This window comes from Musca vetustissima, unplaced genomic scaffold (assembly GCF_032173495.1).
Source record: "Musca vetustissima isolate MV318-11 ecotype Yass unplaced genomic scaffold, APGP_CSIRO_Mvet_v1 utg49414, whole genome shotgun sequence".
NCBI lineage: Eukaryota > Metazoa > Arthropoda > Insecta > Diptera > Muscidae > Musca > Musca vetustissima.
Window position 1 is genome coordinate 2,137 of NW_026886112.1, and position 72,089 is coordinate 74,225.

Here is a 72,089-nt window from a genome sequence, read left to right on the forward strand (position 1 = left end):
AGTACGGGTCGGCACAGCTCATTTATTTGGCCCAAGAACGAAAATCGGTTCAGATTTAGGTATAGCTTTCATATAGTTTCGTCCGATTTTATGTAAAAAATAAAAAAAATAAATATATAGGGGCACCAAAGCCCTTATATATCTTTCGATTTGCACGAAATTTGGTACGGCCTGCTGATTTGAGTCTGGAATGATGTGTGAAAATCGGTTCAGATTTAGATATAGCTCCCATATATATTTTCGTCCGATTTTATGTAAATGGTGCTCCAAAGCCCCTATATATCTTTCGATTTGCACGAAATTTGGCACAGTGTACTGAATTGAGCCTAAAATGTTGTTTGTTAAGTTTCGAGAAAATCACTTCATTGACACGAAATTGTTAGGACACATATGTAGAATACTCCAAAGTGGTGAAGGGTATCATATAGTCGACCCAGTTCGTCTTTAATAATTTCCTTACTTGTTTTTTTATCCAGTTTTCAGTGAGTACTACCTCACGTTATATTGAAGTTCGACTGTGGAGTTTTTCTTCATTTCCTAATTATTTTTTCTGCTTTTCACTAAAACACGCAATTGTTTGTTAAATATGTAGTTGTCAGGAAGTCTTTGTTTCAATAATAAATTACAAAATTTAACCACATGCAACAACAACAAAGACATAATAAATACATTATTGCGCACATACACACATTTTGCACATTATCAAGATCACCTACTTATAAAAAATGAATTAAAAAATAAAAAACGAAACAAAAAACATGTACACGTTTCTCATGTCCCAATGAGGGTTACTAGCACTTTTCAAAACTGAGACAGTTCGTTGCGGTTCATTTGTTTTTCCATCAATTATTACTGATCAAATGCAATGATTCAATTTATAATAAATACAATTTATAAAAAAATGTACATACATTACACATATATTTTTTGCTATATATAAATAGCAAAATGTATATATGTACTTCTGTTTCAAAATCAATCCAAAGAAAGAAAAAAACTTTTAGCTTTGTTTAAAACTCTTCCTATTTTGAAAAGAAGTCATTGAAACGTTATTTTTTTCAATTCCCTTCTTCTTTGTTTGTTTGTTATTTTTCTAACACTCATTGCGTTTAGTTTTTTTTTCGGAACCGGTTTGAATTTAAGCACTCAGCCGGTAATTTGAAAATAGCATGTTGAAAATAATCGCTATGTACCATGAGGTGGTATTTTGAAGTTCTTTGTTTGGGTTATTAAAAGTAATATTAAATTGAAGAGAAAAATTAGAAAGAAAAACTCATGAAACGGTTCTCTAAATAAATAATTTCAAACAATCAAAAGTGTCGTTAAGTACGGATGAATCGAACTTTTTATACCTTTTACTATGAGAGGCATATTCAGAATATTTAAAATCGATTGAGACTTTTATATGGGAACTCTGTCTGAGAAAATTGATACAAGAGGACTACAGGATAGCAAAATTTTGCCAATATTTATCATTTTTGGTTAGAAGATTTTCTACCCAATGTATAAGATCACATCCAATTAGAAAGAAGTCGTGTCCAAATTTCCAGAACATGGAACCTCATAGTATGGACTTATTCAATTCGCTTCAAACTAAATTTACAAGCTTATACAATACTAGCATATGCCCGCCACTTCATCAGCGAATGTGGGGAAATTTTAAACATTTATTAACATATTCACCCCTATTCCGTAAGTCGTCGTCGTTTCTTTGTCGACATCACTTTGCATCGACATCACTTCGACATTGATTTGGTATTCTGTAACACTCATGCGACGATGTCGACTATTTATCGATAATATCAATAATGTGTTTGTATCCTTCACTACACTGTAGCAGAGGGCATTGTCTTGGTACATGTATTTGCAACATCCAAATGGAAACGAGATAGACCCATAGTTATTTTTTAGTATATACATCGAATTACTTTTTGAGTCCATTTATGCATATCCCTCTGTCTATATATTATTTAAACAATTTACAGTTCACCGTTATGATACAAATGGGACGAAACTTTTTTTTGGCACAAGACGAGCCCAATTCATATTGGCCACATTTATATACAGATCCCACCATATATTTTTATTTATACGAAATTTCCCAAAACTTATTGAATAGAGCCGAGGATGACGTATCCTCTTCTTGACCGGACATATTTTTTTTAATTTCTTAAAACAATTTTGTTCAAAAACTTCATTCATCAACAAAAATAATGACGAAGAATCTTCGACATCGTCGTCGTCAAACTTTGTTACGGAATACCAAAAATGTGTCAATACTTATCGATAAATGTCGACAACGACATAGGGAATACCAATTTTCAAAAAAACGGCTCTCAACGACGTCGTTTTGTGTCGACGACGTACGGAATAGGGGTGATTATTTTATTTTCACAGAAAACTGCATATGTCAGGAAAAGTTAACCAATCCACACATTAATATTGAGTACCATTTAGTACCAAATTTCATAATTCGAGCTATGAAGATTCACCCAAATCTAAATTGTCCCAAATTTAGTTCCATTTAGCACACATTATTTCATATTTCCAAAAAAACTTCCTGCATATCCCGATCCTATATCCCCACAGTGATTTCAAATCCAAGTTTCAGGATTCCAACTCCAAGTTTCAGGATTCTAACTCTATCGGTTCACCCACAATTCAAATTGTACCAAATTTAGTACACATTAGTAAAAATTTTTTAAAACTTCCTACATATCTCGATCTTACACCCCAACAGTGATCCTGACTCCAAATTTCATGATTCTAGCTCTATTGGTTCGCCTAAAATTCACATTGTACCAAATTTAGTACCATCCTGACCCCAACAGTGATCCTGGCTCCAAATTTCATTTCTCCTGCTCTATCGGTTCACCCAAATCCAAATTGTACTAATTATAGTACGATTTATTACTTTTCGTACACATAACATTTCCAAAACTACGTACATATCCTAATCATACACTCCGACGGTTATGTTAATTTCAACTGTCAGGATTCCATTTCGATTTGTACCTCCAAATTAAATTTGTACCAAATATAGTACCATGTAGTACTTTTCGTACACATGAGTATATGATTTCAAAAGCATTTCCTTATATCGACCCTACTTCCCAACCCTAATTCGCATTCCAAAGTTTTTAGCTCTATACATTCTCATGCTACGAAATTGTACCAAATTTAGTACATTTTAGTACTTTTCGCATATTTATAGTTCGAATGTCCAAAAACCCTTTGCTATGTCTATTCTACACTCCATCTTCATGAACCGCATTTAAAATTTCAGAGTTCTAGCTCTACCGGTTCGCCAAATACAAATGGTATCACATTTAGTACTTTTCGTACCGTTCTAGTACGAATTTCCAAAAAAAAAACCAGCCTTATATGTCACCTTTGGACCAAGAGTGACTCTCAGCCAAAATTTCAAGATTCCAGCTTGAGCCGTTTCGTCTATTGTAATTGGGACCCCAATTTAAAGAATAAATTTATTTTATGGCTAACTCTCACACAATTTTACACTTGTCCATAAATTTATCAAAAAAAAAAAAAAAAAAATAAATAAATAAATAAAAAAATCAAAGGAAAAGTTGTTATCAGATTTAGCACATATAGTCCCGTAGGACTATATGTGCTAAAAATTTCGAATCGTCCATAACCGAACCCTGAGTTGGTCGGAAAATTGTGTTGTTGTAATCACTGTGAAAAGGGCTACTTATGGGGAAAAACATCCGAAAATAATTTTCATATTATCCGCGGCTGACTTCAGTTACGTTTTCATATCCGTCAAATTCTCAACTTAATTCTTAAAATAATTGTTGTTCGAATTGCTTCAATTTAATTGAAAATGTTATAAAATGTGTTTTTTTTTTTAAATTAAAATATTTGATACTAAAGAATTTTCGAGTTTCAATTTTTGTTTCGAATTTCACCAAGTTTGTCGATAATTTGTATAGAGATCACCATTGAGGCAAAGATTCGATTCAATTATGAAATTCTATTCTATATTTAAAATACACGCATCTAGAAATTCTTTTGTTTATTTGTTGTCATGATCATTTTTGATATTGGTGACATAGTTTCACACGATTATAAACTTACTTTTGTTTATTAACTATGACGTAGTGGGGTCGGTCGGGAAGTGATTTTTTTTTAAGCACGGAGACAATTTTTGACGGCTATTATAGTACATGCCGCGCTCACTTGAATTCAATTCTTAATATTTTGCTGGGTGTAGGTATGAAAATAACCCCGGGTTAGTAACAATGCGAGTTAATTTAAAATTTTCGGGATATTCACTTTCAAAAAATTTATTAATTCTATTGGCAGCAGCAACATTTAAGGTTTGACACAATTTATTTTGTTTTCCTTTGTATTGTTGTTTATTTATTTTTTATTCACTTTTTTTAAGTAGTTGCCTTTTGTGTTGTTTTTTATTTATTTTTTATTTAGTAATAAATTTTCTTTTAAGAACCGAACTGTGCACACACAAACACGTTGCTTTTAAATTATATTGCAGACGGACCGTGTCAGTTAAGCAGCACAACAACTAGCATCTTATCGACAAGAGATTCAGTAACGTTTTAAATGTCAGACTTGAATGCGAATTTAATATAACTTCTTCTGGCTGGCTGGCTGATCGCGGTTTGTCTGTAGTGCGGAGTGACACTGACACCACAATGACAACAACGAAAAAAAAAGAGAGAGTGGGGAGATCCCATCCCACAGCACAGCACAAACAAAATGCGGTCGATTGGCTTTGCTTTTAGTAGCACCTAATCTTTGAGACTGATCTCCGAGATTCAATAGAACACAGTCGTTGAGATCTGAGAATAAATATACAACAACGACAAACACACGGCTGACGGCTATTGTATCATTATATTTCTTATTTTTATTTAGTAATGATTTATTTATATTTTTGTTGTTTTTCATACCTATTGTATTAGCCAGGTATCTCGGTAGCAATAACAAAATACCTTTAGATTTTATTCTCTTCTATTTGGGTGGGAGAGCTGGTGCGATTTCTTTGTGAGCGAATTAGAAATGTCGTAGTTATTTCTCCGTTGGTGTTGTTTTTTTGTTTTGATTTACTTAACAATTTAATTTTTGTTGTTGTTGTTAAATTCTATACAATAGCAAGCAAACAAAACAATAATCCCAACATTCGAACAGCGAATGTTAGACATAGAGCAGCAGAGGGATTCTCACAGCCGGCCATTTTTAAATAATTTTTGCACTCGGCCACACTCTCTCTTTTATTTATTTGTACTTTACATTGAGAAGTGCACAATATTGTTGTGCTACTGAAAAACAATAACAATAACAACAAAAACAGAAAATGTCATTGTACAGTGGGTGAGATTTGCAACATTTCCCCAAGAAATAAAGCGAAACGAAATCTATTTCATAATGAAGGCATGGAATAATGACATTTTCTAACACCATGTTCCGAAACTACCAGTAGTCTTTAATTATCTATATTTCAAAATATTAACAAGTAAAAGTGTCAGTCGGTGCTGCCGACAGATATATACCCTATACAGCCTATGGTTTGTGGAGGTATTCGGAATAAGACATAGATTATATTATTCGTTTAATGGGATAAGTCCTCCTAATATCGGCATCTGTTGTATATAACTTCAAATACCTAAAAATCCTATAACCAAATATGAAAAATACCTTAAATAATCTACAATAATATTGCAACCTTTAAATAAAAAATATTTGCAATTTTGATTTTTATCGATGCCGATATCGATTTCAATTTTTTCATAATAGAAGACATGGTTTTAATATTAAATTCTTTCAACCTCTGAAATGCGCAATAGAGCCATGCCGAAAATTGGATAACATGTTCCCATGTTTTATAATTGTAATACCTTCTGTGGAGCAGCAGATTCGCTAAGCTTCGTTGTAGGTTTCTGGGCTACCTGCTTCGAGACAGCGGGTTTGGTTTTCACCACACCCTCACCGCTCTTAGCAGGTATCTAATTCGACACTACTGCTGACGAGAACAAAGCGGAACTTTGGGCAGCAGACGACTGCGTGGGTCTATTAGCAGTAGGTTGTTGTTCCTCCGAGGACTTCATTCTCTTCACAGCTTTGGCTGTGAGCGAGATTCAGCTCCCGGGGACACAATCGCCGCAGAGATAGGCTCAGCCGACACAGGCACCTGTTTCTGCTCGCTACCATTGGCGCACCTACCAACAACTACCCAATTGTCACAACCTTGGATATCGGTTTCGGCAATTCGGCAGAGGGAGGTTGTGCCTTATCAGCCTACTTGGAGGCCTTCTCTCCGCCGGGCTGACTTCGACAGTCCCTTACCCTCCGTCTTCGTGAATGCTGGTGTCTGAGACGTCTTAGTACTCAGTAGCTTTGGCGCATCTACCAACGGTTTCGACAATTCGGTAGAGGGTACTCAGTTTACCCTTGAGACGTACTGAGGGCTTAGACGTCTCAGGCACCCCCTTCTTAGATGTACTAGGACCTCCGAAAGTTGTCTCCTTCTTTGAAGGGAAGGGAAGACCACCACTAGGTCTAGGAATAATTTCAATCAAGAAATCCCCCGCAATATCATTCGGATAGTTCCTGGAGAACTTCCGGATGAATTTGAGGTTTCTATTGATCAAAAGAAACTCCTTTTCCGTGATGGAGTCACTATCCCATCCGATGAATCGTTTGCAGTAGTTAATCGCCCTCCGGTACATCTTCTTGGCAGCGATCTCCTGGGTTCGTTGACTTGTCTTGCAATTTCTGGTACTGATGATTCATCCATCTTAACGAAGGGAATCTCATCAGTCCCAGTTTCCGCTTCGACAGCCAAATGCCTGAGAAGTCTCGCGACGTCACTACAGGCCATAGAGATGAAGTTCGGATCCTCAATCTCGCCAGGGTTTACACAATGCTGGGAAAGCATGGTAAACTGGTGCCCTTGTTTACATGGATCAATAAGCTCGTTCTCTGGGATCTCTTTAAGGAAGCCATTTCATATGACCGTTTTCATTTATTCTCTGCACACCCCTAGTTTACACCGCCACTTATCATCTGGGAGGACTCACCTTGCTTCGGAAGAGACGACAGGATAGCTACCGTGTTCGTCACCGTAGTGCTAACCACTGTAGTTTCCATGATGTCTTCCTCGTCTGACAGAGTTGAATCGGGATGCTGTCTAGACTAAGGCGGAAGGAGCCGGTTTCACAAATAAGTTGAGGAAAAGATCCGTCTGCCTCTCCAGGCTTTCGTTTACGTCGTCGAAAGTAACAGGATTTGGGGCAAAAGAAAACTTCGGCTCCATAGGATGGCAAGAACTTGGCAACTACGCCTAAATAAACATGTTGACGCACCCAGGTATCAACAAGGCTCAGTTCTATACAGTCGGAACCCAAACTGCGAACCATAGAATGCTGATGGGCACAAGGTCGCATGACACCCCTGCTTTAGGGAGGTCACTTTAAGACCGTTAGCATTCAACTTCTTGTTGTTTAGCATCGTGCGCAACAATTCGCTCGCGAATGAATTATAGTACATTCTTTTCATTTTGTGCTCATTTTACGAAGGAATTTGTGGCAATAAATTCTTTACCAAACGAGCATTCGCCAAAGAATGTTCGCACACACATAACAAACGAGTGAGATCACACAACAACGATCGTTCGTTTGGTGGTTGAAATTCATTCTGACATTCTCTCACGAATGAAAACAAACATTCCCGAATTCTCGCGAATGCTCATGTGTTCTGTTATTCCACACACTTTCTGCTACACACACATTCATTCGTTGTGTGTGTGTTTACTTTTTTATGATATTTATGTTTGTTGTTGTTTAAACAGTGCTCGCGAGCATTAGCGTACATTTGTTTTTTGAGTTTTTCAAAAGAATGTTCTTCAGCAACAAATGCTCGGGAATGAATGAATTGGCGACTCTTGCAGCGAAATTTTATCGTTCGTGAAATTTTCGTACAATGCGAACATTCGCGAGAGATTGTAATTTCTTGTTCATTCATTGTAACTTTATCATTCGCGACAAATTGAAAACATTTGAATTCTCGCCGTGAGCATTCGTGAGAAAGAGCATATTTTAAGCATTCTTCGCACCCTGTTGTTTAGGGTATCATATAGTCCGATTTTGGGCTCTTTCATCCTGTTTTTTTTCTATTTCACCAAAAAAGTAATCTCTTCTATTACCACTGTGCCAAAAAATTGAAAGCCTCCAGGCTCTATAATAGACAAGTACTCAATATGTTTGTTATTTTTTTATGTGACACAGTCAGAATGAAATAACAACAACAAAATTCTAGTGAAATACTTGAAAACTGATTAAAAGCAACAACACCAACAAAAATATATAATGACGACAAAAAAACTGTAGAAATCACAAAAACTTGTCTGCCATATTTCAATGAATGTGTCATATGTTTCAAAGTCTTATCGAAATAATAAAACAAATTGTAGAAGTTTATTTATTTCTTTGTATAATTTCCCCGCTCCACTATGGAATGGAGGTTGGCGGATTGCGTTGACCACTATGTTTGCAATTCTTTGAAATTTAAATTTATATATTTTCGTTTTGATCAATAAAAAATCCACATGAATTTAGAAAAGTCCACCTAAGAAAATCTCACCATCTGCCGATTTTATATTTGAAAAGGATCTTTTGTCGAAGAACGCCTCAAAGTTCCGATAAAGATGGCATATGGGTGGTTTGATTGCTATCAAACATTTACTATTATTTGCGATCATTACCCAAATTATGATTCCCTAAATTTAAATCTCATCATGTTCGTCACATACGTCTGGTATTTGATTAAAACCGCATTTTATCATATAACATAGGGTATAAATTATTCGATCCAACCACCTATATAACATTTGGTTTGGCTTGTTCAACTTGTTATACCCAATGAGAAAATATGACATTTCGATATATGTATGGAGAAAACAAAAGAGAAAAAATTGAAAAGGGGGAAATAATAACTGTCGGCCAAGTAGTCATTACGTCGTTGTAATGTTAATTTATTCTACTAACTTACGTCATAGTTTATTATTACGTACTAATTATGTGGATTTCGATCAATTTGTCGTTCAATTAAAAAATAATAATTTCCGTTATAATTCTAAATGATACTTATAAAGGTACACCTTCACCTATAGAGAATATTTTCTAAAATACATTTCAGTGAATATAATCATTTTGAAATAAAAATGTTTTCTTAATTATCGATTTAGAAATGAATCTTTTTTCTAAATATAAAAATCGTATTTTTTATGCATTTTTAGGGGCTAGAGATCATTTATGTAACTGTTTCTATTAATTTCTCTTTCGAGATGTGCTACAGGGTCGAAGTTGCAATGATTCATTGCAAATGATAAAATTATAACCTTTGTTGTGTCTATTTAAATTAAACGAGAGAAATTTATTCTTTGTTTCAAATAGAAAAAAATAACCCCTTGTTTGAAAAACCGCATTATCTTGGTATTTTTCTGAAAGTTTTTATTATTATTTATATTAACGGATATTTCCCTATATCTTAGAATGAATATCTTATGATATAGGGAAATATCCGTTATAATTGTGTAAAACGTGGTAACTCCCCTTTATATTAGGTTAGGTTAGGGATGTACGGTTGTTAATAACAACCGTTCACTCGGATACAATTGTCCATTGTGATCATCCTTGATACCTGAAAGGAAAGGGGAAAAGAAGAGAGAATGGAAGGGAGGAAAAAATAGTTAGGAGTTTGAGAGCCTAGAAGATGATTATTTTAGCCATGCTAGATTTTTGACAAAGCCTAGAATATGATTGCCTAGAATCTGATTGGGGTATATTTTGGAGAAAAAGCTAGATTATCAATTTCATATCTTTCAAAATGTTTATGTCTTCTGCCTCTCAGCGATGGACATCTACAGGGGATATGATCAATTGTTTCTAGCTCCTTTTCTATGGAGTTCTTACAGGACTAGAGTGCTATTAGTCTTTTCTTAGAGTGTTCCTCAACATTCCTATTCCACGTTAATTTGCGGTCAAGGATTGCACCAAGGTATTTTGCATCTTCAGAAAGGAATAGGGTCACTCCTCCCAACGATGGCAAGCGGAAATTTGGAATCTTATGTTTCTTAGTAAAGATCACCAATTCTGTCTTAGTGGGGTTTACACCAAGACCCTTAGCGTGTGCGTGTACGTAGTTTTGGAAAATTTTCACTGATGTGTACGAAAAATACTAAATCGTACTATAATTGGTACAATTTGGATTTTTTGGGTGAACATATAGAGCTGGAACAATGAAATTTGGAGTCAGGATCATTGTAGGGGTGTAGGATTGGTGTCAGGATTCAGTTTAAGCAATTTATATTCATGGGTACTAAATTTGGTTGTTGGGGTGTAAGAACAAGATATGTAGGAAGTTTTAAAAAATGTTACTAATGTGTACTGAATTTGGTACAATTTGAATTATTCGTGAATCGTTAGAGTTGGAATCCTGAAAACATGGATTTAAGGTCACTGTGGCGGTGAAGGTTTGGGGTATGTGGGAAGCTTTGGAAATTCGTGCTACTGTGTACTAAATTTGGTACAATTTGGATTGTGGGTGAACCGATAGAATTGGAATTCTAAAGCTAGGATTTAGGATCACTGTGGGGGTGAATGTTTGGGGTATGTAGGGAGTTTTGGAAATTCGTACTACTGTGTACTAAATTTGGTACAATTCGTATTGTAGGTGAACCGAGAGAGTTGGAATCCTGAAACTTGGATTTAGGATCACTGTGCAGGTGCATGATTATGGTATGTAGGACGTTTTGGAAATTGTTAAAGCTATGTACTAAATATGGTACAATTTGAATTGTAGGTGAACCGAAAGAGTTGGAATCCTGAAATTTAAATTTGAAATCAATGTGAGGATGTAGGATCGGTGTATGCAGGAAGTTTTGTTGAATGATTGATGTAGGTACTCTTGGAAATGTTGAAAAGTTGAAACTACATTTTGTACAATTTCGAATCATGAAATATTGGTACAAAATGGTACTCAAATGTAGTTTATGGTCGATATTAATGTGTGGATTGCTTAGTTTTTCTGACATATGCAGTTTTCTGTGAAAATAAAATAATGTGTTTATACATGTTTAAATATATCCCACATTTGCTAACGAAGTAGCGGGCATATGCTAGTTTTATATATACTGATTTCTCTTGTTCATTGACTTCTATTAAAATATGATGGAGAATAATTAAGTCCCTTATACCATCTTTATAAAATTACATCTTGTAGGAAAAGTTCCTATTTGCATATCTTTCCGAAAAAAGCAATGAACAGTGCGCAATATTGATATATGGCCATTGATTATGTCCAGTCACCATAACATTACTAGGCCAAGAACAAACTGTTATTCTTAAAAAAATAAACATGGATCCAATAGCTACGATTGACTGAAGTGCAAACAAAAAAAAATAATCATTTATCTCCAATGTGTATAGATAAAGTACTTAACTCCTCTAAACAATTCATTAAAATGTTTAATCTGACTTCTATCTGACGAAAGCACTCAACACAAAATTTCGTGTTTAATTTTTTTTTCGTTTCGATTGTATTGCTATTTTTTCGAACAGCAACTGCGTTTGGAGGAGATAGTGTCACATTTCAACAATTAAAACATGACACGATATAACAACTCACAGTTCCGAGTGTGGGTATGTGGGGTGCTTGGATGGCTGCTGTGGCGGAGTGCAACCGCAGCCATATTTGTTTTGTTTTCATTGTTTTTTTTTTTAACTTGCGGATTCCACCACAGGGAAAAAACTACTCTTATCTATAGAACATGTGTGTATATAGATTTGTATAGAGAAGTTGGTTGTTGGTTGGAGGGTATGAAAATTAATAAAAAATTATAAATTTAAACGAAATCAAAGTTATTATCTTACACTAAGCTGATAATAATTGTGATTTGTTTTTGCACAAAAAAATAAAAAAATAAATAAATACAAATAAGTAAAAGACGTCATTAAAGCGATCGGTATCTTTATATGGACCATGTCTTCCTAATGCGAACGGACTTATATAGACCAAGCTTAAATATAGGACCTATGTGTATTTCAAATTAACAGCATCCGAAACGTTAAAGATAAAATTCTGGATTTAGTCTTCACTACAACTTCAAATGTTTCCCTCTGTAGGTGTTTGCCTTTTGTGGACCAGAAGATAATTACCACCCAACTTTGAGTATTAATTTGGAATACAATAAATTAACGAATGTCGCCTCAAAAACTTGTAAAATAAAAAAGTTAAACTTTGCTAAAGCAAATTTAGTATTGCTTCAAGAAACGTTATCAAGCATTAATTGGTTCAGTAAGGGTAGTATTGATAATAAAATTTCATGCTTTTATAAACTCTTAAATGATGCACTTTCAATATCTGTCCCCATTCAAAAATATACCATCGATAGAGGTCCGGCGTGGTCCAACCCATATCTAAAACGTTTAAAAAATTCTAAAAGTAGGCTATATAAAAAATTTAAAAAATGCAACTCTACATTGAATTACGTAAATTATTTAAAAGCCCGAAATTCCTATAACTATGAAAACTCTAGAAGTTACGCAAGCTACTTAAATAAAATGAGTAATAGTCTTCATAATAACCCCAAAAATTTTTATAACTTTGTAAATTCTAAACGTAAAGTACGGGAATTTCCTAGCAGTATGAATTTCGGCTGTAGAGAATCATCTGATATTAAAGAAATATCTGACATGTTTGCAGATTTTTTTCAAAGTACCTACTCAACATACTCTACAAATTCATCCTACAACTACAATATTAACAAATTAAATAACTTCCTCCCTATTACTCTCACGGAAGATGAAGTCTTAAATGGACTGAAATCGTTAAATAACTCTAAATCACCTGGTCCGGATGGTGTTCCCGAATATATCCTTAAATCCTGTGCTCATGAATTATATATTCCTCTTACTAATATATTTAATGCGTCGTTGTCTTCTGGTTATTTCCCTTATTTTTGGAGATCCAGTTTTATAATTCCCCTTCACAAATCTGGTAGTAGAAGTAACATTGAAAATTATAGAGGAATTGCGAAATTAAGTGCTATCCCCAAGTTATTTGAATTACTTGTAACACGTAGGTTATCCCACATTGTTGCCCCTCTAATATCTCCATGTCAACATGGTTTCTTAACTGGGAGGTCAACATTAACTAATCTATTAGAGCTAACATGTTACGTCATTAATGGTTTTGTGAATAAACTTCAAACATATGTCATTTACACTGACTTCAGTAAAGCGTTTGACACTGTAGCACATCACCTATTATTGTATAAATTGGACATCATGGGTTTTCCATCATTATTCTTAAAATGGATAACTTCATACCTACAACACCGTACACAAAAAGTATTATTTAATGAAATTTTCTCTAAGAACATAACTGTTACTTCTGGTGTTCCACAAGGCAGTCACTTAGGTCCTGTTTTATTTGTTCTGTACTTAAATGACCTCCCATCAGCTATTACAACGTCAAGAGTGCTAATGTTTGCTGATGATGTTAAACTTTTCTCAAATCTTAATTCTTCAAATCAATATATTTATTTACAAAATGATCTGCATTCCCTTGCAAATTGGTGTAATTTCAACGGCATGTCTCTCAATCTCAAGAAATGCAAAAAACTATCTTTCTTTAGAACACGACATGTGTCTTGTAATTACTCAATAGGATCGTACACATTAGAAAATGTAGACTCCTTTGTTGATCTTGGTGTTATTCTAGATAATAGACTTCGTTTCCACTTACATATTGAGGCTTGTGTTAATAAAGCGAAGTCGTTGTTAGGCTTTATAAAACGTTGGTCTAAAGAGCTTGATGATCCCTACGTGACCAAACGTCTCTTTGTAACTCTTGTTCGACCTACCTTGGAATACTGTTGCGTACTTTGGAGTCCTCTCTACAAATGTTATTCTGACAAAATAGAATCCGTTCAAAAACAATTTCTTCTTTTTGGTCTTAGAGGTTTACCATGGAATACAGATTTAGCTCTCCCGCCTTATGAAAATAGATTGAAACTTATAGATCTCCCAACTCTTGAGAGAAGACGTTTAATGCTCCGCGTAATTTTTATTACTAAACTTTTAAGAGGCAATATAGCTTCGAGTTTTTTAATTGGAGAAATAAAATAAAATGTACCTCCACGTAACACGCGTAACTACATTCCACTTAAACTTTCTTTAGCTAAATCTAATTATGAATTAAATGATCCCTTTCGTGCTATATGTGAGGTTTATAATAAGCTTTATAATTGTATACCATTTTACGACTCTGTAGATGCCATAAAAAATGCAATCCTTCGTATGTAGTTCTTTTGTCCTTGTTCGTAGTAAATACATATATGACCGGCTGAAATTGTTTGTAGCCGGTAGTTTTCATACCATCATATCCCTCCATAGTCCGGACTATGGGGTGTACGTGCTCCTCTCGTTATGAGGAGGTAGCCCCCTCGGTCGGCAGGGGCGGGAAAGAGTTGCGTGGGAACGATCGATAAAAAAAAAAAATTGCAAACCAATTTTCCGGAACTTGACAAATCAGTAGCTCACACTTTTTCATTTGTTATAATTGCCATGAATTCTATTTGTGTTCGAAATTTTTATATTAACACGTTTAATTTAATTTTTACTTGATTATTCATCGTTTAATTTCGAATTGTTTAATCAAGTGTTTTTTCAATATTTTTATTATTTAAATATTGCTCAATGTGGCAGCCAAAGTAAATAAAAAAATACTTTTACAAAAAAAATAAAAATGATCGATTGAATTAACCTAAGAAATAAATGAGACAAAAAACTTTTATCTCAGACCTCTTTGTCATAATAAAGTTATTTTCGAACAAAGAATAAAACGAACGTTTTATAAATGTGTATGGTATAACAAAGAGCGGTATAGAATAATTATGGAAATAATAAAAAACATCACAATATCCCTGACCTAGAAATTCAAATAGTACAAACATTTAAATTAAGGCAAAACATGGGACCCTGTGAATTTTGAAATAGACCATAGAATGACAGATCATGGACATTTCTGACAGCGTAGCTAAATATGGGCCATCTAGAAATCCCAAAAATTGGAATATGTCAATCTGATGACAGTCAATATGACCTATAAAAAATTGCCATTTTCCATTGCCGTTTGACTCGGGCTAGGCTTCGGATCCGATGTCGGCTCCACACCTATGTCTGAGACTCTATTACTTTTCTCGAATCAGAGGACTCATCGTAGAAACCCCCTTCCCATCCGCCACCCGGGAAGACGCGCATATATGAGGGGATGACTTGCACTCTGAAGCGTAGATTGGAAATATCACTGAAAACTTACCAATCAACTTTCTCTGGACCTAAGCACCTGTAAAATTGTAAATTGGGTTGAATATTAACGTTTTATAGGGTAAAAGATTGGAAATCTCTCACACGCTATCTTCTGAAGAAATTTAGATAGGGTGCTGAAATTTTGCATAGGTTTGTCTTTTGCCCGCAGGTAGGTCAAGTTCGTAGATGGGATATATCGGTCCACGTTTAGGCATAGCTCCTATATAAGGGTACCCCCCAATTTCGGCATTTTGAGGTTCTTGAGTGAGTTTTCCAACCGAATTCGCTGAAATTTGATACATTCGGTTCTTATTGGGTACTAAATTTCTCCACAAAAAAAAAATATAAATATAGGTTCACATTTTCTGCTGGCATATAACGTTACCTCCTAATTTTCAGTATTTTGGGGGGTTTTATTGTATTTTTTCACCGAATTAGCTGTAATTGAGTATTTTAAATTCTTAATAGATACCAAATCTCTCCACCAAAAATTAAAAATATAGGTCCAGTTTTTTGGAATAGCCCCCATATAAAAGAAACCCCAATTTTCGGTATTTTGGGGTTCTTGAGCGGGTTTTTCAACCGAATTCGTTGCAATTTGATATTTTAGTCGAATATGGTAACAAACCGCCCTCCCAAAAATTATTAATATGAGCCCCCTTTTTGGGGTAGTCCAAATATAACCCCCTTTTTATATTAAAATATTTATCTGATTTGTTCCGTGTTTTGGATTTGGTTCTAAGACTCTATTGTAATCATTTCACATGCATAGGATTCGAGATTAAAAAGTTGGACGTAAGGTTCGATAATGAACTATAGCCTGCATTTATGCCTAGCCCTAGCCCATGTGTGGGAGGTACCAAAAGGAGTTGACCGATATTCCCTTTCTTCGAACTTGAACTAAGTTTGGAACAAAAATTAAGATGGCCAAATTTGGATGAAATCCAAATTTTCGGAAACGGATTTGTTCCAAAGAAACATGGGATCTAAAACTAATATTTCGATGAGGAACATTTTCACCGTGTCAAAGTATGTACACCCTCATTAGCCATAAGGCTGAGGGTATACTTATATATTAAAAATGTTCGAATTTTGTATTATGGTTTACATAATCGATTTGTAGAAATGTCGGTATAGGTCAACTTTTTGGTATGTTCCCTATATTTTCATTTCAAGTACCTGTCAATATATCTATGGTAGAGGGTATCCAAATTTCGGCCCGGCCGAACTTAACACTTTTTCACTTGTTCTATTTCAATCCTCTTTTACTTCCACATGACGAATAAAATAGACCAACGGTCTCACAGTGGAATATCGGCTGAACTTGAAATAATAACTTGAAATAATAATCCTGGAACCTGGTCATACGATAGGTGATGTGCTCTCAAGCCTTTCATATATTGGTAACAATGCGTGCTATTCAAAAATATAGTTTTATGATGTTTCTGTCCCCCGCTGTTATTTTCACACATTTTTCGGATGAATAAAATAGACCAAAGGTCTTTGTGTTGAATAGATTTTTGACTTGTCCAGACGGTCAGGCATCCTTTAATCTAGCCCCATCCGAAATATGGACATTACCCACACTAATATGCGGCGGTGGCCATAGTGATTATTGATTTCCTTATCACTGACTGGCTGCAGTGACATTTTGTTTACACACCCACACACGATGAATGCGACGAAACAAAGACATGGATTCAAAACGAACAAAAGTATTGAATAGTTAAATATTAAAATCGATAATTTCTTTCACCGGAATAATATTCAGTAACATATAATTATACCACATGCAATTAAAAATTATAATGCAATTGTAAGAAAATGGACTTACCCACAAAAATTTCAATTCACTACTTAATTTTTGCAATTTTATTATTTATTTCACTGCACACCGAAAAAATGTATGTACAAATTTGTCACTAAAAGCAAAGGTATTATGTATGTAATTAAATTTTTTCCAAAGAAAAGCAAAATGCAAAAATCAGAAAACAAAACAGCTTCTACGACGTAGTAAAATTGTTTTTCGTTTTATGTATTTTGTTTATTTCAAAATTTCTTCACTAGTTTGCACTGAAACTGAGTGATTTTCACAATGGGGTTTCCTCCTTCGTTTGCTTTATTTTTTCGTTATTCTGCCGCAGTTCCAAAATGTGCATTATTTGTGGTGTTATGCGGATTGTTGCAATTAAATGTAACTTTTTTATGTAAGCTCAAGCCAGTCTTTTTGGCAATTATACGTGGTTTTGTTGTTGTCCAACTGGTCGGTCTTACAGTAATTTTGTGTTTTTCTTTTTGTTTGTTTCGCTCACAATTTCTGTATATTTTGCTTGTGGTTTGTTGTTATTGCTCTTGCCGTACTGTGGGGCTTTTGTTGATGGAGTAACGAGTTAGTTTTTTTATCAATCCCATAAGACGCAATATGTTTGTATGTGCGTATGTACTGCGGTATGTACAAACAAAACAAATAATTTTGTTTTTCAGAATGTGAGAAGAAAACAAGAAGTGGTTAACTGAGACAGAAAGAGGAAGAGAGAAAAAACTCAGCTGTTTTCTGTTTAAGGGTTGCCACGCCTTTTCAATAAAAGTAGAAACAATTTTGGTGATTTTAATGTTTTAATTAAATTCGACTTAGACTATGTGACTCATAATGGGAGTTTGTTTAAAAACCTTACGATAGAGCTCCCAATATTTAAAATAGATCTTTAAGGGGGAAAAACATAAGAGGACTTTCAGACTTGGCATGTTAAGTTGGCTTTTTTTGTTGTAAAAGAATAAAGCAGAACGGCGTCCAAATTAAGGGCTAAACAGAATGCTCGCGTTGACCCATCCGTCGCGTTATATGTTATCGAAAATACAACAACCACAAGGAAACGATATGCTTTTGTGTTATTGTTTCCTTGTGGTTGTTGTATTTTCGATGACAAATAACGCGACGGATGGCTCAACGCGAGCATTCTGCTTAGCCCTTTAAAGTTTGACGCTGATATTCCTCTGTCTCCTTTTCCACAGGCAAATTTTTATTTGGCAAATACTGAGTTTGTAGGCGAGAGGGGTGCGAGGAAGAAAAACAAAAATTTGCCTGTTCAGAATTTGCCGTACACGCAAATTCTGCTTTGCTCTGTTCGTTGAAAACAATTTTGTTGACATTTCCTTTTGAACCTATTCGCTTTACTGACACACAGCCTTCTTTTGTTTACAAACCTGTTTCTTTAATTTGTGCAAGTGAAATTTAATTTTTAATTTTTGTAATTTATATAATAAAATATATAACAAATAAATAAAATATTAAAAAAAAATCTTTAAAATTCAAACACTTTTGACTTTTATTTTCTTTCTTTTGTATTCTGATTCGCAAATTTGGCAAAGAAAAATTTGCTAATGGAAAAGCAAGCGAAAATTTCAAAAGAGAAAACAAAAAATTTGCCAAATAAAAATCTGCCTGTGGAAAAACAGACTTTATAAATTGACAAATCAGCCAACTTAACAGGGCAGGTCATGGTATAATAATAAAAGGTAACAGCAAGTGTTGTTGTACAAAAAACGATACAACAACCACATGGAAATTTGTTGTTGTAAGTTCTACTAGTGTCAACTCATTTGACAGAAAAATGTAAACAAACAAATTATCATCAAATTATTTTTATTTTGGAAATGGAATATTTTCGAATCCTCAAAATAAAAATTGAAAAACATGAATGAAAATCTATCAAATTTATATTTCTATCGCTTCCACATCTTTCCTTTAATTGAGCCATTGCCATATATATGTGTAACACATATGACAATGCTGGGAATAGCGAGTAATTCCTTCAAGAAAGATTTGATTTCTCAAACTTTCCCAGCAGGCAGATTGAGTAAATTGAATACGGGAGCACATTAATAAAGAAGAATTTCAAATTGTATGCGTACCCAATTTTCCTGTTGGGTGATTTTTAAAAACATAATTTGTCAAATTCATATTGACACTAGTATTACGTTGGAATCAAATCAGATGGGATTTGCTGTTACCTTTTATAATTGTACCATGAGGGCAGGTCTGAATCCATGAAGCAATTATAAGGTGATGTATCAAAACAAAGCTTTTTGTTTTTGTCTCGATTATCTGTCAAATGGACCATCAGCTGCACTAAATGGACTAACTATTCATTGTGTCATGTCTGAATCCATGGTAACAGCAAGTGTTGTTGTACAACAAACGATAAAATAATCACATGGAAATTTGTTTTTGTAAGTTATACTAGTGTCAAAGTCATTTGACAGAAAAATGTAAACAAACAAATTATCAACAAATAATATTTAATTTGAAAATGAAATATTTTCGAATGCTCAAAATAAGATTTGAAAAACATCAATGAAAATCTCAAGGCTAGGCCTTCAGTTAACTAAAAGCTGGATAGCAACTGTAGTGTTTTCCAAGCTGAAATCTTCGCGATTTGGAAGGCAGCGGACTATCTTCATGGATAGTCAAACGGCTCTTGAAGCCATCAAATCTTGTTATATCAAATCCGAGGCGGCCCTCAAGTGTAGAACATCTTTGGAAGAACTTACAGTCATGGTATAATTATTACAAGGTAGGGCACAGCTACCAACTGATTACAAATTTTCTCAAGGTGGATTGTTCCATCAAATCAAAATACATATGTATTTTGTGTATGTGTGCGTATTGTTTTGAATACAATGTCAAATAAATTCAAAATAAATCGAAATATATTCAAGTATAACTCAAATGAAAATTATGTTTTTAACACGTTCTTCGGGATGCTATTACTTTGTTATGGATGAAACAAACATTTTATGGTATTCCCTACTGAATTTTGGAAAAAAATTATAACCGTTCATTCATTTTCGCGTTTTTAGTTTTGTGTTGAAAAAATGTCAAATAAACACAAACACTTGTTGCGTATATTTATTTTATTTTTGGCAGAAGAAGCTACACGTGCATAGTTGCTTTTTTCTTAATCACCTCAAGCTGCCCTACCTTGTATTATTGTACCATGCTTACAGCTATCGGCTATGTTGGGTACCAGGACACCGTGACATCTTGGGTAATGAAAGAACAGACGAATTAGTTAGACGAGGATCTCAATCCACAGATCTAGCAATTGATGACTCATTCCACCCATATGTAATCTTTATCGGAACTTTGAGGCGTTCTTCGACGAAAAAGCTTATGAACTTTGCCACAACGAACCTATGCAACGTATCAAGATCCATTTGGCCGACTCTATCTATCAAAAGGACACACTCACTGTTGAACCTGAGCAAAGCCGAAGTGAGAGTAATGACAGGAATCATTACTGGAATATCAGGGCTAGTAAAGGCCCTGGGATCATGATGTAATTGATTACCGTAAACTCTGTCTACAGCATAATTAGAAACTTAGTATTCATTAGTATGAGCTTCCAAAACTACATACATAACCCAATCATACACTCCGTTAATTTCAAATTTCAGGATTCCAGCTTCATCCGCGTCTCCAAATTCAAATTGTACAGAATTTAGTAAAGTTTGGTACTTTTCGTATACATGAGCACACGCTTTCAAAACCACCTCCTTATATCGACCCTACTTCTCAACCTTTATTCGCATTCAAAATTTCAAGTTTTTTGCACTATCCGTGGTCCTTTAGACCAAGAGTGACCCTCACGCAAATTTTCAAAATTCTATCTTCAGCCGCTTCGTCTAGGCGTTGATGAATCATTAAAAACCGGGAAATATGTAAAGAGCTATTTGTCACTGACAAAACTGAGCCATATTTGTTTTTGTTGTTCTGTTCATTTAGTTTGTATTAATTTTTAATTTAGTTGACAAGATGAAAAGATCTACCTTCGAAATGTAGGCATATTATGTGTTCAGTGGGAAAATTGCTAAATAATTTTTATTTATACATATTTTGAAGTTCCGTGCCTTTAAAACTTATAAATAAGGGATATAACATCCATGGTTAAATTTTGAGAGCAATCTTCAGCTTTAGAAAATATATTTTGTTTAATTTATTGGAAATATGCCAATCGACATACAAATTGATATATGAATTCCAAATTAAAATGGATGCCATTATCGATTTCACAAATGTAATTATGCCATGCTTCTACATATGCAAATGTTTTATAATTATCCATGTATAAACTCATTTTTGACATACTGTACATTTTACGATCATTTTACCCTCATCATACAAATTTGATTGGTGTAAACGTAAGCTAACATATTTCCAACCTTGAATCACTTTTTCCCTTCTTTGGATAGTCCAACCATAAATAACAAATATTGGCAACCCTGAAAATTAATTTCCTTTTGTGGCATAATTCGTTTTTTTCACACCTCTTTTCAATTCCCTGCTTTTGTTTTGATCTGAAGCTTTATCGCTTATTTTCTCTTTCACGTTTTTCCTGTACGGCGTTGCTTCTATGATGGGAACTTCGAAGTGTTGTCATAGAATAACATAGGGATACGTAGTCGAGAGTAGACTTTTCGATTTTTGCCTCTGACCAAAAAGTCGACATTTCGGTTTTTGAATCCGACTAAAAAGTTGACTGTTCGATCTTTCGATTTTATCAAACCTACTCAAAATCGATTTTCGACTTTTACTTACTATGCAATTTATATTTTAATCAATTATATGTAATCACATTTATATGCAATAGAAAAATCAGGATTTAAGATGTTGCATCATTTACCATACAAATATAAATCACAATTCCAGCTAAAACACAAAACACCGTACTATGCTATACCGATACTGTTTTTATACCAAAAAAAGGTGCAACTGTTCTCAATTAATATTAAATTAAAGTCGCTCGATGCATATAGATTAATTAATAATTCATAATATTTGGTCTGTTCCCGTAATGCAAGAATCTACTACTTTTTACTACGATAAACAATTTTCCTTAGAAAATAGTAAAATCTAGTAGATTCTTGCAGAACGGGAACAGACCAATACACATTCCATGTAAATCTAACATTAATAACATTCCTTCAATTAAATGTCAAAAACTAGTCTGTCATTGCTTTGTCTGCTTTTCCACAGGCAGATTTTTATTTGGCAAATTTTTTGTTTTCTCTTTTGAAATTTTCGCTTGCTTTTCCATTACCAAATTTTTCTTTGCCAAATTTGCGAATCAAAATACAAAAGAAAGAAATAAACGTCAAAAGTTTTTTAAAGATTTTTTTCCATTATATAAATTGCAAAAATTAAAAATTAAATTTCACTTGCCGGCTGTGTGTCAGTAAAACGAATAGGTTAAAAACGAAATGTCAACAAAATTGTTTTCAACGAACGGAGCAAAGCAGAATATTCGTGTACCGCAAATGCAAATTTTGAACAGGCAAAGTTTTGTTTTTCTTTCTCGCACTCCTCTCTCCTACAAACTCAGAATTTGCCAAATAAAAAATAAAAATGTGCCTGTGGAAAAGCGGGCTTAAACAATATGTGCACCGAGCGGCTGAAATGATTTTGTCCCTTTCAGATTTCAGAATGGTCTGTTCCCTACTGCAAGAATCTACTCGATTTTACTAGTTTCTTCGATATCATAAAGGAAAATTCGTTATCGTAGTAAAAAAAATAATAAAAATATTGTTACGAATATAACTTTAGATTTAAGTTAATTTAGAAATTTCCGTTAATTTAAGAATTTGAATTGTAACGTAAATTTCTACTACGCAGTTTATTTGAATAACTTCACAACAACAACTACTGTATAGATTTTTATATAAATAGAGGAAATGGAAAGGCAGTTAGTCAGTTGTGAATCAGATCGCGAATTGAAACCGTCGAGTAAAGTAAAGTGCAAAGTAAAGTTGTGTGAATAAAATCATTGTAATAATCGTAATCAGAAAGAACCCGCGTTTTATTTGGTACGAATTGTATCGGGAAATAAAACAACGACTACACGGGATTAACTAAAATCCAAAATCGTAACAATTGATGTCAGAAGTGAGATTACGATAATACTACGATGAAGTTTAAGGATCTACGAGTGGAAGACTTGAAGAAGGAGCTCAATAAATTGGAATTGTCCTCTACTGGCAACAAGGCTGAACTACAAAAACGTCTGTTGGATGAGTTCGAGCGCCGTGGTATGAACATCGATACATATGAGTTTGACAGTAAGGATGAAGTGGATTTATCGGAAATGGGCGAATCCAACGGTGGGGAAGTCTCGTCAGTAGCTGCCAAGGGTGACGATTTCAGAGAAATGCTGGCCAAAATGTTTGAGGAAAATTTTAGAAGGTTCGAAGAGAATTCCAGAAAGTCAGAAGAAAACACGAGACGAATGTTCGAAGAGAATTCCAGAAAGTTAGATGAAAATTCGAGAATAATGAACGAGAAACTCGAGAACATTACAGAAGTTATTGGAAGGAGAGTGGAAACCGTGGAGGTCCAAATTAAAGAGTTGGATAAGAAAGTGCAGTCGGTTGACGAGAAGATTCTGTCTGTGGATGAGAAATTTCTGGTCCACGACCACAGGGTTACGAATCTGGAGAAGAAAATGACGGAACTGGAAATTAAAGGTGGCCCGGTGCGAGTTCCTGATAACACACTAAAAATCAAACCTCCTGTATTCGACGGCTCTACGTCATTCAATGTTTTCAAGTTACAATTCGAGACAGTGGCTTCTAGAAATTCGTGGAACGACAGCGACAAAGCGGTTGCATTACTTCTGGCATTGAAGGGCAGTGATGCTGATGTTATACAGAGTATTCCTGTCGCTTCTAGGAATAACTATGAAGATGTTATTGCTGCACTGGAACGTAAGTACGGTGGCGAACATAAACAAAACATCTACCTTATGGAACTAAGGGGAAAAGTACAGAGGGCAAACGAGACGTTACAAGACTTTGCAGCTGACTTCGATATCATAAAGGAAAATTCGTTATCGTAGTAAAAAAAATAATAAAAATATATTCAAAGACCCTAAAAAATAAAACCAGAGAATATGGTGCGGGAACAGATCATAAGGGAATTCGTTACATTTTTTAAAATTTTTAAATTGCAACGCCGTCATAGTATGGCTCGGTTCTTTGACTGCGGTTCTCTTTTAGTTTCCATCCCACTTCATTCGTAAACAATCCAACTCCTTTTTAGTCTCCATCCCACCTCATTCGTAACATTTCCGTCTTCTTTTTTGACTACTTCTTTACCGGGCATTTTGTTTTATCCCATCTCATTCGTAACAGGTGGAACGTTTTTCACTGTTTCTACAGTCGGTGAATTGTTAATAAATATCAAAATAAATTAAAATTTAAAGGACGCATATAAAATTGTAAACAATCAATACAATCAATATATCTAATATATCTGCTGTAGAAACTGCAAAATTACAGACTTGGAACGTTTGCAGCAGTTGAGATATGAACGTTCCAAATTGTGGGGGCCACTTTGATGTGAGATCGACGACGTTGTTGCAGAAGCCTTGCGATATTACCGATTCGGCACGTCTATCATTGATGGTTGGTGGTAGCGTAAACAAAACAACTTTGTCTTTTATGGCAGAAGACATTCGCAGGGTGCTTCTGGAGACCTAATCTTCGCATTTCAGGTCTTCTATTGACAGAAACTTGTGTATAAGCCTTACTTCAAGTTATCCATATAGTACGATCTTCAGGTCTTCTCTAGATAAAAGATCTAAATATATGTTTTAAGAGTTCCCATAATAACACCAAGAGCTCATCTGTAGATAGAATACCCATTTCAGGTATTTTATATATAGGGGTCCACCAGGTCTTCTATACATAGAAGACCTCCATCAGAACACCTTCAGAAAGAAAAAGGTCCTTCTGCAGGTCTCGAATATATATAATGACTTTTTCAAGCATTTTAAAGGTAGAAGACCACTTCCAGATTTTCTTATATATTCTATAGGTGTTCTCTAGATTTAAGACCTTCTTGGGAAATTTTTAAATAAAGTCCTCCTATAGATAAGTCAGACATCTTACAGGTTTTCTTCCAGGTCTTGAATATATAGAATGCCTCCTCCAACCTATAGATAGAATTTTTCTTTTTGACGTTTTCTAGATAAAGACATCCTTCGATTATTTTAGGTTTCCCTTCAGATCACATACAGGTGTACTTCATTGATTGACTCTTCTAGGTCTTGAACATATAAAATGACTCCTCCAAGCCTTTTTAGATAGAAGACCTTCTTTAGATTTTGTATATATTTGGATTGCTTAATTTATTCTATGGTTTGGTTAATTATATAGGGTCGTCTCTACATAGAAGACCTCCATTGGATATTTGCTAAATAAAAGTCCTCTAATGCGAGATGCGCATTCGAATTTTCGAAAATGATGGTAGAAAAAAGATTCGTCTTGCCATATTGCAATTTATAAGTTGAATTTATTAGCGAAATACCACCTAATTTTTCCCCCAAACGGATTTTTTCGGATCACTGGGAAATGTTGTTCAGAATAAGTCGAAGTGGAAGAGCGAGTATATTCACGCGGAATTGGCATCCAGAATAAGGCTGCATGTATTTAAAGGAAAATCGAAATTCAATTTTGAAAATTCGATTCGATTCGATTTCGACTTTTTGATTTTTCAATACAAAAATTCGATTAATCGTTTAATCGAAAGTCGATTTACTTATCCCTAGAATAACATTAACATTCTCTCTTGAATTTACTACAACGAGTTGGGCAATCTAGTTCACGTAGCGGATCGATCATTCTCGTTTCTTTTTTAAAAAGGAACTAGTTCCTTAATGTAGTTCCTTTGAACTACTACAACGCTCGTCTGTACATGGCATTAGACTTTTCAATACAAAAATCGATTAATCGAAAGTCGATTTACTTATCCCTAATCATAATTTGCCTAAACCTCATTCGTAAACAACACGGTTTCCATTTAGTCTCTATCCCACCTCATTCGTAAACTTTCGGTTATACCATTTTGAGTTCATCTTTATCGGCCATTTTGTCTTCTCCTCCCATTCGTTAGCAGGTGGAACGTTTTTCAATTTTTTCAGTCGTCGTTTTTATTTTAGCTCCGTTCCAAAACCTAAAATAATCTACTAATTTTACAAGTTTTGCAACTTTTTACTCGAAAACCGTTCCTGAACCCATAAAACTGGTAAAGCATTGAATCAAATTTAAGAGAGCACAAAACAAAATGGCTTTCTCTTTGTAAACTTTTTGTTATGTTGATTTTGAAGTATTGCCATCTAATTTTGGCATATTTACTAGATTTGCGTTCCCGAACTTTTCAAATTATTTTGTACTCTGAGACTTGAAATGTTTCCCTTTTACTAGCTTTACTATTAAACAAGTGAAAAAGCGTTAAGTTCGGCCGGGCCGAACTTTGGATACCCTCCACCACAGGTATACTGACAGGTATTTGAAATGAAAAAGTGGACCGATATTTATAATTTTAAATAGAGATATTTGGTACCCAATATGAACCCACTGTACCAAATTTCAGCGAATTCGGTTGAAAATCGCGCTTAAGAACCTCAAAATACCGAAAATTTGGGGTGCCCTTATATGGGGGCTACCAGAAAAAGTGGGCCGATATTTATAATTTTTAGTAGAGATATTTGGTACGCAATATGAACCCAATGTACAAAATTGCAGCGAATTCGGTTGGAAAGCGCGCTCAAGAACCCCAAAATACCGAAATTGGGGGTACCCTTATATGGGGGATATCCGAAAAAATTGACCTATATTTAAATTTTTTGTGGAGAGATTTGGTACCCGCTAAGAACTCAAAATACTAAATTACAGCCAATTCGGTGAAAAATACGATAAAAACCCAAAAAATACTGAAAATTAGGAGGTACCGTTATATGGGGGCTACAAGAAAAAGTGGACCTATATTTATAATTTTTTGTGGATACATTTACTACAAATTCGCTTGAAAAACGCGCTCAAGAACCCCAAAATACTAAAAATTGGGGGGTACACTTATATGGGAGCTATGCCTAAACGTGGACCGATATATTCCATCTTCGAACTTGACTTGCCTGCAGACAAAAGACAACCCTATGCAAAATTTCAGCACCCTATCTCAATTCCTTCAGAAGATAGCGTGATTACAACAGACGGACGGACATGGCTAGATCGTCTTAGAATTTTACCCTGATCAAGAATATATATATACTGTATAGGGTCGGAAATGAATATTTCGATGAGTTACAAACGGAATGACAAAATTAATATACCCTCCATACTATGGTGGAGGGTATAAAAAGTACTGGAACAGACCATTTGTTGGCGAAGGTTTGCGTACGACGTCGCTTGAGTCTTGGCAGAACGATGATTAACAAGCGAATTTTATGAAGGCTGGAGTCTTGGAGGCTTCCCACTGTTCTTTTGAATCTCTCTCTCTCTCTTTTATTATTTTTTTTTTCGTTTTTCCATATATAGTTCCTTTGCTCCATATAGTTCCTTTGATCCATATTGTACCTTTGTTCAATATAATTCCTTTAGTCCATACAATTTCTTTCCTCCATATAGTTCCGACTCCTACATAGTTCTTTTGAATCTCTCTCTTTCATCATTCTTTTTTTCGTTTTTCCATATATAATTCCTTTGCTCTATATAGTTCCTTTGCTCTTTATAGTTCCTATGCTCCATACAGTTCCTTTGCTTCAAATAGTTCCTTTGCTCTTTATAGTTCCTTTGCTCCATACAGTTCCTTTGCTTCAAATAGTTCAAAAAAGGAACTGGATCAGAGAAAGGAATTATATTAATTAAAGAACTGGAACTAGTTCCGTTCGTTCCTTTCTCGGAATAGTTTCAATGAACTAGTTCGTTCCGGAACTACCCAACTCTAACTACAACCTGTTTTCGTTTCGTGTTTTCTTTGGGGCAGACAGAATCTAACAAGCAAAAAATAATAACAAAAACCATCAGGTTTCCAAAGTGCTGTTGTGTTTTCTAATATTCCCTCCAAAAACCAGCAACGTTCACCAAATTCGGGTAGTGTTCTAGTGAAAAATACGGTGTTACGTTCCACTTCCAAAAATACCAGACCAATACGCGAAGTACAAAAGGAAACAAATTTAATAACAAAAAACATCGGTTTCTAATTAAAAACAAAAACAATGTCCACTAGTAAATCACTGCTGTTGCGCCAAGAAAGCGCAGATTCATCGGTAGCCAATGTCTTACCAAGTTCCCCATCGTTATCCTCGCTCAATCGTTTACGTGATACATTTCGTCGTACGGAAAGTTTATCCTCTCAGTTAAGTGCTATGGTATCAAATGCAGCATCAGCTGCGTCCGGTGCCGTTTTGGGCACCAGTCAATATCAGACACCATCAACTGGTGGTGTGGCATCGGAAGCTTCATCAGCATCCACCTCACAAGTTTCAAGTCCTGTCAAACGACGTAAGCCCGGTGAGTGAATTCCAATTTATTTTTCCTCTCTAGAATTAGTTGTTGTCTTGCTTTATTCAAAACTGTGGGTAGTTGGGGGGATGCCCATTGTTATTGGCTGTGATAAGGCAACACAAATGTGGATCAAAATATTTATATTCAATATGAAGGCCAAATAGAAAATGCGTGTTATAAAGAATTCTGAAAATATTTATATAAATTAAAGGCAACCTATTTTCGATTGTGATCAAATATGTATTTATATGCATGTGCATACGTGTTCACCTGCGGAAACTTAATTCTAACATTTTAAAAATAAATTTTAAATTGACGTTATATTTCGAGTTCGAGTTTAACAAATTGATGTTCATATTAATCGGGTCGTGGGCTCAATATCTCTTTACTATACAAATAACATACATTATATGGTTGTACTACATATTAGGCTGGGGAAAAAGAATCCATTATTTTTATATGAACTATAGGACTTTATCTAACATGATTCGGATTGTCCGATTTAAGCCAAATATGCACTGTTTTGATGTATGAGTTGTTTGCATTTTAAAGGTAACTTCATAATACCTCTCTCATTGAAGTCCTGCTCTCTATTTGCAAAAAACTCTTGTAGTCGAGTTTCACAATCCTCCCTAGATACAAATTTTTATCGTTGAAGAAATTTTGCAATTCTTGGCGCCAAGTCTGGACTGTATGACGGATGCATTAAAACTTCCCAACCAAGCTCCCGAAGTTTCTGGCGAGTCACTGTAGATGTGTGTGGCCTAGCATTGTCCTGGTGGAACACGAAACTTCTCCCATTGGTCAATTATGGGCGTTCTGGTCAATTGCTATCTTTAAACGGTCCAGTTGTTGACAGTCGAGATCAGAATTTAGCGTTTGACCACATGGAGGCAAAATGCATAGCAGAACCTTCCTAGCCGTTAGTCCTGGTTTAGCCACCGTATGAGGTACTTCACCGCTCTTTGACCATGATCGTTTTCGCACAGGGTTATCGTATGTGATCTATTCTCGTCTCCAGTCACCATCCGTTTAAGAAATGGGTCTTTCTCATTCCGTTTGGCCAAGTCTTCGCAGATAGAAATTCGATCCATCCTATTTTTTTTTGTTAATTGGTGTGGCACCCAAACATCGAGCTTTTTTTATTCGGCTTTGTGTGAATGCTTTAAAACAGTTTTATAGTAAATTTTTAGCTTAATTATGTTTATGATTTTTCGACCTTTCGAATGTTTAAATAATTAGTTGTAATGTTTATTTATTGTAGATCAACTTCCCTGAAGATGAAATTCAACGAATTTCGAAATATTGGAAAATAATAAATAAATAAACATTGACCTCAAGCTCGATCAACCATCTCTAATTTAGTAAATTTTTAGCTCCTGGGCGATGTTACGACTGCTAACATGCCGGCCAACTTCGCAGCTAAGCCTAAAACGGAACCATAAACACCATTACAATTTGAGCTGCTTGGCTTGCATTTTCGTTGTAAAATGTACCGAATTTTCTCTGTGTTCACTTCCATTTTTAGTGCCCTGTAACTCACAACGAAATGCATCAAAAAAAAAAAAAAAAAAAAAAAAAACACAAAAAAACACAGCAAAATAATTTTTTTTTACTGCGAAATTTCACCCTTCCGACGAGCATAGATCTGAAATTGTTGCATCGAAATCTATCAGTACAGCCATCTGGCGAAAAAATAATGGATTTCTTTTTCCCCAACTTAATATGAAAAATGTTCGCAGATACGTGGAATGAGGGCTTGAGCAACGAGCGGTATAAAATATAGCATATATAAATATAATCTTGTAGATCATTTATGCAATATGCGAATTTTTCGCATAATGTTTTGTCCATGCCGAATGTTGGGCTTTTATCTTTGCAAAAATTTTAATTTGTGTCAAAAAATGAGAAAGTAGCCCAATGAGAAGGATAAATTCGTCTAAGATTTAAAATTTTAAAAAAAAATTTATAATCAAAATTTCAAAAAATATTTCCTTCGTTAGCGAAGTGAACATCAACGGTGAATGATTTGAACAGAACAAATCATAAATATTTGAAAAAAATCCAAATATTTTTTAAAGACGCCGCTTAAAAGTTTTTCAACGTTTCAAGTTTAATTATTTCTTAAATCTCTGGTCACCATATATTTTGGGATAGTTCATTAGAGCTCCAATAAGTAAATAAGAATTTGTTCTCGGTCTTCCAATTTCATATTACTTCATCTATTAGCAGAGATTTACCCAGATAGATCTTAATATTTAAAAAAGCATTGACCAGAGAGTTAATTATATCAATTTGATTTTGTGGGATTTTATTTGGTTTATGTTTAACTCCGCTAAATTACAAAGAATATAGTCCAGTGACCAAGAAATAAAAATTGATCAGGTGTTCCGTGAAGACATTCCAGTGTCTTTGGAAGTGGAATTCCCAAATTTCGCGAATTTTTCAATAGTTAAACTTTCTCAGAAAAGTTCATGTTTTGGAATAGCTGAACATATTTTAAAAATGCCATAGCCGTAATAGAATTTTACTTTTTGACAAATCACTTATATAATGGTTAAACCAAGGTAGATATATAAGGTAGCCGCATCGGCGAATTGGGAACATGATATGTCAACATTGTTAACAAGGCGAAAAATAACTGATTCGCCGTGACATACAAAACTTGAAAGCAAATTAAATTCAACCAATCAGAATTCACCATTTTGAAATAATAGTAAAAATATTTGTTTACTTTTTGAAAAATTTTGAAATTGTAAATGCTGGTCCAAATATAAGATTTGTGAATGAAAATTAAATCAACTTCATAGTATGGGAATGGTACAAGACGTGACCCATTTTGCTGTTGTTTTAATGGCCTCTATGGACTTCAATTGAAATTTAGAAAATAGTAAATAAACATAAAGGCATACAAAACGTGTTTTAGTGTCCACTTCTTCAAAGGAAATCCAACAAAATTGAATTTCACCCAGAACCACATAATTATATGGATTTTATTCCAAAAGATGATATTGAAAACATAATTTTATCTATCTTTTGGAATAGGCCTCATATAATATATGGTTAAGACCTTTTCTTATATTATCTACAAAGATATATCGAATACCAAAATCCCGAAAGGTTACCCAAGCCAACATTATGAAAAGAATACCAAACGGCCTTCTTTTAGAGAACAAAATAAGTTTCTTTCATCTTAGATTATTAGGTATATTAACAAAACAATAATGGGGCGTGTTACAGAAACCCAAAAATATATGTCCAATAAATTAATCGAAGAAAAACATATAATCGTTGACAAATCTTCTATAAATAGGCCTTCTCTTCTGGTTAGGGGACCTTTTCTGCAGCTTGAACCCATCTATCCTTGTTAAATTCTGACTTTCTTCTAATTAAATTCGTCAGGAACGTGGTCTCTTATAGATATGAGATCTAATCGTCTGAAAAGTTATGGTTCCATCCCGAAATCTTCTTTACGGCCATATGGTCATCATTTGGAAATCCCAATGGCCAGTATCGATGTCGATTATTTTTCTCCTTTTTTGTTCTTTATTTTGAAATGTTTTCTATTTCTATTTTTTTTTTTTTTAATTTTTCGTCGAATTAAAATTGTTGTGATATTTAATGTTACAATCACCTGGTTTGATACGGTTACCTTCTTAATATACCTTGGGTTAAACGGCATTAGCGTTAGAACTTCTTACCGGGTTAACCTACATTATGAGGATTTGACATATATACAATGGAAATGACAATTATAACCCACTGGGTTACGAATAGATTAAAAGCATCCTTGCAAAAATATAACCGATTTTTTGTTTTTTAAGGAGTGTATGTTTCGGCAAGGCTTAAAACCGATTTTTCTTGTTTTACTTTAAATCTTAGATTATTCAAACAAAGTAAATCATGTATTTTATAATTTTAAAACATATTCAATATAAATATCACTCTGTTAGCAACATTTCTTTTTAAAATTTACTCTCTCTCTCTGTTATTAACATTTATTCTCTCAAAATTTACTGTTAATTCATATCCTTTTAAAAAGAAATTCACCACCGTTCATCACTGTCACCCACCACCAACACCAGAAACATATGTTTGCCACCATGAATAGAAAAAATATCCCTTTTTATTTTTCTGAATAAAGGGGGTTGAAATGGAAGCAACAACACATACATCTGACAATGAACCTGCCACCATAAACACCCCCACCAAATAAAGGACGACGACAACAACGATGGCAAAATAAATATTTCAACAATTCACCACCATTAAATTAAAATTGCAGAGTTGTATTTGGATGAAAAGAAAAAGGAAAATGTCAAACAACACAGAAATCGACTTCGCAAAAGCCCGAACAGAAATAATGAGTACATTCAGCAGCAGAAAGTAGTCGTCGTTGTCTCCAAAAAAGTGGTTGTTACATATATAATTTATTTGGTGAAAAAAAAATAAAACGAAAAAAGAAGAAAAATATTATTTAATTCGCGACACACACATAAGAAAGGAAATAGAAGTGGAAAATTTCAATTTTAAAAGGAATAAAGCAAATTTTTTTGTTTGTTAAGTTTATGTTTGGTGTTTGTGTTTGAAGAAAAAAAGAAAGAAATATTTTTTATTCGAAAAGTTATTACTTATTTTCATCACTGTGGACTAATTATTTTGCAAGCCTAAAAGTATACTACACAAGAAAAGGGATAGAAATTTACATTTTTCCTAAAGGTAATTTCATTTATCCATCTGTCATGAAAACGCAAAACCCCAATCGACTTCGATTTTTCCCAAGTGGTCACACATAAAATGACATCAATTCTTTCTGTATTGAAATTACCTACCCGCCGCAACCATGCTCCTCAAACCATGATTTTCATTTCTCTATTTTTAGCCCAAAACAAAACGACGAGAAAGAAGAAGTTTCAAGAACAAGTACCTTAAAAATAATACCACACCAACCGAACACCCCCTACAGAATCCTCAATCAGCGACATATTTTTGAAAGACCCCCTTTAAAAAAGGTATAAAAATCATCATTCAATTGGCTCAGCAATTTGGACCATATAGTAGTTGTTGTGGAAGTTAAAGGACAACTTCCCAAGTTAAAGCTGTGAATATGCGTGCGTTGATCGAGGATACCAAGAAACTGAGTGTGAATAATAATAATAACAACAATAATAATAGCAGTAGCAGCAACAATAGCAAAACCAGCGGCACCAGTGGTGGTGGAGGTATTGTTAAAAACACAACAACAACGGGCAGAATTAACAGGACATCTGTAACAACGGCAACTGCAAAAAATAATAGCAGCGTAACTAAAACTACAACAACAAATCAAACGCAATTAAGGCAAAAACAACAACAGCAGCAGCAGTCAACCCAAAGTGCAACAACCAACAACAAGACATCCTTTACCAATAAAGCTATGCAACAGCAACAAAAACAACAGACGACAATAACAACAAATACAACAACCACCAAAAGTAGCAGTAATAATAGTACCAAACAGCAGGGTAATTGTCCTCCCCCAGCTGGGGTGAAGTTACGGGCAAAACCGCAAGCACAGCAAAAACAACAACAACAGCAACAAAAACTGAAGTCAGATAATCATCATAACAACAATTCGTCATCAACAACATCCTCTGCAGCAGTGGTGGCCCCGGGAAAAGTTGATTCGTCATCCACATCATCACCTGGCAAAGTCGCCGCCTTATCAACATCTACGAAGCCCACACATGGCCACAATACCACAAGTGAGGAAATTTCTGGCGGTGTCCAGGATACCATTTATTTATGCAACTTTCGGGTATCCGTTGATGGTGAATGGCTATGCCTAAAGGAGCTGCAAGATATCGATAGTACCCCAGCACCCATTAGTGCTTCGTCGGGTGTATTGGCTGGTAGTGGTGGTGGTGGCGGTTCTAGCAATAATCGCAATTCTCAATATTCGCAAAAGAATAAACGCTATTCGGCTGGTGATCGTCACTCCTATGCGGGCAGTGGCAGCGGCGGTGGTGGCCCCTTCGAGGATAATGGTATATTTGCTTTACACAATTTTATAGCTGGTCGTCGTCTGTTTGTCGATGAGCAAGAGCACGCTTTTAGAACAAATATGCTTATGGCACCACATGCACGTGAAAGTGGTTTTGTTGGTGTTTTCGGTGGTGGTGGCAACGGTGCTTCAAATGAATGGTCAAATCTTTGTAGGTTGCTTTTTATGATATTTTATTTAAATTTAGCAAAAAAACTTGTATACCTACAGCTAACTTATTTTGTTTTCCTTTTTTGTTTCTTTGTACAATTCTACTTTTTTATTTGTTTATTTTAATTATTTTTTATTACTTGTATACATATACCTTGCCATACACAGTGCGGTAAAGGGTATTATGTATATGTAATTTAGTAGAGTAGTCTCGGGAATCTTCTGCTCACGTATTTTTGTAATGGAAGTAAAGGTTAGGTTAGTCAGCGACACAGGAGATGCTCAATTGTCTCCGTCTACTCCTCGTCAGTAATCAGTAATATCATGGTCCCATTTAGTGGTAAAGGCCCTGATATTGCAATGACCAGTAATGACTCCTGTTATTACTCTAATTTCAGCTTTGCTCAGGTTGAACAGTGAGTTTGTTCTCTTGGTTGCAGGATTGGCCACATAAATCTTGAAACATTGCAACTATGTTCGTTGTCGAAGAATACCTCAAAATTCGGAAAAAGATGACAGATGGGTGGTTTGATTGAGCAATCGATTGCTAGATCTGTAGATTGAGATTCCCGTCTATATAATTCGTCTGATGTCACCGTGTCCTGGTACCCAACACTGCCGGTTGCTGTTAGTGAGTGTTTCCAAAACTGTTCTACACTCGAGGACGACCTCAGGTTTGATATTACAGGATTTCATGGCTTTAAGAGCCGCCTGACTATCCACAAAGATATCCACCGGTTCAACGACCTGTGCATCCAGACTTTTTATCAATTTCGCTGCCTTCCAAATAGCGGAGAGCGGAAGCTTGTAAAACACTAAAGTTGCTATCCAGCTTGTAGGTAAGCTCAAGGCCTAGTCTTTCACAATAGACGTCAGCCCCTGTACCTTCTTCCATCTTGGACCCGTCTGTATATAAAGCCAGAGGAGGGTTGCTACGGTTCTAGTCGTGTCTACTAGGGATAACGACATCTACATCGTCGAAGTAAAGGATGCTTTCCTCATCCAATTGTGATGAAATTTTGAGTCGATTTATGACCCAATTGAAATTGCTGATTACCGATTCAGATTAAATATAAATATTTTATCCGTACTAAAAATTATTTATATTGACCCAAGTTTCAGGCCAAAGAGGGTATATACACTTGCCTCATCGAAATATTGGTTTTAGACCCCGCGTTTCAGAGAATTTGCAATCGATTTACAAATGTCAGTTCGTTTGTCCACCTATCTGGCCAGCTGGTGCACACGATAACTCTCAAAGGAAATAATGGATTCCATCAAAACTTTACATGTCTTAATATTTCTTCCCAACTTAGTTCAAGTTCGAATATGGGGAATATTGGTCCACTCCTTCTGGTACCTCCCCCACAAAGTGGTCAAAATTGTGCAAAAAATTCATTTTATAATATCATGCGAACGAAATATCTGATTTGAACCAAGCTTTATACAACCTAATATCTTTGCCAAGCCTAGAACAAGTAAAAAGATGGGACCCATTGGTCCTCTCCTTTTGGTACCTCCACCCCACATGCGTTCAAAATTCTCAATATTTATAAATCCAATATCAGGCGAATGGAATGTTCGATTTGAAACAAACCTTGCACAAGGCTGCGGGTATATATCTATCGGCAATACCGATTGACACTTCTTTACTTGTTCGGTTCTCATTTGGTAGCAAATCTTTGAAGACCCCCTGCCCTTAATTAGCCCTATGGGTATTTATAAATACGACTAGTCTCTATACAGCCCCATGGGTATTTACAAAGACCTCTGGCCTCTATACAGCTCCATGAGCCTTTAGAAAGACCTTTGGCTTCTATACAGTCACATGGGCTTTAAAAATACCTCTGTCCTGTATACAGCCCCATTGGTCTTTATAAAGACCATTGACCTCTATACAGCCCCAATGGGTCTTTATAAAGACCATTGACCTCTATACAGCCCCATGGGTCTTTATAAAGGCCTTTGGCCTCTATACAGCCCCATTGGCCTTTATAAAGACCTTTGCCCTTATGGAAGGTTGTTCCATAAGCCGAGCTTAAATTAGATTTCCAAGCGCGTCGGACTTGTGCGCATCTCATCCAATTTGAAAGATCATGTTCCGATTTGTTTTCTCCGACTTGATCTTTCCATCGGATTCGTGGCCTCCCCTTCTACATGAACCATCACTCGGATCGCTTTTATATGCGTTTTAAGTGGCGGAATCCGCATCCATACTCACAACATGACCTAGTCAACGTAGTCGCTGCATCTCTATCCGTCTGACTATGTCGACGTCAGAGAATATTTGGCATAGCTCATGATTCATTCGATTCATTCATGGTTCAGATCGGCCCATAGATCTTCCGGAGAATTTTCCTCTCAAACACTCCAAGAGCTGCCTCGTCTGTTTGGGCAAGTACCCATGCTTCTGGTGCATACAACAGCGCGGGTAGTATCAGCGTCTTGTAGCGTATGAGTTTGGTCTGGCGAGAGGTGGCCTTGCTTTTCAGTTGCTTACTCAGACCATAGTAGCATCTGTTGACCAACACTATTCTGCTTTGGATTTCAAAGCTGATGTTATTAGTTTTTTATGGCGTTACCGAGGTATATAAAATCGTCCACTACCTCGGAGCTGTAGTTTTCAAGTTCCACAGTTGGTCCGAGTCTACTGGATGTCTTGCGCGTTGATACCATCAGCTTCTCGCCATTTACTGCAGGTCCGACTTTGGCAGACTCCTTTTTCAAATTGGTTCAAAGGTGGCTGTTATCGACCCATTAAGTCGATGTCTTTTGGCAATTTCGTTTATTTTCAAATGTAATCTGAGGAACACAGATGGTGCGGAGATCACCTTAAATTCTGTTGTGATTTTACGTGGGGTAAAATTATTATCGACCCATTAAGTCGATGTCTTTTGGCAATTTCGTTTATTTTCAAATGCAATCTGAGGAACACAGATGGTGCGGAGATCACCTTAAATTCAGCTGTGATTTTACGTGGGGTAAAATACGATTTGATTTTTTTTATGTTTTGAATGTTTGTGTGGCTAATCCCGCCTAGAGAATAATGGCATCACTGAACTTCGGTCATTATCTTCAAGACAAGATTTTTTGCCATCCACTATCTGCGAATGTGTCCGATAGCATTCAACCCTGATCTCCTTATATGGAGCAGAACATAATTAAGAACCTATCCGCTTAATTTCCTCAAAGTCTAAATTCCAACTCAAGTTCGTTAAGAATATTTCAGAACTTTGTTCTCTTTATTAGAGAAATATATAAACCACAGAAAAAATAAGTAACAAATAAATAGTTAGGAAATAAATTAAAAAAGCCTGTGTTCATACTTTATCGAACATAACAAAATATCTTTTTTCAAATTATCCCACTAAATAGATGAAAATGTTGTTTCCCAGCTGGATTTACTCTGAAATTTGGATAAGGGAAAGAAAAAGATTTTATAACAAAAATTCTATTTAAAATATTCAAAACTATACATTACTCTTTGCTAGATTTTTCGTTTTCCCAACTTCTCTACGCTTTTCCACCTTGTTATCATTTTTATTATTAGCAGAGGCAGCTGCAGATGTTGTGGGTTTTTCATTAATTCGAACTGCCTTTGGAGGAGGAGATTTTAATTGATTCGTATCCTCTGCCTCCGAAGAAGAATAATTTAATGACATTGTTTCTATAATTGCAGGGCCAGAATGTTTGGTACGAAAACATTTCGGTGGTATTTGACACATTAACGAAGACGATGATGAGGAACCGGTGATACTTCCTGCATATTTCGATCTTTTCAGATTATTATTTCTCATTGGTTTACCACCACCATGCAGTACCGATTTTGATTGGGCATTTAACAATTCAGTTTCTTCATCATCCTCATTGTCGTGTGCTCCAGATGATTTTCTTTTTGGATTACCATAGCCCCGCAGACGCACATCTTTGTTGCTGGCCGGTTTTTTCTTTTTTAATTTAAGCCAACATACAATGGCCACCATCAGCAGAATTATTAGGGGTATTGTTACTACCAACACTATTATATAGAGCGGTATTTTATGGAACTTCATATTCAATTTGTCTTCTAAACTTTGGGTAGTTCCTTGGGTGATATTTTGTTGCTCTTTTTCCAAAGGAGAGCGATTTTTTGTTTGTCCCTTAGGTTTCATATTCTCTGGTTTATTTTGTTTTCGTACTTTATTTGCCTTATCACCGACTCCTCCTTCTTCCTCCTCCAAATAATCACTATAATCTCCATTATAGTGATCATAGTTATCTGCCGACCACATTTTTGGATGCAGATTTTGTTCGTGTTTAGATTTCCTTAGGATATCTAGAAATTCTTTGGATTTCTCCTCTCCCAGACTTGCGGAACTTTTCTTTTGCCTTTGCTCCCCTTGTTGGTACTCCCTAGGCTGCCATTTGTATTGCTTTTTCCTTGATGGTTTTCTTCTTATGGTTTCTAAAATTTGTAAGACCCCACCCAATCCAGGATAAAACACATCATCGGATAAATGAATTTGTAAATTTTCCAATATCCAACGTTTCAATTCACGCTGATAACAATCGACAGGAATTTCTTCATAATGATAACATTTCCTCACAGTTTGATAAAATTCCAACACGATATAAGCCGATCGGGGAGATTTTAAATCATACACACGTTTCCTCTTAAACGGTAACCACAAATTACCCAAATATCCCTGAGCATCGTCCGCTTCCAATTTTGGTAATGCCACAATCATTTTATCCGTATCGATATCCTCGTTTTCTAATATCTCCAAACGATCACATGCCGTCGAGCGGTCATTATTAAAATTAATTGTCAAGGGTTCAATCTCCACAACATCTAATTCTTGTAGAACATCTTCAAGAGCTGCCTGCCAACCATTACCATTGGTATTGAGTAGATGTTTACATTGTTGATGTAGAGAGAGAATATTCTCTATCTGCTGCAGGCTTGCCAATCCCGCATAATAGGAATATTTTGCCACCGGAATTAAATATAATTTTAAATATCCACCTAGAGCATCGAAATAGACCTTTTCGAAGAGGTTATTTGTGGGTTCTGTAGCTATTGTCGCTATCAGCTGATGACAGGTTTGAAAATATTCCATTAAGACCGTTATCATTTCATCGGATAGGAGAGTTTTTGGTAGATCCTTTGGTATTAGATTCTGAAAATGGAAGTAGGAGTTTTTGTTGGTATTGGAAATTAGTTTTTAAATTTATTTTATTCTTAATCAGAATACAATTCTATGTCGATTTAGCCATGTCACGATAGAGATCAAAATATTTAAGTTACTGTAATTTGACATTTCAGGTTCTTGGAGGATTTGTCATCCCCTATTCAGAGAATGTTGAATATAGGTCCATGTACTGACGAAGTCCCCATACATAGTTCCCGTACTATTTTTGGTCCATGTACTGTCGAAGTCCCCATACATAGTTCCCGTACTATTTTTGGTCCATGTACTGTCGAAGTCCCCACGCATAGTTCCCGTACTATTTTTGGTGTTTTATACCGCCAGCCCTATGACTAATGAGGGTATAAACACTTTGATACGCAAAAATGTGCCTCATCGAAATTTTGATGGTTGGATCCACACTGAGGTAACTTCGTAAGCCGCTACGGCTGCTAGTTTACTACCTTCCCAAAGAGGATCGCAGCTGTTAATTGTATTTTAAGGGAGTCTGCAGACTCCTTAGTACAAGGTGATCTGGCCAAACCGTAGGTTCCGTCAATCAACTTCGTAGGTTAGGAAGAGGTCTTTTAGATAACTGTCGACCAGCGACCATTTAGCGTCACTGATAATCCCATCTTCTCCTTCTTGTCTTTCCGGTTCTAATCTTTACGATCTAAGGTGATCTGGCCAAACCGCGGGTTCCGTCGATCAACTTCGTAGGTAAGGAAGAGGTCTTTCAGATAACTGTCGGGCAGTACTCATTTATCGTCATTGATAATCCCATCGGAGTCATCTCGATCCATGATTGCTACTCGCAGATCCTCTAGTATCTCTTGTGGAACAGCAGGGTCGCTAGGCGCCAGTGTATGTTTCTGGGCTTCCTGCTTCGACACAGTGGCTTTCACCTTACCTCTTGGCAGGATTCTCCATCGACACTATCAACGCGTAAGCGGGTTGTTGCTTGTCCGAGGACCTCATTCTCTTCCCAGCCGTGAGTGGACTGGATTACCCAGCTGACCTGCGTCCGCGCTCGCTACCTTTGATTTATGCACCAGCAGCTGGATTTCTCAGCGCTCAGATGTTCCTAGAGGGGGATGCTGAATGCTTAGAAGTCCTAGCTAGTTATGCTCGGGCCACTCACAGTCTTCTCCTATTTTGGAGAGGGTGCGGTGGTGGATCTTGCATGTGATGTTGGAATTCTATCAATTAAGAAGTATCTCGCAATATCATTCGGATAGTTCCTAGATTAGGAACTCTTAATTAGAAGGAACTCGTTATCCGTAAACCGAGTCTCTTTCCCGCCTGATTTCCCGATTGGTGTAATTAATCTCTCTCCGCTAAATCTTCTTGTCTTTCCGGTTCTAATGATTCATTCATATTTACGATGGGAAACTCATCAGCCCCAGTATCCACTTCGACGACCAACTACCTAAGAAGTCTTGAGACTTCACTACAGACCGTGGAGATAGAGTTTAGGTCCTCTTCCTCGCTAGGGTTCACGTCCCTACTCAACATCTGAGAGGACTCACCTTGATATCGTGTTAGTCACTGTTAATCACAGTAGTATCCAGGACGTCTTTCTCGTCTGCTGTCAAGGATGAGTCGTCCCAGAGATGATTCGGGATACTCTTCTGACTAAGGCGTAACGAGGTCCATGGAAAATGTCCATGGTTTCAAAGAATCGGTAATTTACCCTGAAAAACTTGTTGAGGCTCCCAGGTATCAACAAGGATCCGTTGTAATAAAGGCGAGATCCTCGTAAACCTTGATGAGGACGAGGTTGCCTAACACTCTAGCGACACTTATCTTGGAATTGGATATGCGTCATTCTCGTCAGTCCCGGGATAATAGGCATTCGGTCATTTCATCCGAGACTATCCCCCAGAACCAGCTGATTGTCCGCGACTGTTTATTCACATATATTCACAGCTACTCCGTTAGCATTCAGCTCTGCTCCCCGTAGGCGAATGAAACCTAATAGTCCACTCCTTCTGGTATCTACCTCATGAAGGGCCAAAATTTTTAGTTTATATAAATACAAAATAAGGAGAATGTACTGTCTGATTGGAACCAAACTCTGCACATCGTCATATTTTTACCAATCTGAAATCAAGTTGGAAGATGGGACCCATAGGTCCATTCCATCTGGTCAAAATTTATAATATCATACGAACCGGCTATCTTATATGCACAACCTAATATTTTAATCATCCCTATATAATGTTGGGAGATCGGACATATCGGTCCACTACTTCTAGTACCTCCCTACAAAGGGAAAATTTTTTGATAATTTGAAAATCTTATTGGAAACGAATATTAAATTCCATCCAAACTTCTCACATTGCAATATATTTACCTTATATACATCAAATTTAAAGATGGGACCCGTTGGTCCACTCCTTCTGGTTTCTTTCCCACAAAGTGTCAACATTTTGAAATTTTGTTAATCCAATATCACGGTAATAGAATGTTTGATTTAATTCAAACTTTGCAAATCGTAAATTTTTTCCCAAACCTACATTAAATCCTAAGATGAGGTCTATGAGCCAACCTGTTCTGGCACCTCTCCAAAGATGGTCAACATATACCATATATAAAGTGAAAAATGAAGCCTGTGCTTTATTCCGCAGACCTCCAAAGACCATAGGCTGGGATATATACGTCTGCCGATTTATTTATTTTTTTTAATCGGAATATTCTGATAGGTTTCAATAAGAATATTAAGAGCGTCTCATATACGCATGGTAGTCGGTCCGTCCGACTTTTGTCCTTTCCTTACTTCTTACCTCAAAATCTCTGCGTATTATCAGCATTTGAATGTCCTCGGCAGAAAAACACTTCTGTGGGGAATTTTCAAAAAGATTTGTGCCTAGGAAATTTTCTATATCCAAATTGTCCAGCTCCTCCTCATTTGTTTTACAATCTTCAACTTCTTCATGTTTGTGGGAGGTGTTAATTTTATTTCTCGTCATTTTTGTAACGCTTTTCAAATCAGAATTATCGACATTGTCATATTTTTGTTTTACTGCATCATTCTTTTTATTTGCATTTGAATCATCCTGCGGCTCTTCTCTCGAAGGAGTTTCATAGAAATTTTGAAAATATTTGACTTGATAGTTGGGAAAAATGCCATCGGTGGGTACATTATAATCAATCGAATTTCCTATATCCTTTTGCTTCATATAACTAAGTCCTGCATTATCATCGAAGAATTGCTGCTGCGTGGGATAATTGCCAACACCATCATATGTTTTATGTATATATTGCTCTAAATGTGGTTGTTGTTCTTGTTCCTCAACGTTATTGTAATTCTGTGTCGACCAGCCAACTGTTGTAAAAATATGTCCCCTATTTTCTTCCTTTTTCTTCGTTTTTTTAGGTTCTGTTAAATATTTACTTATCAGCTTTTTGTCATCAACATCCTTTTTATTATTCTGCACCGTATTGAAATAATCCATTTTATCTTCACCATAATTTACAGGATATTTTGTTGCAACATTATCGTAATTAATCTTGTTATTCACCTTGCCATCATATGTTTTTTCTTTTGCTCTACCCGAAATTTTCATCAGATCTTTGTGCCTTTCATTATTCAATGCCGTTTGCACTTTAAAGTCATCACCAAAATCTGTTGTATCGCTTTCAGCCGCCGCTCCTATATCGATAATTGGCTTTTCCACAGTTCGAATATTCCAATCGTATAGATCGACAGCCGAACATGTCGATGATATTATTGCAATAACTATTAATGTAAATTTCCAAATAATTTCCATATATTTTCAATTTTTCCTTCTAATTTATTATTTATGTGTTGTATTTTCCAAGAAAATATTATTATTTTTCTTTATTTTTATTTTGACACTTTCTTTTTAATTTCATTTGCAAAGAAGAAGAAGAATTAAGATTTTGAATGGTTGTAAAAAATTGGGTTTTGGGATTAATTTTGAAAAAATGTTTTCTATATTATTGCCATAAGTTCCATGGGAAAGCAAGACGAATTTTCCTTTCTTTCTTCTCGATACGTCCACCTCATGTAAAGCAGTATCCACTGATTTGCCTTTTATGTGGACATGCTGGATTTGTTAATTTTATTGGGGTTGATAGTATTCCTAATGTCAGAGTCTAGTATCTTTTCTAGAGTCTTAAGTAGAAAGGAAGAGAGGCTAATCCCTCTATAGTACTTAGGTAGCGTATGACTCGGTTCCCCGGCCTTCTGGATTAAGGTCACCGTTACTTCTTTCCAGACAAGCCCTAAAAAATGTTCTGCAAAATGACCAATACATCGTTATGCCATCTGGGCCTGGGGATTTGTAGGATTGAAAGCTATTTATTGCCCATACCAATTTTGGGTAGCTTGTAGTATTATATATCAATATCTCCCCTTCTCTGGTTAGAGTCATATGCCGATGCGCACACCGCATTTCGTCATTAGGGTCCTTACAACCAGGGAAGTGGGTTGCTGATAGAAGATCAAGAGTCTCTCCGTCGGAGTTTGTCCACGCCCTGTCGCTTCGCTTAATACTACCTATAGATTTCGAACCTTTAGATATTACTATGCGAAATCTGTCCGCTTCCTTCGCTCCTTCGATCGACTTGCTATAGCAAACCCAAGACCTCCCCAACAAAGGTTTAAAATTTTCAATATTTTTAAATCTAATATAAGGTTGATGCAATGTCCGATTTGATCCTAACTGTACATATCGTAAAATTTCTTTCAAACTTCGAAGTTAAGAAAATCGGTCCAGTTCTTCTGATAACTCCCCAACAAAATGGTCAAAATTGACCATAATATCATGCGAAAAGATTCAAATCAAACTTAGCATTTTAACTTGTTGGGAGATGCCACATAACGGTCCTCTTCTTCTAGTACCTCCCCACAATGGGCCAACATTTTGAAAACTGGTAAATCTCCTATGGAGTGAATAGAATATGCAAATTTCATCCGAACTTTGCAAATCGTAATATTTGTACTTAGCCTAGATCGAATCCAAAGATGGGATACATCGATTCGCACCTTTGGCACCTCCCCCATAATGAGTCAACATTTTGATCAGTTGTTGATCAAATAACAATGGTATGAAACGTCCGATTCGATGTCTTTCAATGTCTTTCCTTCAAATTTAATTCATGTTGGAAGATAAAACCCTTCTCGTAAGGGACCCGTTGGTCTCATCTTTCTGGTAACTTCCCCACAAAGTGTCAACATTTTGCAAATCTCCTTTGAAAGATCTCTTGAGTCTTCTAAAGATAATAAAAACCTATAGAGAGGAAATAAATAGAAGATCTTTTGCACCTTCTATTGATCCCTTGCATCTTCCTGTGGTCCAAAAATCTTGAAAATTGTCAAATAGGGATGGAAGATCTATTTGGATCTCAAAGATGAAGGAGCTATTGGAACTTCTAACAATAGAGGACATACAATTCTCAAAATATAAAAAAACTCTCTAAATGGTCTAATTCTTGGTTAGCCAAAATTCTTGGTTGGTGACCCACAGATCCGCAATAACGAGAATTCCTTCTGCAGATACTCCTTGCCAAGAACATCCCTAGTCAGAAGACTTCCATATGTTCTCTGACGTCAATACACCATCTAAAGGTATTTTCTTGCTGAAGCCATTCTGATAAGCAGAACCCACACCTTCATGTATTTTACAGTTCGAAGGTCTTCGATAGGTTTTATATAAGTGAGGGGTCTTATGAACTTCTAAATATGGCCTTAATAAGTTTTTCATACGTTTTAGTCCAAACACGGACCTAGTAAAGTTTTGATATACTCAGAATAACTTATAAATCATCTCTATACCTTGCAAATCCTCTATACGAATTCTATAGATCATATATAGACCTTTTACTGGTCTTTAATATATACAAATTCTTCTCAAGACCTTGCAGAGAACAACCGTAGCCAGAAGACTTTTTACGGGTCTTCTGTATCGATGTTTAAGTCTGTACGTATCAGACAGGTAGAGTTCACTTTATATACTTAAATATTCCGGGGATTTTTTTTATTTTAAATTCGTCTTGCATTTTCAAGGACTTCAAATTAAAATCGAAATACTCTAAAAAAATCCGTACTCATTGTCTATTTGCCACTTTTCTTGTGTGTGTGTGTGTGTGTGAACAATTGGTATTTTCAGCACGTGATCCAGCCGAAATTGAACGCAGTAATTTGGTAAATATTTGTAAATTAGTAGTCAAAGAGCTACTAGAACAATCGGTACGCTATGGTCGGATGTTGGATTCGGATCATTTACCATTGCAACATTTTTTCATTGTCATTGAACATGTGCTGGGACATGGTTTGCGAACAAAAAAGGTAAAATAACAACAAAAACAAGTATTTCCAAGTACAAAATTAAGAAAAAAATAATTTTAGGGTTTATTGGGTCCACGCAAAGAGCTGTGGGATCTATTGCAGTGTGTTGAAACATATTGTCCTGAGGCACAAGATATAACAGCCAGTGTACGTGATTTACCCACGGTGCGTACACATATAGGTCGTGCCCGGGCCTGGTTGCGTATTGCTTTAATGCAAAAAAAGTTGGCCGATTATCTGCAGGCGTTGATCGAACATCGTGAAGATGCTCTCTACGATTACTATGAACCACATGCTCTCATGATGAGTGATGAGGTATTATAACAGGAATTCTTTATTATCTGATTATTTTTCATCTACCTCCGCATTTTCAGATCGTCATAATAATGGGCATATTAGTTGGCCTAAATGTTATCGATTGTAATTTATGCGTTAAAGAAGAAGATTTAGATTCGCAGCAAGGTGTTATCGATTTTTCATTATATCTACGTTCAAGTTCTCGCAACAATGATACGGAAGAGGAAAGTAGCCAACAGCAACAAAATCAATCACAAACAAATATGGATGCGAACGGTCAGGGTAATATGATTGCTGTGTTGGATCAAAAAAATTATATTGAAGAATTAAATCGTCATTTAAAGTGAGTGCTTTTGGTTTTACGATAATGAAAAAAAGAGAAGAGAGAGATGGAGAAAGAGAGGAGGAGAATCGACCTCGTGTACAAGCTCTTTTACAGGCAAAGTCTTTTAAAAATAGAAGGCGTTCCTAGGATCTGAGACGATCTAATAATCTAGCATGGAAAGAAGAATTTCAGGATATTTTATCTTAGCAGTACAATGGAGTGAAAATTAAATACATAAGATCACTACACCTTTTTCAAATGTTATTCAAAACATTTCAATTGCAATTCGAGAATTACATTTGCAATTCGAAAACTCAATATGTATAACATTTCATTTCAAATTCATAGTATTTCAGTTGTAATTCGTAACAATTCATTTCAAATTCATACACATTCTTTGTGTGTTACCAAAAGTATTTTTTGAATTTAAAATGAAATGTTATGAATAACAAATGAAATGTTATGTATTTCAAATGAAATGTTATGTATTTCAAATGAAATGTTATGTATTTCAAATGAAATGTTAAATATTTCAAATGGAATGTTATGTATTTCAAATGAAATGTTATATATTTCAAATGGAATGTTATGTATTTCAAATGAAATGTTATTTATTTCAAATGAAATGTTATGAATTTCAAATGAACTTTTATGAATTTCAAATGCAATCTTTAAAATTTCAAATGGAGTTCTATGAATTTCGAAAGGTATTTTATGAATTACAACTGATATGTTATGAATTGCAAATGGATTTACATATGACATGTTTTGAATAACATGTGAAAAAGGTGTAGATATATGGATCCCTTTTACAGATCTTTTATGAATTTAAAACTTTTATTGATCTTTTCAATATACCCTCTATAATCAGATGATCAGATCCATGGAAAATCTCCATTAAGTCTTCCATATGTCTTCTGAATTTTTTAAATCTTCCAGGGGTCCTCTATATACAGAATAATTACGAGATGGTTTCCACAGACATAGGACATTCTAGAATAGACTCGAGAGGCCTCTAAGAGTTATACGAAAGAAAGTAGTCTATACTACGAGGCCTGTTCGGAAAGTTCTTAGCCTAGCACAAAAAGCGCTTTAAAAACATAAAAAATATGTGTTTTTGAAATTTTCATCTCTTTTATGAACACATGTTAAATTTTGTTTCGATCTGGCAACTCCTTCATATAGAAAAAGCTGTTCAAAAAGACGCATCCGCAATTTTTTACAATGGAAAAATTATAAATGCTTGCTGTCATTGTAAAAAAATTGCGGATGTGTCTTTTTTGAACAGCTGTTTCTATATGAAGGAGTTGCCAGATCGAAACAAAATTTAACATGTGTTCATAACAGAGATGGAAGTTTCCAAAACACTTAACATTTAAGAACTTTCCGAACTGCCCTCGTTTATTTTCAAAGCCTTCTGCAGATAGTAGGCCCTTCAACGCAGATTTTGTGAAAAAAAAATTGTGCATAAGTACGAAATCCTCTTTTAGGCCATATTTTGTCTAAAGTCGTTTTCTTCGAAAGAGATTCTAAGTGGAAAAGTTAATTACATTTGAAACCCATTTTATATATCTTCTAGAAGAGAAACGTCTTGCAAAGCGTCTTTATAGTCTGAGCTTATTTTCAGTGTCCTTTAAACCTAGAAGAACTTCTACAAATCTTCTACTTTCCTAAGAAAATTTTCATCATTGAAATTAAAACAAAAATAAATAAAAAAATTTAAAATTTGGCGTCTACTGGTATTTTATAGTCTGATTTCATTTAATATCTATTCTAAAAGTAGGAGGTCTGGGAAAGGACATTTACAATCTACAAACGTATACAATGGTATTCTATAGCCTTTTATTTCTACTTTTGTGGACGAAAGGCCTTCCAGAAACATTCAGCAGATAATGATCCATCAATATGCGATCCATAAGTAGGAAATAGTTTTTAATAGTCAGAATTACTCCAAAGGACTTTTAAAATCCACAATCGATTAACCCTTTTACAGGTCTTCTATAGCCATTTATTTTAGCCTTTAACTTTCAGAATCCTTTTGTAAATAAAAGTCCTTTAATTTGTGTTCCATAAGTAGGGTCCTATATAGCCTTATATTTTTTGTATGCCTTTTATTGCGACTTCGGTTCACGAAATACCCTCAAGAATCCTTTCTATATAAAAGAGTTTAAAGAGGTCTCCCACAGAATACCTTATCTTCTCTCTTTCCCCATCTCTCTCACTTTCTTCGTCGTCGTCACATTATTCAACAAAATTTAATAAAAAAAAAATAACATTCGAAAAAAACTCTGCTGCAGCGCAACGGTGGCAAATTTGCAGGCCAAAGTTGAATCGTTGACCACAACAAATGCATTAATGAAAGAGGATTTGGCTATAGCCCGAAACAGTTTGTTAGCATTACAAGCCGAAAATCAGGCTATGAGGCAAAATTCTATAGCAAGTATGTTATTTGTATTATTTCTCTATCGCATTGAAAAGAAACACTATTAAAAAAATATTCAAAAATTTTCCTATAAAAGACGTTGGACCTCCCTCATTGAATTCCAATCAAAGCGGTGGTGACAATATTTCAAATAATTCCAAAGACAGCAACGATAAAAATGCTGTAGAAGCTCTGAAAAACGAATTGGATAAGGAAAAGAAAAAGAGTGTGGAATTGGAAAAAGAATTAAAACTGCAGATCGCTTTAAAAGCTGAATCGGATATGGCTATGAAACTGCTGGAAAAGGATATACACGAGAAACAGGATACCATCGTTTCGTTACGGTTGCAATTGGATGAAATTAAACAAATCAATTTGGAAATGTATCGTAAATTACAGGTTGGTAAACATTCCAAAATTAAATACTAAACTCAAAATAAAATAGCAGAGGCAGATTGTGAATTCTCGCAACAACAACAAACATCAATGTTGTTAAGCATAAGAAGAAGCATTCGATTCATGATCATCCATCCATCACTAAATCAATCATAATCATCATCGTCATAAAAAAGATCAGATCATCAACGAAAATTAATCACAACTAACCCAACAATCATCATTGAAGACCTAACCTCAATTTTGTTTGGTGTTCTTTATTTATTTTTTTTTTTTTTTGTTAATTTTTGTTTTATTTCTTTTTATTGTTGTTGAAATACCATTTTTTAATTTTTATAAATATATGGCTTACAGAATTTTTGTTTCAAAATGGCAGCTACTTTTATAAGTTTTCTATTTGTAAAACTCCTCCTCAACTATTTCATATCCTACATCCATCATCATATTTTGAATAAATATCAAAACAAACATATCTTAACCAACAACCATACTCCCACTGCTACTTCTGCTATTGCCAATACAACAACAACACATCCGGAACGCTGAAATTAGGAATGTGAAGATGAGCTGACACAAAAGGGTGAAATGGTGGCACGCCTTCAAAACAAAGCCTCGCAAATCGGCAACATTTTACAATCACTGGAAAAGAAATACGAAAGCAAAATGGATGCATCCATGATGGGATCGACTGCAGCAGCATCGGCTTCGGAAAAATCACCCACTAGTCGTCGACAACAAAATCTCCAGATATTCGAGGCGTTAACCAAAAAACATAAACAAGACATTGGACCACCGATGAAACGTTTACATTTAAAAATGGATGGTATACCGCCATTTAATCCGAATAATTATCGTAAATCACCCTCGGCAACATCGGAAAAATTCCATGAATCCATACCGGAGGTGAAGACACCAATGTCAGCTAAATCTCTTAAACTTTGTATGGATGAGGGTAATGCAACTACTGTTGATCCTCAGCATCACGACAATACACAACATGATAATAAGAATGCTGCGGATGCAGATACTGAAATGCCACCGGTAGCCGCCTCATTACCCAATAACACCACATCAGCTGCAGCGATGAGTACATTTTTTGCAGCAACAGCAGCTGAAGAAAAAACGCCAACAGCAGCTGCTCCAGCAACAACGGCTGTTAATTAAAAATGAAAAAATCCCTATTTTTTCGTATTTTAGAAGTTAAACAACCAATTATAAGTATTTTGTTTAGATTATATATGAAGTTAATTGCATTTAGCATTTAGTTTTAATATTATATGGAGATTTAAAATGTATTTTCACTATTTTCAAATTGTTAACCTTATTTGTATTATTGTAAAATTGTGTACAAATTTGCCCAGATTTGTTTGGGCTATTTATTCATTTTTAAAAAGTCGAATAGATACACAAAAGAAACAATAATGTCGGTCTTAAATATGATATTTTATATTTATCACGATTCTAAATTTTATAGAAAAAATTATTTTTTTTTTAACAAGTGGATTGTTATATTCCACAATAATCGCCTGTATTGAAGGGGCCCATATATGTCGAACTATTTCCAAAGGTTAGGGTATGTAAAAGGATACGCTGCTGTGAAAAAAAGAAAAAGACGTAGGAAAATAATATGTTGGCCATTGACGGAGGTAGTAAGTTTATATATGGTTACTTAAACCATGTAAATTTACTAGCAAAATTGTAAATGATTTGTGGGTCTATTTCAGAGAAAATGACGATTAGCGTTTCTATCTCGAATCTCCCAAAAAGTTGAAGGATTTTGCATCGAAGCATGAGACACCGACAAATTACATGTTCGATAGTTACTGTTTGCTTCGTCTTCCTCGCCTAGACGGCAATAATCCACTTCATTAATCATCTCCCAATTTGAAAAAAAGGTGTCTGGTCACTGCAGATACCTTATGCTTGCCTTTATCTCTTTTCGGCTCATATAAATTAATGATTTAGATTTGCGCTTAGAATATCTCCCCTAGATATATTTTGAGGTCCAATACCTAGATTTCCCATTCCATATTGTTGGTATGTTCTGCTCATAAGTTTTTTTCCAAAAATTAGCTAAGGAGAGGTCAAACAGTGTCATCATCGATTGACTGCGATCCACATCGAACAAGCTCGCCAGCTACTTCATTTCCCTTTATGTCACTGTAACCTGGAAACCAACAAAGTCTAACACGATAAAAATATGTGGAAGGTTGTTTATTTGACAGAAAGGTGATTTTTTTGCGATTTAAACAAATAAGAATTTTTGCAGGTGGACTGTTATAATCCAGAATATCGACTGCATTATATCATTGTCATTTCAAAAACCTTCTGCTGAGAGAATGCTATTCATACTCATTTTTTTATTAGTCCTGCTCTTGTTAATAGGTAAATGACTGTAAAGGTCGCTTACAGGAAGAAATTCTTCTAACTCCTCTCTTTTTCTAGTAGAGCTTCTACAATTATTCTATAGGCCTTCATCTGTTCCAGGAATTTCAACAGCACCTTCAAACTTCGAAGGTTATAAAATAGCTTTCGACAATCAGGAGACATTTATCTGATCTTCAGGTCTATTTTAAAAGAATGATTTTACATGCAGTTATAAGTCCTTTTATATATCTTCTATAAGTAAAAACCCTCGTGTACCGTCTTCTATAGTCAGAAATTCTTTTCAATATGCTCCAAATCTAGTCTTTTGTTTTTCGAAGAATTTTACCTGACCTTAAAATTATATGTTTATAGTTTGGATTTCTGTAGGCCATCAGTTCATTAATATGTGTTCCATAAGCAGGAGACCTGGGAAAATTCCAATCAAAGTGTTGATAATATTTCCTGACAGCCTATTACCGATGGACAAACCTCAGAAGATTTTTCTGTTGGTGTATGCGAAATCCTTTGACGGTTTTATAGTCAGATGACCATATAAATTATATTATAATCGGAATACCTTCTACAAAAATATAATATCTTTTTGGACTAGACTTAGAACTTCTAATCTTTTTTTATAATCGAAAGACTTTATTCAGATTTTATATAGTTATTAAAATATCATTTTCTTGCTCTGGCGAGCCGTGTTCAACTAAAATGATTTTATAATTGGAAGTCTTTCTACACATGTATTGTGGTCGGTGCCTTCTATATAAATGTTTTTTTTTTTCACATTACTTCTATAGTCAGAAAAATGTCTAGAGGTCCAAAGAATTTAATAGTTAAAATTGCTTTCACGGATCGTTACTATAATGATGAGCTTTGATAGACAGAAAAACATCGACAAATCTTCCAAAAGATCTACTATTTTCTGAGGTCGAAAATCTAGATTTTGCTTTGTACTGTGAATAACTTCGAAAAGTCCTCTATATCTTGAGATCCTCTACAAGAATTTATGGACTATGTATCTTGAGGACTCAACCGTTCTAAGAGGGATTACACAATAGTATCGCCCATATTATCAATAGAATGTCCATCGCCTCGACCAAGCCTATCCTTTATACTGACTGCTACTTTCCTGAGCGACCGTCACTTAATTACTAAATCATTAGTCATTGACTAATTCTGCTGCCTTCATGATTGTTAGAATTTCTGCATGAAAACGCTTGCAAAGATTTGGTAGAAAAATATCCGCAGTTAACCTTCAAAAATTCTTCTGATACAGTTAAATCAGGTTTTGTCTTATTTTGCTGCATCGCTGTTGCAATTCATGGTCCAATAAACTTTTCATTGTACGAAAATTGAGATTTGTCGAAAAATCCGGTTAAGCAATTGTAAATATTTATATTTCAAGCGAATACGGAAGTTCTTTACAAGCGGGGTAGGGTACAGTTGGAAAAGTATGGCGAACATTTACGAATATAGATTTCTTGCCTTTGACGACCCTATCTGAAATCTTAAGAGTGATATTTTTGTAGAAAATATGAAGGTCTACACCACTTGTTTTGAGGTATTTAGTTTACGGTTCAAGAAAACAAGGGCGAAAATGACTCCCAAGGAGTCGAGTTAGATGAACAAAGTATTCTATTCTAAAAAAAAATCCCCATTCGATTTGACTAAAGAAATGTCATCTCAAAAATAACAAAAATATAAAGCATTTTCTGAATGAAGTATAGGGTAATTCGCAAAAAATTTACTACACCATAACTCCAAACTTTACATTTGACGAATTTGTCCTTCTGTGTTCTTAATGTAATTACCAAAGGCTTTCATTCATACCCGTAAGGAATATTCTACCCCTAGATCATGAGGTCGATTTTGTTGCATAGTGTAATTGGTCGTACTCAAAACTTCGATCGAGCATAATGTCACAAAAGGAAATCTGGGCAATTTATTACGATAATATACTTTTTTATATTTATTTTAACTGCATTATGATTATTTTATTATTATAAATAATATACCATTTAGTTACATGTTTTATTTGTAAAATATATAAAAAATAAATAAAGCAAGACAATTAAATGTATTATAATAAATATATATTTAGTTTATAAATTAAAAAATATATATATTAAAAAAAAACACAACTAATTTATGCCTTTATAAAACCAAAATTCAAAAAAGTAATTGAAAATAAAATGTTATGAAAAAATATTAATATAAATTATATAATCAATAGTAACAATAACTATATATACATACAAATATACTATATGCGAAATATTTTATTTGTAAAATAAAAAAAATAAAATTAACTACAACCTTTTTAAAAGGTATTCAAAACATTTCAATAGTAATTCAAGAATTTCATTTTTTAATTCGAAAATTCAATTTGCAATTCATAACCTTTTAATTGTAATTCGAGAATGTAATTGGTAATTTAAAACATTTCATTTGAAATTTTAAACTTTTAATATAAAATTAAAAAAACCATTTGAAATTTAAAAAAATTAATTTGTAATTGGTATATTTTGCATTTGAAATTCGTAGATTTTCATTTGAACTTTCAAGAAATTTATTTACAATTCAAAGAATTCAATTTGAAAGTCAAAATATTTCACTTGTACTTAATAATATTTCAGTTGCAATTCGTAACAATTAATTTCAAATTCATACATATTCTTTGTGTGAATAACAAATGAAATGTTATGTATTTCAAATGAAATGTTGTGAATTTTTATGAAATGTTATGAATTTCAAATTCAATGTTATGAATTTGAAATGATGTGATATGTATTTTAAATCATATGTAATGAATTTCAAATGGAATTTGATGAATTCCAAATCGAATTTGATGAATTTCAAATGCAATCCTTTGAAAAAACAAATTTCAATTGAGTTAATTTAAAACTTTTCAAATAAAATATTTCGTATATAGAAAGAAATGTAGAAAAATACAAAAAAAAAAAAAAATTGATGATGGTATATGGTACCTAGAACTTCTTCTAGAACCCATTATAAAAGAAATCCTAGATGTTTATAACCAAAATGATGGTGGTTAACAGTCTAAAGAAACTAAAGGAACAAAAATACAAAGGAAAACTAATAAATGATAAAACTTAGAAAAAATGTTGAAATTTCAAAACAAATATATAGATGAACATTGGTCGTATAATAGAAAGAGATATAATATATGACAAACACACAACTATATATTATAAATTATATTATCTGTGTTGAATTATTATTAAAAAAATAAGTAGATTTCTAATTTAGATTTTATTCAACAACAACAAAAAATGAAGACAAAAAATAATTTAGATTTTTTTCGTATTAAAAAAAAAAAACAAAAAACCAAGAAAAGTTGAAAACAATAATTTAAAGGAAAGCTTTAACTTGTACCATGCTTCAACTAACTTATATACATACATAACTTACATTATACATATATATAACTCGTCAAACACTCACTCATTTATATATATTTTATTATTAATTCATACATATTAGTATTATATGATATTACATTACATTAATTCAAGTATATTGAATTTAGAAATGCATTTTTTCATTTTATTTTATTCTTCTTCTTCGAATTCATTTAATAACAAACAATCTCTAAACATCACACAACTACTACACTCATATTTGAAAAAGAGGTGTTTGGAATGTTATAAACTAATAAAATGATTAAAAATGTTTTTTTTATTTTATATATTTTTTCATTTTACTTTACTAATTTATTAACAATAATTTTAAATGATATTCAAATAAAAATAAAAAATGTACCAAAAAATTGTGTGTGTGTTTTTCTCAAATTGTTTTTTCTTCTTCGTTTTATATTCGCCAGGAATGTGAATCATCGTTAAAACACAAGACGGAAGTTTTGAAAAAATTAGAGTCACAAAAAGAATACATGGCCACAACGATAGCCACCTTAGAACAAAAGTAAGTTTTGGTGTTTTTTCAATCTCACGAAGATAATGGGAACATGGTTTTGGTGTTTTGGCATGACAAGATTGTAAATTTTTTTAATTTTTAAAAAGGTGTATATAATCTCTACACTTTTGAAATATTTGGAATCGAATTTATTAGCCATCCCTTTTTTATACCCTCCACCATAGTATGGAGGGTATATTAATTTTGTTTTTCCGTTTGTAACTCATCGAAATAATCATTACCGACCCTATATATTCTTGATCTGCGTTAAATTCTATGACGATTCATCAGCATGATTTTAGGGTTCTTGAACGCTTTTTCAACCGAATTCGCTGAAATTTGGTACATTGGGTTCTTATTGGATACTAAATTTCTCCACAAAAAAATTATAAATATAGGTCCACTTTTTTCTAGTAGCCTCCTTATAACGGTAACCTCTAATTTTCAGTATTTTGGAGGTTTTTGATCGTATTTTTCCACCGAATTGGCTGTAATATTTGAGTTCTTAATAGGATAGCTCCCATATAAGGGTACCCCCCAATTTTCGGTATTTTGGGGTTCTTGAGCACGTTTTTCAACCGAATTCGCTGCAATTTGGTATTTTGTAGTCGTATATGGTAACAAATCTCCCTACCAAAAATTATTAATATTCGCTCCTTTTTTGGGGTAGTCCCCATATAACCCCCTTTTTATATTAAAATAGTTATCTGATTTGTTCCGCGATTTGGGTTTGGTTCTAAGAGTCCGTTGTATTCATTTCACCTGCGGAGGATATCGAGATAAAAAACTAGAACATAAGGTTCGATAATGAACTATATATGAGAGAGGTAACAGAAGGAGTGGACCGATCTTCGAACTTCAAGAAAATATTTCGATTAGGCACATTTTCACCGTGTTAAAGTGTACACCCTGGTATTTTCACCATATTTTCATTTCAAGTACCTGTCAGAATATCTATGGTGGAGGGTATCCAAGGTTCGGCCCGGGAATTTAACGCTCTTCACTTGTTTTATTTTTATACCCTTCACCACAGGCAACGAGATAGACCCATGGTTCCTTATGAAAATATGCATACATCACTTTCTGATTTGGATGACTTTTTGTACAGCTCATTTATTTGGCCCAAGAACGAAACCTATTGAAATTGTTGAAAATCGATGTGAATTTGCATATAGCTCCCATATATATTTTTTCGTCCGATTTGATAAAAGTTGCACAAAACATACATGATTTGACCGATTGAGACGAAATTTTGCATAGCGTACTGAATCGAGTCTAAAACGACATGTGATAAGTTTTGTTAAAATCGGTTCAGATTTAGATATAGTTCCCATATATATTTTCGGCCGATTTTATGTAAATAGTTCACTAAACTCCCTAGATTTGTTCGATTGAGACGAAATTTAGAATATCGTACCGTATTAAATCTATAATGACGTGTGTTAAGTTTCCTAAGACTCGAAATTTTGCACAGCATATTGTATTGAGTCTAAAATGATGTGTATTAGGTTTGTTAAAATCGGTTCAGATTTAGATATAGCTCCCAAATATATATTCTGCCGATTTTAAGTAAATGGTGAACCAGAGACCCTTTTGCATAGCGTAATGAATTTGGTCTGGAGTGATGTTTCGTTGAAATCGGTTAGAATGTTGATATAGCTCCCATATATATTTTCGGCCGATTTTATGTAAGTGGTTCACCAAACTCCTAAGGTTTGTCCGATAAAGAGAAATTTAGAATGTCGTACCGTATTGAGTCTATAATGACGCATTTTAATATGTAGAGCTCAGATCTAGATATATATGTCGTCCAATTTCATGAATTTAGTAATCTAAAATAAAAAAAATCTGTCCAGATTGACAGCTGGATCATCTCTTATATGTACCCAAAGTGGTGAAGGGTATTATACAGCCGTTCAAATTTTGAACTTTCTTTTCTGATTAATTAATAGGGAACTCTGAAACGACCCGAGTTTTACTCTCAGCCAACGTCTGTCACCTCAGCCCACTGTGTAAAAATAATATGACTACTACAACAACTCAGTTGGGATTTTCGAACTAATAACACTATGCGACAAAATGAAGCCCATTATCTGGGGAATATTATTGGGATTAAACCCCTTGACTTAAGAACCCAGAAGGGAAAATTCGCCATAAGTCAGATTTTCTGTTAACCTTCAATAAAAAAAAGTAGATTGTGAAGAACTATCGGATTCGTCTGAACTATTTATTTAATAAGCGTAGATTTTTAAAAAATGTTGTTTAAGATCCAGATTTTGAAAGAATATTTTTAAGGTCCTTCAGAGGTGTAGATTTTTCAAAGATTATTTTTAATGTCTCTCAGAAGCGTAGATTCTTAAAATAATATTTTTTAAAGTCCGTCAGAAGCAAAGAATCTTCAAAGAATAAAAATATAAAGTTTTATTATGAACACAGATTTTTTGAAATATAATTCGTTTAAGGTCCCACCATCATAAGCCTAGATTTTTAAAAAATATTTCAAGGGGTGTTCCCGACGATAAAATCCAAGCAAGTATTGCATCTATAACTTTTGGTTGTATCGATGGATCTTCGACTAGTCAAGAGGAGACAGTTTGTTGTAGTTCTCAGTGGCAAGATTGTGGCAGTTCGAATATTCTTCAACTGGGTATTTCTTACATTCGCAAACCACACTGACAAACAAGGTCTCCTTGTCTGCTGGTTAGCGACTTCAGGACATTTTTCTTACTTTTCACGGCAGTTTCATTTCAGCCTGTGAAACTGCTCTCACATTTCAGCCGCTGTGATGAAAAATGTCTGAAAATTTGATGGCGGATATTTTCATATTACTCAGATGGAAAAAACCCCACCAGATCAGCTATGTAGATCTTCCCTCGTAAATTGTGGTGGTACATCCTCAGCTGGGAGGATTCTTATACGACCTTGCACTCCCCTCGCTTCGCTCTGTCACTTTTGGGGTGTTCTCAGATGACACCGGCGGAAATTTCCATATTCCTCAAAAGACTCTCCCTAGTGATATCGTAACCGATGTCGTTGATCAAAAGTAAAAATCGTCCTCACACTCGGCTTTATATTTTAATATTTAGAAAATGTCGGTGTCAAATGTTGGAATTTTTGCTCTTGCGAAGATGGGAACTGAGTTTTACTCGCGATTCCTTTCTCCACAGTAGCTTTCTGCCTTTGAAACAATATCTTACCGAAATTAGTCGGCGAATACGTGGAGCTATCCATCATTTTGCTTGCTGACTAGAGGTTGACATTATGTTTATCGTACAATCGCAGTTATCCACCTCGTCCGCCATGAGGGTCCATTATGGAGTGTTTTCCTGACTCAGACGAATTGTTCCATATTTCTTAATTCGGTTGAGGAGGGACTCAACATATGTAGTGATGCTGTCATTGATCGTAGAGCACAAAATTTGGCTTGATTTTTGACCGTATCCAGTGCTCTTGTGGACGATGAGGACTAAGGGTGCTTAGGCAGCCACAACAACTTCAGTCGCACAGTTAATTTTAGAGCTGGGTTAGGTTGTTTTAATTGAAATTCTATAATGCTAATAGGGACCAGAGTTTAGGATTTTATTTATAAAAATAAAATATTTTTCAAGAAGCCAATTTTTTCAAGGACCATTAACATTTTATAAACAAGGGACATAGAAAAAGCATGGATTTAACACCTACCATAAAAGAGAAATTTTTAAAATATCAAATATTTGTTTAAAACAATATGTTACGCCAAAACCCCATAACTGGTTTCAAAACTTCAATTTTTAACCTTCCTATTTATAATTAAAACCACTTTCTTTTTCCGCAACTCCTTTTTTCTCTACCCCCTTCCTTTTCCCATTTAGATGGAGCAACGATAAAGTAAATTTGGGTGAAATTCTCAAGACTACCTCACAAACATTATCCACTCAGGTTAGCGCTTCCGAAGAGCGTGCAACACGTGCCGAAAATGAACTAAAAAAAGAACACGAATTGCGGATAGCATTGCAGGAATCTGAATTACAGCTGAAGGAGAAAATAATTACGCTAGAAAATCAAATAAAAGAACTTAGTGCCGAAGTACAATCAACGAGACAACTGAAACCTGAACTGGAAAAATTACGACATCAATGGTCAGAGGCTCAAATTACCCTCGAAGAATTGGGTATACAATTAAGTGAAAGTAAACTGAAAGTTTCCGAACTGAAAGAGAAGGAAAAATTGCAACAGGATATGTTAAATAATTCAATGTCTTCATTAGTGAGTGCTGGTAGTGGAGGTGCTGGAGATGTACAACAACAGACAGCAACAACACCTGGGGCCAGTACTGGACTCTGGGCACCCGATTCAATAACCACACATTGTACCAGCTGTCGAAAAGAATTCAATTTAACACGACGCAAACATCATTGTCGCAGTTGTGGTGAGATTTTCTGTAAAGCCTGTTCCGATCACACACTGCCGCTGCTCAATGAAAATGGTCAAGTGGGGAAACCGGTCCGGGTTTGTCTATCCTGTTTTGCTTCACATAAATGAACAACAACAATTCTACAAAGAATTGCAACAACAACTAATGCCGTGTAGTGCTATAGTATAATAATACATTTTTATGTTTATCTAGTTTTATATATTATACATACAATATATATGTATATGGTAACATAAAACAAAACAAATTGTGGTTGTTCTCTCCTCTATAGAAAATTATATTGTTTGTACAGTTTTTTTTTAACAGTAAAATAATAAAATACAAATGCAAATTTTCGTAATTTTTTAAAACGAAAATTTTATACCATGCTTTGTAATTGTTGTATCGTATATGTAAATTTTAGAAATTTATTGTATTTATACGTGTTTATTTATTATTAAAAAAAGCAAAATTTCATAAATAAAAAAACGAAATATATTTTTGTGTCGATATTTGTAATTTTATGAATTTGTTTACTACTAATGATGTATTAAAGTAAGTTGGCCAGTTAAAATAGAAAAGTGTCTTCTTGGAGGACACTTATCTATTTTAACTGGCTGTCATCTATAAAATGTATGTCCTCTATCTTTCATCTATTTCAGTAATCCATCATTATTGTCATCTATATTTTTAAAAACTTGATCAAAATTTCATTTTTTAATTAAAACAAATTAATAAATATATTTTATGAAATTTCAGTGAAATATTTAGAAAAGGGGTCCGAATCTTAGCAGGAAACCCCATTTAACTCCCCATATTTTCAGAATTTTTATACACATTTTCCAACCGAATTATAATTTTAAATTAAGAATTCGAATTGGGTAATAAATGTCCATAAAAATAATTATTATTAAATGCTTGTATTTCAGCGTTTCTGGACACGTTTTGCCCGAATTTGCTGTTATTTGATATTTTGGATTCAAGGTGTCCCCAAGAAAGAAACTCAACTTTTCATTTATTTTAAATTTTACGAAAATCTGCCTTTAAAAGAGGCTGTAATTTCATATTCATTTTGGCCTATGGGTTGCAAAATATCCTTGGAAAACATAGCCAACATAGGTCAACTTCTTTGCGAATAATCTTGGGATCTTTATCCGAACCTTTCTTTTTGTCATCTATTTTCATTTTTAAAGTATAGTCGCCTTAATTAAAGGGACCCCCCTGTTCTCGGTTTCAAAAAATAAATTTTTATACCCTCAGCCTTATGGCTAATGAGAGTATATACACTTTAATACGGCCAAAATGAGCATCATCGAAATATTGATTTTACAACCCATGTTTCTTTGGACCAAATCCGTTTCAGATAATTTGAAGTCGATTTACAAATGCCCGTCCGTCTGTCTAGCCACCTAGAGAGCAAGATAACTCTCGAAGGGAGTAACAGATTTCATCCATATTTTATACATCTTAATATTTCCTCTATAATTAGTTCATGTTCGAAGATGAGACCCATTGGTCCACTCCTTCTAGTACCTCCGCCACAAAGGGTCAACATTTCCATTATTTATATATCCAATATCAAGCGAATGGAATGTCAGATTTGAACCAGAATTTGCACAACCTATCTTTACCAAGCCTAGATCAAGTTTGAAGATGGAATTCATTCTTCCACTCATTTTGGTGCCTCCCTCACACATGGTCAATATTAACTCCGAACATAAAATCCGAAAACTCTTTGATAAAAACATATACCTTATATAAAGCGAATAATAAAAAATGTATATAATTCCGAAGATCTCCGTAAACCATTTGACATTTTTTGAATCAACAGTTCAACCGCTTCAAATTGATACACATTTGGAGGCTAATAATTCATGAAATATGGATTTCTGTAATCGTAATCAGTACCCCTAGAACTACTTATGGTAAACATTTTAAAACGATCCCCGACCTGGCCTTAAACTAGATATAAGTCTTCTTTAGTTTGAGGTATTCGGCCTGACTATTTTTATATGGCCCATTGAGTCCAGTATGAAATTCCGGGGTCTTTCTCACAGAATATTTAATACGTTCTTATTTTCACTTAATCACCAAACAAATGTCAAGTTCCTAGACCAATTTTCCAACCTAAGTGTCTGTATTTTGGTATTTCATTTTCTCCTTTTAGCAATTTTCTGCGGCTTTGACCTGATCGACATTTTACTTGTTATAATATAAGAGAAGCTTTTCTTATAGAATAGAAAATGAATATTTTTCGATAAGGAAGAGGAAGGTCAATAGGCCTAGTTCTTCTCATATAAGATCAAAAGCTCATCTTTTCGAACTAAGGTTTTTTTATCATCCCCATATTTTTTATTTATCCAAAGGTATTTCCATAGAATATCAAATGTATTGTTTAGAACGAAGAAGGTTTTCCCTCCAGAAGCTTATTTCCGAATGTATTGCACCAAATAAACTATTTACGGGTCATTTATAAATGTAAATAAAATATAAATTAAAAAAATGTTAGGATATATATAATCAATAGTAAGATTTGTTCCAGAACCAGCAAAAATTTCCTTTTACAACGCTAAAATTTTTTAATATCAGAAAAAATAATAAAAATTAGTAGATTCTTGCAGTAAGGGAAATACCGTATGGCTCCGTTCTAGAACCTACAAGAGTCTTATACCATAGACAGACGACAGCCTTAATTTGCGTTAAAAAGTTCTTAATTTGAATTCATATTTACCCCTGACAGACGAGAGTTTCTGCATTTACGAAACAGTTTTTTGTTTCAAAACAATTGTTTGTCTGTGTGTAGAACTCCTTGTACATTAGAACTTTTTACCGGGTTAACCTACTTTATGAGGATTTATTTGACATATATGCAAAGGAAATGACAATTTAAACCCACTGGGTTAACGAAATCCGGTTAAATGTAAACGTACTGTAGGATGAATATTTTTTACATTTGCTCCGATATTTTTCGGGATTACATCTTTAGGAAATAGATACATGGCATAAAGGAGGAATATCTACTATGATCTTAGCAAAACAGCTCTCAATTTAAAAAATAGTTGAAATTTGCCTTCATTTCTTATTTTTATTTTCATAAATATAAATAAATTTGACAAGAAACAATTAATTTTCGACAGCATTGCCATATTAAAATTGCCTTATTCAGTATAAATTCAGTTTGATTTTGTGCATTAAAAACACATAAAAATGAGGATAATGTACAAGTTAATTTGAATTAAGACTGTTAATGCAAATTAAGGCTGTCGTCTGTCTAGGCTATTATTTTAATTGATGCAGTGTCCGATTTTCCCTTTATAAATTTGATTTGAAATTTTACTTTTTTAATACGAAATACGTTCCAGAACATACAAGAATGTCCTATAAATCGGAATTGTTTTAAATTTTCCTTTATAATTAATTGATCTGTTCCCGAAACTGTAAGAATGTATCAAATTTGTTTTCGATTTTTTCTCTCTAAATTTGAAGTTTTACCACTTGTTGGATACTGCAGCAGAACCCCATTTTTTAATTTAAAACATTCTAATATTAGAATAGCCAGATTTCTACTTATAATCAGTTTGGCAAAAAACTGATGATTAAAAACGTTCCATTTCAAAATTGGGCAATTCCGGAATTTTGACTGTGACAAAAAATTATTTAATAAAAAACAGAACACAAATTGCACAGTGAAATTCGCATATTGTAGAATTCAGATATAGTCAATTTTTTAATTATGTAATTAGCAAGTAGCTCTGGCCTGCCTTTTATCATTTTTATAGGTATTCCAAATTCCAATTTAACAAAAATCATCCCATTGTACAAAAGTCGACATCAAAAAATTCATTATCGACTAATCGATTATCTTGCAACACAAAAGTCAAGCAATCGATTAAACACAAAATCGAACTACATCTCCCTAGTGTTAACTACAACAAGGTCATACTAAGGTCGTACTTATTCGCCGAATAGCAATCGTCGAGAAAGGTACTAAAAGAAAGTGAAAGGAGTGAAAAGTTCGTTATTTAAAAAAAACTAAAATTACAAAATATTCAATATTTGCTTTATCAAACTATTTTAACCGAAATCTTGTTATTTTCATAATAGCCCGCTCCCTGTAAAGAACAACTAAATAACAACAACCTTAAACATGGCTCGCAAATTCTGTGTTGGTGGTAACTGGAAGATGAACGGTGATAAGGCATCTATCACTGAATTGTGCAAAACCTTGTCCGGTGCCACTTTGGATGAAAATGTTGAAATTGTTTTGGGTTGTCCCTTCGTCTATATTAACTTTGCTCGCGATCTCTTGCCCGCCAAATTCAATGTTGCCGGTCAAAATTGCTACAAAGTTCCCAAGGGTGCCTTTACCGGCGAAGTCTCACCAGCTATGTTGAAGGATGTCGGTGCTGGTTGGGTTATCTTGGGCCATTCGGAACGTCGTCATGTTTTCGGTGAACCCGATGAATTGATTGCTGAAAAGGCTGCCCATGCTTTGGCCGAAGGTTTGAAGGTCATCGCCTGTATCGGTGAAAAATTGGAAGAACGTGAAGCTGGCAAAACTGAAGCTGTTGTTGCTAGCCAAATGGCTGCCTATGCTAAGACCATTAAGGATTGGACCAATGTTGTTGTTGCCTATGAACCCGTATGGGCTATTGGTACTGGTAAAACTGCCACTCCCCAACAAGTAAGTTTGTAATCGCAAAAAAAATGTATTGGATTAAGTAACTAAGTGCAAGGGTAGATAAGGGGAGGTTGTTATAAAAAGAAGAGGATAGGGGTGTTTTATGTGAAATTATTATTGTTAAAATTTATATTACATGTTTAGTATATGAAAAGTCAAATGTCGAAATGATATTTAGAAAATTTTAAAGGTCAACCAAAATGACCTTGAAAAGGAGATATTGTTGTAGACTTTGCTTTCATATTGAATCGTGTATATTTTTCTATTGTAGATCCATGAAAACAATTATTACCTTTAAAGGTAGTGAGTGATGATGGCATATAGTAATAAGAAGACTGCTAAAGCCGAACTGTTAATTGAAGTGGAGTATTAGGTTCCATAAATTTAAATGTAGGAAAGATCATTAATAATATGATTTTGTAGTTTTGAATTTCGGAGAAACAAGCATATTTACATGGTTTCTGTCCAAGGGGAACACTGTGGGAGACCAATAAGAGAATAAATCACTTTTGCTTGCAGGAGACCTATTCTATATCTTGTGTCTATATTAGGAATAATATTGAATTTATTCTGTATAATGGTTTCCTGTGTAACGAATATAGGACTAGTGTTCATTATGGGACTAGTCATTCATTATGTTTGAATCGTTCGGAAACCTACAGATATTAATCTAGAGCCTAAAATCCAATTTCATTAGTACAAGGAAAAATTACAGTAGTTGATTATAAAAAAAACAGTAGGTAGGTAGAGAATATGTCCCTAATGTAGCAGCATATTACACCAAAACTCTGTACTAGAAGTGTAAAATTTTGGTTTGTCAAAAAAATTTTGCCGTTATTAGTGTCCATCGCAATCACCATGGGGAATCTTAAAGAAATAAACGCAAATTGTAGGATTTAAAAGTAAGCAGCAAGGAAAGTAATAAAGTGGGACATGAACGACAATATCATACCCTGAGCCTAAAGACGATATTCGTGGGTTAATGGTTAACATCCAAACATATATACGCCAGAGTTGAAGTATGGTGTATTGAAAACTCGAGTAAACCGATGATATTCAATGCATCGTCTTCTGAAATACCCGCCATCCATGTAGGGGGTATTGAAATCGAGAAAGTCGACCACATGAAAACATTAGGTATTTATATTTTGACAATGTTTAGTTTGGGTTTGTTCTCGCGATTGAATACATTGATATGTCCGAAGTTTAATTCTCTTATAATGCTGCACTCTTTTGAGGTTCGAATTTGTAGAATTTTGAATATATTTATACCATATGCAGAAAGAAAATTTTCTCATGCTAGAAAAATATAGGTATTTTATGGACGTGCATATTATGATATTCCATGACTATCAAAAGCTTATCTTTTGATGTACAGAAAAAGTTCTTCTGTCTAAGGATTACATTCATAGTCATATGAAAAGTCTTCTTTTACAAAAATTATCTACCTGGAGATCTTTAGTAGATCTACAATCTATAAATGGATACTATTTAAATAAATATACATCGAAAACTTCAATATGTGGATGATTTTATTATTGAAAGAGCTTAGTTTTATCTAAGGAATGTCTAAAAAGTTTGTATTTTTATAAGGGGTTAGCCTAAAATGTGGACTAATATTGGTAGGTTTTGCTAGAAAGATACCATTTTAGTTTCCAATATTGGGGAGTTGCGTTTTATGGGAACTATACCACACATCCTATCCTAAAAAATACTTAATGACTATAAAATTTATTTTAGGGATATTGAATATATATACACAAGTCTCTTAAAATATCTGTAAATGATCTGATGTAATATTATATCCTTATTGTATTTTCTTTTGTTGTCCTGACCCCCCTTAATTTTTCTATTGTTAAACGAAGTATTTAAGAATGTTGTTTTGTTTTTTAGTAAACAATTAAACAATAGTTCGATTACAGCATAGGGTACATAATATATTTAGGCACATACAAACAAACAAAAGAAAAACAAAGGGAAATAAAAGATCAACAGTTTTCCGAAAAGAAATTTAAAAACATTTTGGCTATGTGCCAAAAACTAGACACCCGTTTTTGTACACATGTAAAAACATTTTTTAATTAATTTTATTTGCCGTATACAAAGGCCAATATTATACCCTATACGACATTATAATAATTTATTTCTATGTAATTTATTCTTTTTTAGGCCCAAGAAGTCCATGCCTATCTCCGCAAATGGTTGGCTGAAAACATCTCCAAGGAAGTTTCCGATTCTCTACGCATTCAATATGGTGGCTCTGTTACCGCTGCCAACTGCAAAGAATTGGCTGCTCAACCTGATATTGATGGCTTCTTGGTTGGTGGTGCCTCGTTGAAACCTGAATTCATTGATATCATCAACGCCAAGAAGTAAATCTTCCCCCACCAAACAACCAATAACACCAAATAATATCAATTCTCATAAGGAATTATTGTTGAAAAAAAAAAAACAAAGTGTTCATACAGAAGAAGAAGAAGAAATATTGCATTATATCACTTGTTAAATAAAAAAATGTTTTTTGAATACAAACAATGTTAATGTTAAGCAGCGCAAAACAAAATTAATCAAACATAGCAACAATAACAACAACAATACATCGTGTGTAGTGCAATTTTTTTAGAATTCAGTTTTATTTCTTTTGAAATTGATTTCATTTAACTTATTATTTTTTTTTTCTAAAACATTTATCATTATAAGCAAAAACAAGTAAAGTGAAAAAAGCAACTGTGTTGTTTTTTATTATGTTTATAAATTCTATCTATAATTTATGACAAAAAATAAACTCATTCTTTAGTTATAAAAAAACTGTTGTCCATTGGTCACCGGGTGGGTGTGTTAATATTGTTAATTATCTACAATATGTTTTTTGTCAGTTCAGAAGGGGCAAAGGTGAAATGCATAATCGGTTGTTATCTTACTGAAACTAATTAGGTTGTGTGGACACATAATACTATTGCTAATATTAGACTTGAGTAATAATAAAATTTATGATATGTTTACTGATTATGAGTCTGTTTGCAAAATTTTGTTTTTCAAATGAAAAGAAAACAAACGAATTTTATAGAAAAAAAAAACACAATTGCGGTACAATATCTAAATGGTTATTTTCTCTGCAACAAATTGTATTAATATACGTATATACTATGTTATATGGAAAGCTTGTACTCTTTAGAAGAGGCATTCTATTTTTTAGAAGTGTTTAAAAAGGACTTCTGTATGTAGAATATATATGAAAAGTTTTATCTGTTGATGACTTATAATTATTATTTATATTTGCACCATACACCATTAGGTGGAAATTCGAAATACCTAAAATCAATCGATATATTTATGTTGGATATAAAAGGGAACTAGATAGCCGACAAGCTTGCTCGAAGGGGTTCACAATCGTCCAATCTTCCGATGGAGATATTTGTGCAACCACCCATTGGCTATTTCATTGGCAAAATCCGCTTGTTCTACGTAAAAGATGATCGAGAGAACCTGGTTGCAGAATCTCAAAAGCTATCTGGCCTGAATTCTGTCGCCGAAGAACTTCTTTGCTATTGTCACACAATAATAGAGAGGGATCAAAATCATTGTGGGGATTATAATAGGTCACTGCAGCATTAGATCTCTCTCTTCGAAATGGGACTTCAGCGGAGAGGATTACTGTCGTTTATGTGAGTTCGAAGAAGACCTAGAAACAATTGAACATATCCTCTGTAGATTTCCATCATTGAGTGGCAGAAGACATAAACAGTTTGAAAGGTACAAAATTGATAATCTAGCTTTCTTCTCTAAAATAGACCCCAATCGAATCCTAGGCTTTATCAAAAATCTGACATGGCTAAAATAACCATCTCTAGGCTCTCTTTCTCCTAATATTTTCTCATATCTTCCACTCTCTCTCCTTTTCCCGTTTTCTTTTCAGGTATCAAGGATGATCACAATGGACAATAGTCTCCGAGTGAACGGTTGTTACTAACATCCGTACATCCCTAACCTAATCGATATGTTCATATTGTTGAAAATTTTCAGATAGAGCTTTGATCATTTTTGTACATACATTGTTACTACTCCCAGGATGTTTAATATTGAAAATGGGATATATCGGTCCTTGTTTAGATATATCCCCCATATAATGGTACCCCCAAATATTCTGTATTTTGGGGTTTTTTAGCTTGTTTCAACCGAATTGGCTATAATTAAGTACTTTGTGTATTTTAAGTTTAATTGTATAGCAAATTTCCTTTCCAAAAATTACCGTTTCCACGACAGAGGGGTCTACGATCCGAAACGACCCAAGTCTTCCTCGGTCAACGTCTGTCACTTCTGCGTATTGTGTAAAAACAATAGGGCTGCTACAACAACCAAAACTGATAGATATTAGTCCAGTTTTGAGGAACTATCAATTTTGCCTTCTAAAAATTGTCGATTTCGATCGACTTTTGAGAATACCTCCTATATTACGGGTGTCAAATATTCCTACCTACAATTTATGAATTTCCCGAACGATTACTGGTATATTAAATGTCCACCCCACGGTTGAGGGTAAAAAAAGATCGACCCAGTTGAGGTTGACGCTTATACTTGACGATAAGTTTATTGGTTTGCTGTTTGTATTTGTGTGGTTGTATATAAGACATTGATATTTTCTGCAGATGCAAGGTGTTCGCTCTGTCCACTTATATTAGCCTCTTAAATGCAGGAGAGATATACAAATTCTTTTAAGGCCCGCCACTCACTATACACCATGGCCTTTCGTCCTTGCATTGAAATTCTAATCAACTTAAAATAATATTTCATTCTAAAATTTATTTATAAAGAAATTTCAATATAAAATTTGAGTTCGATATTTTTGCAATTAATTTAATTTTTTATCCGGAAATAATTAAAGATACTTAAGCATAATTAAATTTTCGCAATGAATACCAATGGAAATCCTTTAAATGTATCTATGGCTGGAGTTACTCCTGTAGGAAATGTAACCGGTGGCGTGGGTTATATTGTTGACATTATTGTTATTCGTTTGGAAATTAGTGATACGGATACCCAACAATCGATTGACAAAGATCCCGCTACCCTTGTCGTGGAAGCCACATTCAATAAAGATGAATTGAAAATTACATCAAGTCGTATAAATGTTATTGAATTTAAATCGGGAAAAAGTTTTGAATTTATGGAAAATCCCAGTGTACTTCGAGATGATTTGATGAAAAATAAATTGAAATTAAAAATAAAACATTCGGGAAAGGAATTGGGTTGTGCAGCTGTGGACTGGCCAGAGAGTTTTCTAAATTTTCTCATAGATCCGGCATGCAGTGGCGAATTGACACATGTCTTTGAATCGGAATTTCGTAATTGTGATACGGATAATAAATGTGGCACCATTGAGGTGATAGTACGTCTACAAACAAAGTGTGCGGAATGGAAGTGAGTATACAGGTTTTGGAATGTAATTATTTATATGTACTAATGGGTGATTTTTATTTTATATTTCAGTGACGATGCCATGTGTGGACCAAGGGAAGATATGGCCAAGGCTGCTAATAAAGTAATTGATCCAAATGATATTTTGTTTGTGGTGGGTGAAGATAAAAATCCTTGTTGTTGTTCTCAAGTTGGCCTCATACCTGCCACAGATTCGGATAAATCGTTGCATCCTACGTGTTTGGATCTTTCGAATTTTCGTTCTGTCAATGGAAAAACTGTACCAAATGCCGATATTTTGAATACACTGGATCCAGCATGTGGCGAACTGAAGGTAAGGAGGCATTTGAATTTGAAAATACTAGTTGTTCCACTTAGAAACCTAAAGTAGTTGGGAAAGTGTAACCTTGACACATAATATATCTTCTTTCCTATCACTATTGCCATCGATATTATTTCAAACTTACCTTCTCACAATGGTCCTGACGGTCTCAGAGTGCTGCAGCCACATAAGTGACTGCACATCCCCAAACCTAACCTACCTTTAGTGTTAGCCAGACTTGCCATTGCTGACCTTCATTATCCATCCTGTGGAAGACTTACCAATTCTTAACCAGCAGTGTTTTCTTCTCCATACCAAAAACTTCAATCGTGCGTTCTGTGGTGAACTCGCTGTCCCAATTTCTGAAGAAACTGTTTATAGCTGAGTAGCTGTTTCTTTTCCTCCTCATCAGCTTGAGTTTGATTGTCTCGCCACTAGCATCGCATAAGATGGCGTCTTCTACCAATTGTACTGCCCCTTCCTCGTGCCGGTATTAACGGAAGATAGCGATGGAATTTGTATCTTCTGAGCTTCTATAGTCCTTTCCTTTTCAAACTCTAGCATTAGACAATGTCCCTTGAACTCGTAGATTTCCCGATCGATGGAATTCCCTCTTTGCAGCAGGTGCTCCATGCCTCGGCTCCAATATCTCGCCTTCTGGGTATTAGAGCCAATTACCATCGTTAGTTCTCGTGGCATTCTGACACTCTTTTTATTTCTTCTTCGTTTGACATTCGTCTACTTTTCCGGAGACCTAAACCTCTTCGCCACATACGAGAAAGAGGAGAAAAGGTTAGGCTTAGTATACTGCGCCATCAGTCTGCTGTTCGCTCTTGTTTCTCCAGTTCATCCTGGTCAGTTTCCGCCTTTGCGTCCTAGATAGCTTCTACTTTCTTTGTCATGAGCTTACTAATGTCTATGCTCACTTCGACTGTTTAGACTCCGACTTGGAGTCCCCGCCTATATCCAACGGTTGGGTCGATATTGCTTTTCCACGGTGGTTTTTAAACTAAGATCCATTTTTGCCTGTTGACAGCATGCTTGTAGCGATACCCTCGACTACAGATGCCAAGATACCCATATATGTAGGAGATTTTTACTCATGATCGCAGGATGACGATGGATCGTGACTCGTGCACGGTATTTGGTATTTCGTTGTCT

The 72,089-nt window shown here is 34.6% G+C and overlaps 2 protein-coding genes across 2 annotated transcripts; both read left to right on the forward strand.

Moving 5' to 3' along the window:
* The first annotated feature begins 33,789 nt into the window (after nt 1-33,789).
* Nucleotides 33,790-60,638, forward strand: LOC133333585 (RUN and FYVE domain-containing protein 2). The gene is made up of 9 exons (XM_061541893.1): nt 33,790-34,112; nt 34,170-34,888; nt 46,193-46,371; nt 46,432-46,686; nt 46,746-47,011; nt 49,291-49,433; nt 49,513-49,814; nt 56,029-56,126; nt 59,969-60,638. Exons 1-9 carry the CDS (start codon nt 33,802-33,804, stop codon nt 60,636-60,638), a joined length of 2,943 nt encoding a protein of 980 aa, XP_061397877.1. The 5' UTR covers nt 33,790-33,801.
* A 3,988-nt stretch (nt 60,639-64,626) lies between these two features.
* On the forward strand, nt 64,627-67,578 carry LOC133333586 (triosephosphate isomerase-like). Its single transcript, XM_061541894.1, has 2 exons — nt 64,627-65,194; nt 67,361-67,578. The coding sequence occupies exons 1-2, from the start codon at nt 64,658-64,660 to the stop codon at nt 67,565-67,567; spliced, it is 744 nt and encodes a 247-aa protein (XP_061397878.1). The 5' UTR covers nt 64,627-64,657; the 3' UTR covers nt 67,568-67,578.
* Nucleotides 67,579-72,089: the final 4,511 nt, after the last annotated feature.

Coding starts and splice junctions, on each gene's coding strand:
- LOC133333585 (XM_061541893.1), top strand. CDS start 33,802: ATGCGTGCGTTGATCGAGGATACCAAGAAACTGAGTGTGAATAATAAT. Junction 49,434..49,512: donor GAGGCAAAATTCTATAGCAA/GTATGTTATTTG, acceptor TTCCTATAAAAG/ACGTTGGACCTCCCTCATTG. Junction 56,127..59,968: donor ATAGCCACCTTAGAACAAAA/GTAAGTTTTGGT, acceptor TTTCCCATTTAG/ATGGAGCAACGATAAAGTAA.
- LOC133333586 (XM_061541894.1), top strand. CDS start 64,658: ATGGCTCGCAAATTCTGTGTTGGTGGTAACTGGAAGATGAACGGTGAT. Junction 65,195..67,360: donor AAACTGCCACTCCCCAACAA/GTAAGTTTGTAA, acceptor ATTCTTTTTTAG/GCCCAAGAAGTCCATGCCTA.